The sequence below is a fragment of the Hyperolius riggenbachi genome, chromosome 6 (assembly GCF_040937935.1).
Source record: "Hyperolius riggenbachi isolate aHypRig1 chromosome 6, aHypRig1.pri, whole genome shotgun sequence".
Classification (NCBI taxonomy): domain Eukaryota; kingdom Metazoa; phylum Chordata; class Amphibia; order Anura; family Hyperoliidae; genus Hyperolius; species Hyperolius riggenbachi.
In genome coordinates this window covers 384,586,207-384,658,295 of record NC_090651.1, presented here as the reverse complement: position 1 = coordinate 384,658,295, position 72,089 = coordinate 384,586,207, and the positions used below count along the sequence as shown (strand labels likewise).

At 46.0% G+C, this 72,089-nt stretch overlaps 1 protein-coding gene across 2 annotated transcripts; it reads right to left on the bottom strand.

The window, feature by feature from the left end:
* Positions 1-32,387: 32,387 nt before the first annotated feature.
* Positions 32,388-69,183, bottom strand: LOC137523116 (zinc finger protein 585B-like). 2 transcript variants are annotated; one of them, XM_068243340.1, is made up of 4 exons: positions 69,080-69,183; positions 40,058-40,129; positions 38,217-38,313; positions 32,388-33,993 (listed from the first exon to the last, which is right to left on the bottom strand). In XM_068243340.1, the coding sequence occupies exons 3-4, from the start codon at positions 38,221-38,223 to the stop codon at positions 33,029-33,031; spliced, it is 972 nt and encodes a 323-aa protein (XP_068099441.1). In that variant the 5' UTR covers positions 38,224-38,313; positions 40,058-40,129; positions 69,080-69,183; the 3' UTR covers positions 32,388-33,028. The 2 variants fall into 2 exon arrangements, with proteins under 2 accessions (XP_068099441.1, XP_068099440.1); XM_068243339.1 differs by lacking the exon at positions 40,058-40,129.
* Positions 69,184-72,089: the final 2,906 nt, after the last annotated feature.

Sequence of the window (72,089 nt, the reverse complement as noted above, 5' to 3'; positions counted from 1 at the left end):
GCTGCCCACAAACATTTCAGCTGGGATTTTCCAATGGTACTTTGGAACACATCTATGAATGAACACATCTATGCAACATCGAGCAATCTTATCACATTTATTCATGGGGAGGCTTGAGAGGGTGGGACTTCTTCCTGACACTAGTAGACTTCCTGCTGACATTAGAAGACTTTCTCTTGACACTAGGAGACTTCTTACTGACACTGGGAGAATTACTACTCACACTGGGAGACATCCTCCTGACACTAGGAGACTTTCTCTTTACACTAGAAGAGTTCCTCTTGACACCAGGAGACTTTCTCTTGACACTGGGAGAATTCCTCCTGACACAACGAGACTTCCTCCTGGCACTAGTAGACTTCCTACTGACACTGGGAGACTTCCTCCTGACACTGGGAGACTTCCCCCTGACACTGGGAGACTTTCCCCTGACACTGGGAGACTTTCCCCTGACACTGGGAGACTTCCTCCTGACATTAGGATACTCCCACCTGAGATATTCTTGGCAACATTGGTACTTCTACTGTGTGTCTGAAATAAAAATACATTGTCATGAAATTTACACTGGTAAAGGTAAGTTTTGATGGGCGACTCCTGGCAGCTGTGCAGGAAGTTCAGCGCCAGGATCCACTGATTCCTGCATTGAAAAGAATGGCAGCATTCATTTCAATGCCTTTGCACCATGCTTGATTTTCAGAGAGGCTGCAAGTAGCTTCTTCCATCAGGTGCGTTTGCAATTCCTTGTGCGGTTCACCTCAAAGAAAAGGAATGGATTTCTCCTGGGAAAGGGGGTATCAGCCACTGATTGGGATGAAACTCAATCCTGGTTTACAGTTCCTCTTTATTAATTTATTTTTATTTATTTATCTTCCTTTCTTCTTCAGCACGCTGTAGAGCCAGGGCCAAGTTTTGCATCATAGTCTATATTAATTTAATTAGTATTGAGCAAAGTTACGTTAAATTAGATATCAGAAGAGAGAAATAGGGAGAAAAAGGAGAGGAAAGAAGAAAAAAGAACACAGAAGAGGAAATATGTACAGAAATTCATCCAGAACAGCAGAATCTCACTGGCACGACCACCATAAAACTTCAGACCCTTTGCAATAGACAGCTTCCCATTGATATTAAATGTATTTCAAGGCTATTCTGCCTATATATATATATTTATGTTGGCAGAACAGTTCCTCTTAGGACACCACTTCATTCTGGTAACCTGTCACCTGGTGCTATTTGTGCGCTGATTTAACCTGAAGCTGCTCTGGGCCCCAGGGGCGTAACAATAGTATAGACCCTGCAAGGGATGCAGCCGCAGGGGGCCCAAAAGCAGCAGGGGGAGACATTTTTTTTTCTAATGACTGCATCTGCTCGGCCACTGATAAGGAATCATACAAAGTTTTTCAGACAAGGATTTCTAGACTGTCCCTATTCAGTGTTCAGAGGGCCTTGTGTACAGCACTTTTCTACCCCCAGCCTCTCTACCCCTCCCCAAATGCTATGTCCTGTAGTGATGACTGAGGAGTCTGGTTACAGAGAAAAATAACCTGTGCAGAAAGCAGGGGCGGGGATTGGTGGTAGGGGGCCCCATCCAAAATTTCGCAGAGGGGCCCAGTAATTTCTAGCTACGCCTCTGCTGGGCCCGATTGTCTCCACACCTCTGAATTCAGGCCTAAGAACCCTTTTCCGCTACCCTGCATTATGAGATCTGATCCCGATTACTTAAGGATCGCAAAACGCAGGGTGCAGTAAAACGAATGGAAATGACAGTGGTGATACCCTTAGTGCGATACGACTGCGTCGCGATTTTGGCCCGAGCGCAATCGCCATCCTGCCGCATTTGGGCGCTAGTATACTGAGTATAGAAGCTCAATCGCAATCGTGGGAAATGGTTTGAAACGTGACGGCGTTTCAAAGTGGAAAAGAGTCCCACAGGTCAAAATAACAAATAAATACATCATCCTCAAACTCTGCGCCTGACTCGATAAATTCTGATCAGACGGAATGTGCAGCCAGCAGCAGCGATCGCCCTGCAGTGCTGTATGCTGAAACACAGGGAATTCAGCCAGCGTTTGTCGCCCCCTAGTGACGCATCATGGAGTTGCCACAATCTCTTTCCATATTTGATCCTTTTATGCTACCTATACATTATTCAAATTTTAACCTCTTGAGGACCACAAGTTTATACCCCCTTATGCTGGGGATACACGGTACGTTTGTGTACCGTGTATCGACCAGCTGATAATATTCAGCTGGCCCGATCATGCCGCTCGACCCGCGCCCGCTCGATTCCCGCCCGCGGACAATGGCAGGGAATCGAGCGGTGATAAGGAAGCGCCGGCGGGGACGAGCGGCAATCGATCCACGCGGACGAGCGGGGACACGGCTGGGGTTGATCCAGCGGCTAATCGGCCGCCGGATCGACCCGTGTATTCCCGGCATTAGTGGCCAGTCGATTGGTTTACAGTTCAGCACTTTGCCACTTTAACGATTTATTGCTCGTCATACAACTTACCACCCGAATGAATTTAGCTCCTTTTCTTGCCACTAGTAGAACTTTTTGGGGTGGTCTCTGATTGCTGCTGCTGTTTATTTTTTTAATTAAAAAGAATTTGTAAAAATAAAATATCCTATTTTTTTTTATTTCCCTCCCTCCCCCCTAAATTGGCCCTAGACTGCGATCCTACAACACTATACTATCCTCACATCAGCCTAGGAGAGAGGGATTAGATTGTGAGCCACTTCTGGGGACAGCTAAGTGACATGGGAGTCCCCTGTACAGCGCTGCGCTAGATCGCAGCGCTGTACAAAATCTAAAACACAAAAGGGTGGGAGAGCCCTGTCCTTGCAAGCTTGCAATCTAAAGGAACACTGGGGGGGGGGGGGGGGGGGGAGGCAAGAGGTGGGGTAGTATACAATATTCATGCCTAGAGGCAGTGTGGTTTAGGTTATCTGGTAGGAGTACAACTTGGCTAGAGGCCAACAGGTGAACTGGCCTAAGGTAGAGCGTATGCTTGACGGATAAAGTACGTTTTAAGGGCACGTTTAAAGATATCAAAGGTTGGGGAGTGACGGGTGTGTTGTGTTAGGGCATTCCAGAGGAGGGGTGAAGCACGTAATAAGTCTTGAATATGTAAATGAGAGAAGATGATTCTAGAGGACAAAAGAAACTCATGTGCAGATCTGACATTGCGGTTGGGTTGGTATCTGGAAACTAGTGAGGAGATGTACCGGAGAGAGATTGTGGAGAGCTTTGTAGATTAGGGTTAGGAGTTTGAATTGGATCTTCTGGGTAATTGGCAGCCAGTGAAGAGCTTGGCAGAGAGGAGCAGCAGAGGAAGAGCAAGAGGAGAGATGAATGAGACGAGCAACCGAGTTCAGTACAGATTGGAGCGGTGCCAGTCAATTAGTTGATAGTCCACTAAGTAGTATATTACAATAGTCCAAGCGAGATATAATAAGAGCATGTACTAACATTTTAGTCATGTCCTGAGTGAGAAAAACTCAGATGCAAGACATGTTTTTGAGTTGTATAGGAGAGAACAGAGGCGCCAAAAGAATAAAAGGGGTTTTAAAGGAGCTTAAAAGCCAAAACTTAGTAATTAGAGGAGGCAGTGGTGGACTTACCCCCTCCAGGTCAGGATAATCTCCCCACCTGCCTTTACAGTGGTTGCCTATTGGTGACCCATGCTTGTGAGTATAACAACTATTATTCTTTGTCATTACCACCTTTGTCAATACATACTACACTATTGGGGCTCTTGGTGTTCCTCTGTTTATCTCGTTTGCATGTTTTTGAGTTGGAGATGGCAGGAGCTGGTTAGGGAGTGAATGTGAGGAATAAAAGAGAGAGAGGAGTCGAATATCACCCCCAAGCACCATGCTTTGGGAACTGAAGTTATGGGAGTGTTATTAACATTTATAGTAACTTCAGGCAGAGAGGTGGACAGAGACGGTGGAAAAATGTATTAGTTCTGTTTTACTTATATTGGGGTTAAGTTATCACGCGTGTGTGTACGCCTGCATTAATTTTAGTGCTTGTACAGCTAAGCGTTATGTAGATATATGGGTCGCGTTGACGCGCGCAAAACTTTATGTGCATTACAACACGCGTTACGCATAGCACGACCGTGCTATGCATTAGCACAGTTTAGTGAATCAACCCCTTTGAGTTTGAAGAAGCAAGAGGACACGAAGGAGGATATAGCAGACAAGCAGCCAGGAACACGTGTGAGGAGGGAGTTGAGATCTGGGGCTGAGAGGTACAGCTGTGTTTCCTCTGCATATAGATATTAAAGTGATCCTTAAAGAGACACTGAAGCGAAAAAAAATTATGATATTATAATTTGTATGTGTAGTACAGCTAAGAAATAAAACATTAAGATCAGATACATCAGTCTAATTGTTTCCAGTACAGGAAGAGTTGAGAAACTCCAGTTGTTATCTCTATGCAAACAAGCCATTAAGCTCTCCGACTAAGTTAGTGGTGGAGAGGGCTGTTATCTGACTTTTATTATTTCAACTGTTCCTGGACTATTTACTTTTCCTCTGCTAGAGAAGAGGTCATTACTTCACAGACTGCTCTGAAAGACTCATTTTGAATGCTGAGTGTTGTGTAATCTGCACATATTATAGAATGATGCAATGTTAGAAAAAACACTATGTACCTGAAAATAAAAGTATGAGAATATTTTATTTGCTGCTAATCTTCTAGTAATTATTCATAGTACACAACCAATTCACTATATCATATTTTTTTTCGCTTCAGTGTCTCTTTAAGTCTGGTAAAAAAAAATTAGTTTTACTCACCTGGGGCTTCCCTCAGCCGCCTGCAGCCGATCGGTGCCCTCGCCGCCTCGCCCTGATCCTCCTGGCCGCAATAGCACCATAGTGGGCGATATTTTGGCTGGGAACGCGGAGAATGACTCGCATTCCCATGCCTGTTGGGTACTGATGGCGAAACCGGAATCGGTCGCCGTCGGGTCCAGGAGGATCAGAGCGAGGCGGCGAGGGCACCGATCGGCTGCAGGGGGCTGAGGGAAGCCCCAGGTGAGTAAAACTCATTTTTTTTACCAGACTTAAGGATCACTTTAACCACTTTGTTCTATCTGGATGGATATATCCGTCCATATAGACTATGCAGCTCCTGCTGCCTGAGGCGCGTGATCGCGCGCGCTCCCGCCGCCTGCCGTTAGCCCCTGATCACTGAATGGGAATATACTTCCCATTCATGATCTAAGTCCCCCCCCCCCAAGAAAAACCGAAGGTCTCTTATCAGAGGCCGCGGTTTTTCTGCAAAAAAGTTCCCTGTCCTCTTTCTAGTTCCTGGAAGCGTGATCCATCTTGTGGCCAAATTGTAAACTGCACCCACATACATTTTTTTATTAAATAATTACATTACTTTACATTTAAAATTAGCTGTTTACCTCCCACACCAAAAATTACCCAAACACATTTTTTAATAAAAAAAAATAAAAATTACAATTAAAAAAAAAAAAAATTTACCTTAGGGTCTGAACTTTTTAAATATGCATGTCAAGAGCGTATATTATTATATTTTTTTAAATTATAGGCTTGTAAATAGTGATGGACGCAAATTGAAAAAATGCACCTTTTATTTCTAAATAAAATATTGGCGCCATAAATTGTGATAAGACATAATTTAAATGTTGTAATAACCGGGACAAATGGGCAAATAAAATACATAGGTTTTCATTACGGTAGCATATATTAATTTCAATCTATAATGGCCAAAATCTGAGAAATAATGAATTTTTGCATTTCTTTCTTAATCTTCCTGTTAAAACGGATTTAAAAAAATAATTCTTAGCAAAATGTATCACCAAAAGAAAGCCTAATTAGTGGCGAAAAAAACAAGATATAGATCAATTAATTGTGATAATTAGTGATAAAGTTATTGGCGAATGAATGGGAGGTGAAAGTTGCTCGGATGCATAAGGTGAACAACACTGTAGGCTGAAGTGGTTAAAGCCCAAATGAGTTGATGAAGTTGCCAAGACCGTGCATGTAGATGGAAAAGAGGAGGCAGCCAAGGACAGTGTCTGCATGGGTTTCCTCCAGGCACTCCGGTTTCCTCACACATTCCAAAAACATACAAAGGCTTCCCGATACATAAACATATGACTAGGGCAGGGATTAGATTGGAAGCTCCTCCGAGGGACAGATAAGTGACAAGACAATATACTCTGAGTGGCCACAAGCATCATCACTGCCCCCCTCATGTCACAGGCAGCGTCACACCTTACTGCAGCCTAGCAATATGCCCCATGGTGCAGAGGATACAGGTGCACATAGCTGGCTCAGAGTTCTGCCACGGGCTGCAGGGTATCTGATATGATCTTATTGCTGAAGATAAATGGCCAGTAAAAAAAAAGTGTTATATTTTTTAGGCTTCAGACTTTCTTTAAAGAGACACTGAAGTGAAAAAAAAATGATGATATTATGATTTGTATGTGTAGCACAGCTAAGAAATAAAACATTAAGATAAGATACATCAGTCTAATTGTTTCCAGTACAGGAAGAGTTAAGAAACTCCAGTTGTTATCTCTATACAAAAAAGCCATTAAGCTCTACGACTTTCAAAGTGGTGGAGAGGGCTGTTTTCTGACTTTTATTATCTCAACTGTTCCTGGACTATTTACTTTTCCTCTGCCAGAGGAGAGGTCATTACTTCACAGCCTGCTCTGAAAGAATCATTTTGAATGCTGAGTGTTGTGTAATCTGCACATATTTTAGGATGATGCAATGTTAGAAAAAACACTATATACCTTAAAAAAAAATATGGGAATATTTTATTTGCTGCTAATCTTCTAGTAATTATTCATAGTACACAACCAATTCATTATATCATATAATTTTTTTCGCTTCAGTGTCTCTTTAAGGCCTCTTGCACACTACATGCGATTCCGATTTTTTATCGATTTTCTCATGCAATTCCAATTTCTGACTTTTAATCGGTACTGCATGCTGCGTTTTTTTCTGAATTTTTCTTTTAAAAACATCCAGGGAAAATCGGAAACGCAAATTGGATTTGCAGTGTGCAGGGCCAGGGAGCCTCAGGCCGGGTTCACACCTGGCCTGTGCACTTGCAGTGTGATGCCCTGCCCCTTCACATTGCAGAAACCGTCAGTCATATGACCCTGCGGTGGAGTGGACAGGAAGTGCATCACTGGGATTCCCAGGTCTTCCTGTTCCGCGCATGCTTGCCGCATATCTGCCACCAATGTGTTTAAAATGTCTGCGTTGCCCATTGACTTACATTACTTTGCCGTGTTGCTGCGGAGTTACCACAGTAACATGCTGTTGACCTTGTGTCGGCTTGATGCCCGATTGGGCATTTCTGGCGCAATGTGACGCGGTAAGTGAGCGAGGCCACATTGCCGTGCATTCCCACTGTGTACCCTGCGGCAACACAGGGCAACGCAACACAGAATTCCAATGCAAGTGTAAAAGAGGCCTGAAGGGAATACGGAGGCTGCCATATTTATTTCCTGTTAAACAATACCGGTTGCCTGGCAGCCCTGCTGGTCTATTTGGCTGCAGTAGTGTCTGAATCACACCAGAAACAAGCATGCAGCTTATCTTGTCAGAGCTGACAATGTCAGAAACAGCTGATCTGCTGCATGCTTGTTCAGGGGCTATGGCTGAAAGTATTAGAGGCAGAGAGATCAGCAGGATAGCCAGGCAACCGGTATTGTTTAAAAGGAAATGAATATGGCAGCCTCCACATACCTCTCACTTATAGATCTCTAACATTATAGAATAATAGTTGCTGGCTGTAGCACGCATATTATGAACCTTTATTTACATTTTATTATAAATTCACGGCATTGTATCATTTTTGTTTGTTGTTCTGTCCGCAGACCCTGAAACCACACAACACTGAGGAAACTGGAATTATTCATGTTCTGGGGTTTAGAAATAGCCCGGGGGAGCCCCTCTACACCGCGGATCAATAACCGTCCCAAAAGACGACTGCAGCCAACCAGCCGATGCTCTATGTAGCTTCCACCGTAATATTCAGAATAACTCAAGCTGTAAATTCTTTCATACAATCTGGGATTAACATACTGAGGTCAGCATTTCTCTCCCAGAATCCTTTGCAGCTCAGAGAGGTCAGTGCAGGGCGGGAATCATGTGCACTTTCCATAAATTATGGAGCAGATAGTAGTTGCTGCTCGGGTCACCCCTGACATGGAGCTCTGCGTTCCTGGGAGTTTGGGCGATTTGAACGCTGCTGGCATCTATAGAGCAACAAGAGGTGCTACAAAATACAGGACTTGTTTTGCTGTTTGCATGTTATGAGCGGTGAACGACCAGGAGGCTGGACAGCGCCGGGGTCCCTGGTGCCCCCGCAGAGAGGTTAGCGGGAGGGTCATAATTACCTGAGAGGAACAGCAGAAATCAGAATGCTGCTTTATTATCAATCATTTCATGGCGTTATGAACTATGCTTCGCCAAAAAGAAAAAAAATTCAAGACGTACCTGACAAGTTGCCAACTTCTATGAGACAGGAGCAAGAATTTCCTACTGCACTTCCCCTCAAAAATGGGACCCTGTGTAAGGCCTCTTGCCCACTACATGCGATTCCAATTGTTTCTATACGATCCGATTTTTCATTCCGATTTAAAAAAGTACTGCATGCTGTTACGTTTTTTTCATCGGAATCAAAGAAAAAAAAATTGGAATCGCCTGTGGCAATTTTCAATCCACGTAAAACCAGGAATTTATCTTAAAGGAGCTATCAGGCTTTTCAAAGAAAATAAGTGCGACTTACCCGGAGCTTCCTCCAGCCCCAAGCTCCCAGCATGTCCCTCGCCGCAGCTCTGCCGTCAGCCGTTTGCCGCCGCTGCCTCCCGCTCCCCGGCGATGACGTCAGGCCGACCTGGAGGTTGGCCTGTACTGCGCCTCAGCGAGCGACACTGTCAATCACCACCACGTGGACTGGAGCGTACTGCGTCAGAGCTCTCCATGACTTTCAAAGTCGCAGAGCTCAATAGCTATTTGCATAGATAACAACTGGCGTTTCTTAACTCTTCCTGCACTGGAAACAAATATTAGACTCTGCTCCTAATGTTTTATTTCTTAGCTGTACTACACAACTAATTCATTATATCATAATTTTTTTTTCGCTTTAAAGTCTCTTTAATGATGTAATAACTGGGACAAATGGGCAAATAAAATACATAGGTTTTAATTATGGTAGCATGTATTATTTTAAAGCTATAATGGCCGAAAACTAAGAAATTATGATTTTTTTTCCATTGTTTTTTTAATCTTCCTGCTAAAATGCATTTAGAAAAAAATAATTCATAGCAAAATGTACCACCCAAAGAAAGCCTAATTGGTGGCGGAAAAAACAAGATATAGATCAATTCATTGTGATAATTAGTGATAACGTTATTGGCGAATGAATGGGAGGTGAAAATTGCTCTGATGCATGAGGTGAAAAACGACTGAGGGATGAAATGGTTAATCACCACCTTGGGTGAGAATCTATAATGTGTGAGAACTCCGCCCCCCACCATCACCGCAAAGTCCTACAAATATCTTTAGCAACGTCTGAAGACCAACCACCTCCCAAGTGCATTGATCTCCCAATCGGTGATTGTCCGCCAGAAGCCAAACCGTGATGTAATATTGAAAAATCGATTTAAACTATTGATTGGACAGAAGATATCCATGGGAACTTCATGAAAGCCCTATTTAGGATTATGGCTAGATAAGCACACTGCTTTTGACTTCAGTCGGTAGAACTTGTTGTGCTGTAAATTCTTGGAATCCTTTGACCTCTCTCTACTAGCGGAAAATATAGAAACTGAAAGCAGAAGTCCTCTGTTATGGTCTCACACTGCCTCCTAGTGACAAGTGGCCATAAATACATATTATAGAAGTACTAATTAGAAGCAGGAAAATGTAACAAATAAGAATTAAAAAAAATGCTAAAATAAATTGGCTTGGAGTATTTCAAGCTTATAAATAAACAGGCTGCTAAAGGGTTAAGCACAACTTTCCAAAGCTGAAGAGAGACGAGCTGTAAGATGCACGACAATCGGTGTCAGGTGTAGAGATGGGCTGAACGGTTCGCCGGCGAACGGTTCCCGGCGAACTTCGGTGGTTCGCGTTCGCCTCCCGCAGGCGAACGTTTTCGGAAGTTCGGTTCGCCCCACAATGCACTATGAGGGTCAACTTTGACCCTCTACATCACAGTCAGCAGGCCCAGTGTAGCCAATTAGGCTACACTAGCCCCTGGAGCCCCCCCCCCCCCCCCCTTATATAAGGCAGGCAGCGGCGGCCATTACGGCCACTCGTGTGCCTGCATTAGAGAGAGTAGGGCGAGCTGCTGTCTGTCTCTCATAGGGAAAGATTAGTTAGGCTTAGCTTTTCCTGGCTGCATACCTGTTCAGTGATCCTGCCACTGCATTCCAGTTCTGTGAACCCACCCACCACTGCATACCTGTTCAGTGATCCTGCCACTGCATACCTGTTCTGTGAACCCACCACTGCATACCTGTTCTGTGATCCTGCCACTGCATACCTGTTCTGTGAACCCACCCACCACTGCATACCTGTTCAGTGATCCTGCCACTGCATACCTGTTCTGTGAACCCACCACTGCATACCTGTTCTGTGAACCCACCCACCACTGCATACCTGTTCAGTGATCCTGCCACTGCATACCTGTTCTGTGAACCCACCACTGCATACCTGTTCTGTGATCCTGCCACTGCATACCTGTTCTGTGAACCCACCCACCACTGCATACCTGTTCAGTGATCCTGCCACTGCATACCTGTTCTGTGAACCCACCACTGCATACCTGTTCTGTGAACCCACCCACCACTGCATACCTGTTCAGTGATCCTGCCACTGCATACCTGTTCTGTGAACCCACCCACCACTGCATACCTGTTCAGTGATCCTGCCACTGCATACCTGTTCTGTGAACCCACCCACCACTGCATACCTGTTCAGTGATCCTGCCACTGCATACCTGTTCTGTGAATCCACCACTGCATACCTGTTCTGTGAACCCACCCACCACTGCATACCTGTTCAGTGATCCTGCCACTGCATACCTGTTCTGTGAACCCACCACTGCATACCTGTTCTGTGAACCCACCACTGCATACCTGTTCTGTTCAGTGGACCCGCCACTGCATACCTGTTCTGTTCAGTGGACCCGCCACTGTATACCTGTTTAGTGAACCCGCCACTGCATACCTGTTCTGTTCAGTGAACAGTTTGGTGTGTCAGTGTGAAGCAGTACCTTAATTACACTACCTGATTGATGTATACACATGCAAGATGTTTTAAAGCACTTTAGGCCTGTCATTTAGCATTCAATATGATTTCTGCCCTTAAAACGCTGCTTTGCGTCAAATCCAGATTTTTCCCGGGGACTTTTGGCATGTATCCCACTCCGCCATGCCCCCCTCCAGGTGTTAGACCCCTTGAAACATCTTTTCCATCACTTTTGTGGCCAGCATAATTATTTTTTTTTTTCAAAGTTCGCATCCCCATTGAAGTCTATTGCGGTTCGCGAACTTTAACGCGAACCGAACCTTCCGCGGAAGTTCGCGAACCCGGTTCGCGAACCTAAAATCGGAGGTTCGGCCCAACTCTAGTCAGGTGGATAGAAAGTGCAGATTATTTTTATCACTAGCCAATCGTGTTGCTGTATTCCATGGCTTCTACATTTATCACACATCCATCATACATGGCCGGTCTGCTCTGTTGCCTGTAATCCGGCTTTCTATACGGCAGGCAGAGCTCATCTCCTTCTTCCATATAGATCTGTCATCAGCAATTTCCCTCATCCAGAATCTAGCTGTTCATTTCCTGCCTGGAAGAAGCAGCGTGAATACAGCTCCGGCGAGGAAATACTGACGCTACATACTGCATGCTGGGATGGCTGGAGACCGGGAACCAATCCACTGTACAAGAACTGAATAACTATTAAAGCAACCTGAACTGAAAATTAAGTCAGACTAGAAATACACACATCATACTTACCTCCCGTGTAGTCTACTCCTCAATCTCTGGTAATCTAATGTACCAGAACACCAATTTCCATCAGAAACGCCCTGTATTGAGCCACATCCATCTAAAAAATGGCGCCTGTGAATAATGGCGCATGGTGTTGCCGCTAATCCGTTTGCTGCTTATCGCTATTTAACGTTAAAGCCTTATTGTTATTTAGCGTTAAAGCCTTATTGTTATTTAGCGTTAAAGCCTTATTGTTATTTAGCGTTAACACACAGAATCCTCTCTGTACCTATCCCTAACCCCTAAACCCCCCGGTGGTGCCTAACCCTAACCACCTCCCTGGTGGTGCCTAACCCTAACCACCCCCCTGGTGGTGCCTAACCCTAAGACCTACCCCCAGTGGTGCCTAACCCTAACCTCCCCCCTGGTGGTGCCTAACCCTAACCACTCCCCTGGTGGTGCCTAACCCTAAGACCCCCCTGGTGGTGCCTAACCCTAACCTTGACAGTGTTACATTAAATCCATTCACTGTTTTGCAGTTAAATAACTTCTGCAGTTTGGCTTATGTAGGGCTCTATTGATAAATAACGTTAGTGTGTGCCACTATTGATAAATAACGTTAGTGTGTGCCACTATTGATAAATAGCGTTAGTGTGTGCCACTATTGATAAATAACGTTAGTGTGTGCCACTATTGATAAATAACGTTAGTGTGTGCCGTTTTTCTTCTTTTTTCCCTGTGCGCCATTATTGTGCAGTACTAACGATAAATAGCAATAAGCGTATCTTTTTAATGAATGCGGCACCATTTGTATGCATAGGCACTGTGCGGCATTATTCACTGATCCCGTATTGAGCCATATGTTTCCACAGAAGTTAGCGTGTTCCAGAGGCCGTGCAGGGCCTTTTTCACGCCTTGATAAAGTGGGACCCTGCGCGGCCCCCAAAAACAATTGTCGGCTAACTTCTGTGGAAAGGAAACATATGGCTCAGTAAAGAGCGTGTTTGATGGAAATTGGTGTGCTGATACATTGGATTTCCTGCTACGGAAGAGGCATTGCCTATGCCTCAGCATCAAGCACCCTACTGTTTTATGATGGAGAGCCCATCCACAACCATTGTATCCTACTCCTCAATCTCTTTCTCCTCTCCTGCGTCCTGTTTGTCCTCTGTGATCAATGGAATTTTCTGTCCTCCATTTTAAAAATGGCCGTTACCCCATAACAACTTCCTGGTCAGCACACTGTTAAACTGTAATATCACCCACTTGAGACATAGGGAAACATGGACATTACCTTGCTCATCAGTTGTCTTTTCAGTTATAACTGACAGCAACTGAAATATAACTGACAGCAACTGAAATATAACTGACAGCAATTGGTATATTTCAGTTCTGACCAGAGCTGGAATGAATCGTTGTAAGAAGAAAATGGTGAGCTTCTGAGAGGAACTGACGGTGAGGTGAGTATGTAATATTAATTTGCAGCTACATCACATATTTACTTTAAATAATTTTACTTGGTTCATTGTCACTTTAAGTGCGCCTGAACTGACATTTTCCTTTTGAAGTGAACCGGTCAGAAAAAAAAAGTTTCAAAAATGATACTTACCTCAGTATTGGGAAGCCTGTGGATGATCCATTCTTTTCCTTGGTCCTCTGTGACCATACCCTCTAGCTGGGAGGCGGAGCCTCTTCTTCCTCATGGCTGCACCCCCATAATGCCTGACTGCACTCCACACAGATCCAGCAGAGCGAGCTCCGCCCACGCACAGAGGGAGGTACACAGACGGGAGCGCCGCTTAGACAATCTTTTCCTAATCTGTTTAGGGGGACCCAGCCTTGGAACGGGTGTTAGGAGATCACTGATCACTTTCCTCTACCGAGATAAAAATCTATTATTTTAAATTTTTAGATGTAATTGGAAACTTTTACAGAGAGTCTGAGTCAAACCTAAAGGGGGGAAAAATGAGATACTTACCTAGGACGTGGGAGATCTCTGGATACTCCAGAGGGATCCTGTGTCCTCCTAGAGACCACCGCTGCTGCCCAGGACTCCTTTGAAGAGCAGGGCTGTGCTGCACCCGCATGAGCATGACCTCACAGTCACATGGAGTCACATGCACGAAGAAGGACGTGGCCATATCCGAGAATCTCTTGTGTGATATGTTCCAGGAGTCCGCGTGTGGTAACGGGGGGGCAGTACTTGGCTATCGTAATTTTATATATAATTTTGCCTCAGGTACACTTTAAAGGGGAACTTCAGCCTAAACAAACATACTGTCATTAAGTTACATTAGATATGTAAACAAAGATAGGTAATATAATCTCTTAAAAGAACAGGCACATGTTTGTTTTTTCATGGGGGCAGCCATCTTTTTGGTTGGAAGGAGGTGACAGGAAGCATGAGACAGAGTTTCAACTGTCCTGTGTCCTGATCACCCCCCCCCCACCCCCAGCTGCACGCGCTAGGCAACGAGAACAACATCAGAAATCCCATCATGCTTTGCACAGCAACAGGAGAAAAATGCAGATTTATTTGATGGGGCGGAGCTTAGCTTCTGTGCAGCTAAAAATGAGGCTTGGGTAAGAAAAACAAAGTTCTGATGCTGTGAAACTGTTAAAGAAACACCAAGCCTTTTCAGTGCTGCTGAGTAGATTTTTAGTCTGGAGTTTCACTTTAACCCTTCCTGTGACTATCAGTTGACTTCTTCTGGCGATGATCTCATTGCCTGAATGGGCACCTATGCACTGCACATGCGCTGATTCCCAGTCTCTGCCCTCTCTGATTCTGTTATGCTCGAGTCTAGATTCCACCTGCCTCTAGAGCAGGCCTGGGGAAAGTTTACGCGACCCGCATGCTGCGGTCCACGGGTTTCATTACTAAAGTACTTTCCCACCTCCCTACCAACGGCGTCACGTGACGCCCTGTGGCCATGGAGACGGGAAGCTGGAATTGGTGATTAGGTGAGTGTTAACCCACGCTTATCACCTGCTTGCGTCTCTGCAGGGAAGGAGGGGGGAGGAGAGGAATCTGGACGGATTTACAGTGCATGCTGGCCGGATACAGCGTAGTTTGGCAAGCGCTACTCTAGAATCAACATAGGGCTTAATTTACTAAAGATAGTGCTTTAGTACTTTACAGACCCCAACCTGGGAGCCTCTAAAGAGTCTGGGGCCCTGGGCAGTTGCCTAAGTTACCCTTATGGAAGCACTGGCCCTGTACAGGTGAGCTCAGTTAAAGGACATCTGAATCAAGGAGTATATGGAGGCTGCCATATTTATTTCCTATTAACCAATACTAGTTGCAGTTGCCTGGCATCCCTGCTGGTTGCTTTGGCTACAGTAGTGTCTGAATCACACCAGAAAAAAAGCATGCAGCTAATCTTGTCAGATCTGACAATAATGTCAGAAACCCCTAATCTGCTGCATGCTTGTTCAGGGGCTATGGCTGAAAGTATTAGAGGCAAGGATCAGCAGGACAGCCAGGCAACTGGTATTGCTTGAAAATAAATAAATATGGCAGCCTCCACATACCTCTCACTTTAGTTGTCCTTTAACCTCCTTGCCGGTCTAAAAAATCCGGCAAGGAGGCAGCGCCGCACTTTTTTTTTTTTTTTTTGTTAAATCATGTAGCGAGCCCAGGGCTCGCTACATGATAGCCGCTGAGCGGCGGCATCCCCCTACCTACTCCGATCGCCTTCGGCGATCAGAGTATGCAAGAAATCCCGTTGAGAACGGGATTTCTTGCAGGGCTTCCCTGGTCGCCATGGCGACCGGGCGGGATGACGTCACCGACGTCAGAGGGAACCCCGATCCGCCCCTTAGCGCTGCCTGGCACTGATTGGCCAGGCTGCGCAGGGGTCTGGGGCGGGGGGGGGCGGCTCGGCGGGTAGCGGCGAATCGGCGGCGAGCGGCGGCGATCGCAAGTTACAAGCAGCTAGCAAAGTGCTAGCTGCTTGTAACAAAAAAAAAAATTATGCAAATCGGCCCAGCGGGGCCTGAGAAATCCTCCTGCGCAGGTTACCCCGAACTGTGTTCGGGATAACCGGCAAGGAGGTTAAAGAGAATCTGTATTGTTAAAATCGCACAAAAGTAAACATACCAGTGCGTTAGGGGACATCTCCTATTACCCTCTGTCACAATTTCGCCGCTCCTCGCCGCATTAAAAGTGGTTAAAAACAGTTTTAAAAAGTTTGTTTATAAACAAACAAAATGGCCACCAAAACAGGAAGTAGGTTGATGTACAGTATGTCCACACATAGAAAATACATCCATACACAAGCAGGCTGTATACAGCATTCCTTTTGAATCTCAAGAGATCATTTGTGTGTTTCTTTCCCCCTGTTTTCATGCACTGAAGTTTCAGGCTGCTCGTTTCTTCCTGCAAACAGCTTTGCCCTTGTCTGTAATTCCTCAGTATGTGAAAGCCCAGCCAGCTCAGAGGACGATTTATCCAGCTTGTAAAAGATAAGAGAGAAGAGAGAAGCTGCTCTAATCTAAATAATACACAGGCAGTGTGCAGAGAGGGGCCAGGAAGGGGGAGTTCATAGCAGAACCACAACACTGAAGAACTTGGCAGCCTTCCAGACACAGGCCGACAAGTCTGACAGGGGAAAGATACATTGATTTATTACAGAGACTGTGATAGCAGAAAGTGCTGCAGTAAGCCAGAACACATTAGAATAGCTTTTGGAACTTGTAGGATGATGAAAAACAGGATGCAATTTTTGTTACGGAGTCTCTTTAAGTACTGTAGGATGAACAACACCACAAGGACCAAAAGCAACCCCAATATACAGTACAGTGTTAATAATGTAATAGTGACACCTACAGGCTAGAGGCAGAAACAACACAGTAGGTAAAAAACAACAATAGTCCCTATCTTCCTATCTGCACAGAAGTAAGAATTGTATGTTGTGCAGTAGACTTGCCCATTATAATTAGGGGAGTAATGAGGGCACAGAAATCATTTTCTGCTCAGCTTGAGAGAGGAGACGCCGCCGTCGCAGTTCATTAGAAGCCCGGAGATTCTTTTTTTTCTATATTTTTGTTACCATGACACAGATCTCCCTTCTCAATCCGGTAAACTGTAGAATGCCGCGTTAAGCTTGCGGTGCGGCGGTCTCCGAAGTGTTCAAGGGTAACCGGGGAGGAAAATATTATTCTACATCACGTATTTCTTTACCCAAAACAAGAGCAGCCACCATGCAAAAGCCAATGTCCCGGCTCTTCAGAGGAAATGAAAGCCAAATATAACTGTAATCTTCCTCTCCAAATACAGAAGCATCAGAGCGCGGTAACTGGCAGCGCGGCAGGCAGGCCGCCAGGTGATCACACAGCGGAATTCAAATGAAGGAGGCAGAGGAGAGATTTACAAAGAGGCCCATGATGACTCATCCGCCGCACAAAGCCACGCGGGTTATATTAGGAATGGGGGGGAGTGTTCCGCATCATATTCAGCACGCATCCAAACCACCAAGCCGACCTTATCAAGACCACCGCCGCGAAAACTGCACCAGCGACCCAAAGCTGCTCATTTTATGTAGCCGCTGATTACATTTTACTAACGCTAGTTTTGGCAAATCACACTGAGGTTTATCAGCAAGCTTATCATACGGCAGTGCTGCGTATCTGGGAGTTTGTCATGTGATCACTAATTGCCGCTGATAAAGGGGAATAAACATAGCAGGGGTGCTCTGCTTGCTATAACTGAATTGCTGTTGTTTATCCCCTGCTTATTGCCTGAAGAAGTGGGCTGTGCCCGCGAAACGCGTTGCATCTTTGGGGTATTTTCAATAAATGTGTATATCTATATATTTACAGTCCTTGGTGTCTGCTTTAATGGAGGCGAGTCCACCACTTCCTCCCAGCAATTTTTTAAAAATTGTATGTACTTTTATCCTTCTGGCGCCTCTGTTCACCTACCAATATAGTTGAGTCCACCCCAGGTGGAGGGGTGATCTACCCCCTTTCTTCCTATCTACAGAGAGCGACTTCTTAATCCTGAGTGAGGGCAGGTCTAATCTCCTCACCTGCCTAATGAGTGGTTACCTAGGTGGTAACCCGTGTTTGTGAGTATTACCATCTCACTGTTTCATTTATCCAATCAATTTTGACATACTACACCATATTGGGCTCTCGATTTCTCTTCAACTATAGCAGGGATATATATATATATATATATATATATATATATATATATATATATATATATATATTTTTTTTTTTTTTTTTTTTTTTTTTTCTTTTCCAGGATTGGGTGTGACTGTACGCAGAGAAGGGAAGGTTTTCCTCACTTTACAAGTTTCCTAAACTCATTTGATATAATAGAAGGGAAAAATGATTTCCTAGAAGAAAACTTAGCAGAAAACCTGAATTGTATCAGGCTCAAGGAGAGATTAACCACTTCACCACTGAGGGGTTTTACCCCCTGAGCACCAGAGCAATTTTCACCTTTCAGCGCTCCTTCCATTCATTCGTCTATAACTTTATCATTACTTATCGCAATGAAATGAACTATATCTTGTTTTTTTCGCCACCTTTTAAGCTTTCTTTAGGTGGGACATTATGCCAAGAATTATTTTATTCTAAATGTGTTTTAATGGGAAAATAGGAAAAATATGGGAAAAAATTATTATTTCTCAGGTTTCGGCCATTATACTTTTTAAATAATGCATGCTACTGTAATTAAAACCAATGAAATGTATTTGCCCATTTGTCCCGGTTATAAAACCGTTTAAATTATGTCCTTATCACAATGTTTGGCGCCAATATTTTATTTGGAAATAAAGGTGCATTTTTTTCAGTTTTGCATCCATCCCTAATTACAAACCCGTAGTTTATAACGTAACAGTGTTATACCCTCTTGACATAAATATTTAAACAGTTCAGTCCCTAAGGTAACTATTTATGTATTTTTTTATTGTATTTTTTTTTTTTTTATTACAAAAAAAAAATAAAATTGGGGAGTGTGGGAGGTAATGAGTTAATTTAATGCGTAAAACTAATGTATTTATATATGTAAAATGCTTTAGGGTGTAGTTTTACTATTTGGCCACAAGATGGCCACAGTGAGTCTTTGTTCATGCGACCTGTAAGCATCCGGAAGGGCGCTTACAGGAAGCACTACGAGGCTGGAAAAATCACAATGATTGTGCTGTTTCTCATAGAAGCAGCAGATCATTGCGGGGCTTAGATCCACGAACGGGAATGGATTTTCCCGTTCATTGATCTCCGGGCGAGCGGGCGGCGGTATGCACGAGTGGCGGGAGCGTGCGCACGAGCGGCGGGAGCGCGGACAGCGGCGGTAGCGCGGGAGGTACGGATTTCTCCGTCCCTTGGTTTTATAAGGGTGGAAAAAAGGAACGGAGAAATCCATACCGTGGGGAGTAAAGTGGTTAAACACGAGTTAAGTCATTGGAGAGATATACTGTTCTCCCTGCATGGAGTTTGTATGTTCTCCCTGCGTGGTGTTTGCATGTTCTCCCTGCGTGGAGTTTGCATGTTCTCCCTGCGTGGAGTTTGCATGTTCTCCCTGCGTGGTGTTTGCATGTTCTCCCTGCGTGGAGTTTGCATGTTCTCCCTGCGTGGAGTTTGCATGTTCTCCCTGCGTGGAGTTTGCATGTTCTCCCTGCGTGGAGTTTGCATGTTCTCCCTGCGTGGCGTTTGCATGTTCTCCCTGCATGGCGTTTGCATGTTCTCCCTGCATGGCGTTTGTATGTTCTCCCTGCATGGAGTTTGTATGTTCTCCCTATGCCTGCCCATCCCTTGTTACAGATGCAGCAGAACACAGGGCTGTACAGCAGGGATCTCACTTCATCACTTCTATTCCAGACCTACAGATGAGAAGCAGATCTCTGAGATGTATTAGACTTGGTGCTTCAGGTTCCTGTACAGTGCAGGAGGGAACAGGCTGTACGGGGCAGGAGGGAACGGGCCGTACGGGGCAGGAGGGGAACGGGCCGTACGGGGCAGGAGGGGAACAGGCCGTACAGCGCAGGAGAGGAACAGGCCGTACGGCGCAGGAGGGAAACGGCCGTACGGCGCGGGAAGGAACAGGCCGTACGGCGCAGGAGGGAACAGGCCGTACGGCGCAGGAGGGAACAGGCCGTACGGCGCAGGAGGGAACAGGCTGTACGGCGCAGAGCTCTCCTGCAGTCTATTCACAGCTGCTGAGAAGAACTAATTAGACACTTTAATCTGGCTAAACAACCACAATACAGACCAGCAACTACATGTGGAATAAAGGACTTTCTATTCTTTGCTGTGCACAAGTTCAGTTCCTCTTTAAAGCGGACCTGAACTCCAAACTTCCTCTCTGCTCTAGAAGATACACAACAGCATAATAACCTTTAGGCTGGTTTCACAGTGGGACGTTACAGGCGCACGTTAGAGCAGCCTGTAACGCAGCCCACCGCACAGTAATGAAAAATCAATGGGGCTGTTCACAGTGCGGACGTTGCATTACATTGTAACGCTGCGTCACAAGACAACGTACTGCATGCAGTACTTTATACGCGGCTGAGCCGCGTTAGACTGCTTGCACATGCTCAGTAATGTTGTGGAGGAGCGGAGAGCGGCCAGGCACATGGCTAATTAATATGCACTGCACGTTATGACGTGCAGTGTTTACTTCCTGGAGCAGCCGCTCTGTGCGGCGATTGGCCGGCGGGACCACGTGATGCCGCATGCGTACAAGAGTGCGCATCACGGCATCACTGACGCCAGAGTGAGCTGCACAACGCGGCTCACTCTGACGTCCAGATCCAGCACCACCAGGCGTTGAGTTAGGGGGACGTTATGCGACCTTAACGCCCCCTCTAACGCAACGTCCTGGTGTGAAATTAGCCTTAAAGAAAAACATTTCTTTGTTACAGCTGATACAAATCCTGCATTAAACCTGCAGTGTGTCTCCTTCCTGCTTTCATGGAAGCAGACATATTGTTAACATCCTGTGCTTTCAAATTAAGCCTCTCTCCCGTGGCAGTCAGCTGACACAGCTGAGAGATCAAATTACAACTTGTGATTAGTCACAGAGGAAGGGGAAATTAAACAAGCTGAACTCTCCAAATACACACAGGGTGCATTTCTCTGTGTTCGGAAGAGTTCAGTATTTCATACAGTAGGAGGCGCCCTTTGATTGTAGACGTATGTAGAATATAAATTTAGAATCAAACAAGTAAGAATTCAAGGTCTTACCTGAATTATGAGGACTCATAAACCGATAAATAGTTTATTAAGCACTGGACAACGCGTTTCGCAACCTGTCGCTTCCTCAGGTCAAATAAAGTGCTTATACCAGCAGTTAAAAGCCTTGTTTGATTTGAAATTTATACACCACATAAGTCTACAACCAAAGGGCTCCTCCTACTGTATGAAATACTGAAATCTTTACCCCACTTACCAGGGGTTGCGGCCCCATTCCTACATAGGGCACTTTTTTCCAGGAGCAAGTGACCTACAAGTCCGAGTGGAGACGGTACTTCTTCACATGCATTATTGTGGTTGCCTTGAAAAGCAACCTACACTTGTGAGTATAACATGCTTATCGCATCGACCAAATACTGTGACGATATCATGCAATATTGGGCTCCCGGTGTCCCTGTGGGTTTTTGTAATTTTTCATTAGTCCGGTCCTTTGGAAGAGTTCAGCTCCACTTTAAATAAACCGTCTGTGCAGGTGTTGAACATGAATGTTATCGCCTAATAACTATTTTACTAACCTTTACTAACCCGTTATTTAATCTTTTATTTCCGTTTCCAAGGCCTCAGCCGCAGCAGACCGCAATCCCCGCTGAGCGAGGCGTTAACTTTATTATTAATCATCATTTTCAGTCAATGTTTTAAAAACGGACAGATCGGCTGATCAATAGGCAAGCAAGCGCTTCATCCGGGGCGCTAAAAATCCACTCTTTCCCTTTCCTGAGGGACGCGTGAACAGCCCGAGATTTTATTAAACGCAGTATTGAATCATGGAAGGGGAAAGGCCCAACAAATAAAACTCCAATCCGTGCTAGTCAAATAGTCAAGGCCCCTGCGGTGTAAAAGTTTATTGGGCCGCGATAAAGCAGCAGCGCTCGCAATGACAGCTTCTGCATGTAAACCAACACTTCCAGCAACAGCGGTTACATTTAAAGGGCAGAAAAATAAACTCAATCTATTCCTGGCTTAGTAACCCTGTAAGGCCCTGTCAGTGTGCAGTTAGCAGTGACAGTTGGAATGGTCGCAGTTTTTAGGATTAATGGCCACACACCATGCAATCTTTTTATTTTGATTTGATTCAAGCATTTAGATCTTATTTTCCGATTGATCGGAAGTTTCGAATCTTCGAGGTACCACAAACATATTTTTGAGATTGACGCAATTTCGGGATAAAAGATCGTAAACTTCGAAAAAATTGGCTGGTTAGAAAAAAGTGAATAAATAAAGTTTGGTATGTACTGAATAGTTATCAGTTTTTTTTCTGGTTGAATACAATTTCACAATCCATCACACACACCATACAATTCTTGATAAAATTGGTCTAAATTTTCCAACATGTCCAATCTCAATAAAAAAAAAAAAAAAAAAAAAACGGGAAATGAGTAAAAGCTTTAAATTTTTTGTGACATGCATCGAATTTATCAAATTGGTGTAAAATTTGATCTTTTAACTGTATAGTGTATGGCCACCTTTACGGCTGGTTCAATCAAACGGATGCTTGCCAGCGTCCATTCTCCTCATTTAACTCTGCACTGAAATAAATGGCAGGGTTCATCTCAATGCATTTCCATCGATTGTGCAAAAGTCACAATCTAAATTCTGGCGACTGTTGCATTTGGCAGTTCTGTGTCCCTTTATAGGGCACTTTCAATAACAAAGTGCCCGCTTCCCCCGTCCATCCCACCTTACTCCCCCCTCTGCTCTCTCTCCAAATCGCTGCTCCCAGCACTACTCCAGCTAGCATGTCACGCTAGCTTTATACTGGAGCGCACACGCTGGGAAGGGAGGAGCCGGGGGAGTGTCCGTACTTCTGCCGTCATGGTGCGATGGCAGGAGGGAAGATTATAGGACATACTGCGCATGCGCAGCATGTCCAGGTCAGGAGTCAGGAGAGTCGGCCGGTACCGGCAGCTGTGGGAGCCGAGCGGGGGCTGAAGGCAGGGAGCGACGAGAATGTCCTTTTTCCCCAACCCATTGCAGCATTTATTTTACTTATTTAAGACTCCTTTCACAATATGAAGATTATATTATCGCATTTTTCAGATCCTCATGACCATAAGACTCACCTAGGTTTAGAAGGGAAAAAAATATACATATACTAAATCTGGTGCATCCATGGTGAAGGGGCATCTTGTGGATTATGCCCCCTTTGTACCTCATGCCCCCTTTTACCTCTTGTGTCTCCCCTGTGTGTCCCCTCCTCAATGCCCCTTTGTGTCCCCCTTGTGTCCCCCTCTATGCCCCTTTGTGTCCTCTGTTTGGCCCATGTCCTCCTCTGCATGGGCACAGTACAGGGAGTCCCCGGCATTGCAGTGGATTGGAGGTTGGTATTGGCAGCGTTCACAAGTCAGGAACTCCCTGCATTTGGACTTTTTGGGGAGAAAAGGGGATTCTTATAGTCCAAAAAATACAGTATGTAATAACTGACCCATAGCTCACAACTATCCCTCCTCATTTGCCCCTCTTTCAGGACTTTCTCCCCCTTTCAGGACTGATGTACTGATTTATGAAAATAGATCTACCGAAAAATGTGTTTTATTGAATCTAAACTTCATTTCCATCCTTTAAATTGATATATTTCTTACTTCCAAATGTTAATATGAAGGAAAATGAACCAGGATAGAAAGGACCAGTGTGGTCTGAATTATAAAACAACATATTTTTCTCATGAAATCTTTATAGTGTGCGTGACTAGGGGGATGTCAGGGGCGTGGTTAGGTGTGGCAGGGGTGTGGCTTAGGTGTCCCTCTTTCTGATCTCAAAAAGTTGGGAGGTATGCTGACCGGATCAGGTAGCCGCAACCTCCGCCGCTCCTGTGGTGTGCTATCCTTTACATTTGGTTTTATTGCCTCTGCTCATTGAGAGTCTCTCAAGTGTCCCAGAGCTAAAATACAGGAACTACTGATGGTTTTTGTTCCTCTCCCCGCTGTGCTCAGGATCTGCTCTCTTCCAGTGAAGTTTTATGTCTGTAATTTATCAGTAAGGATTAGGGCTAGTTCATATGGGCAGTATTGCCGGGCCCAGCCTCATGACACAGGCCCAAACTCAAAGGAAACTGTCACTTGCATACCTGAATGTTTAACGCTTTCAGGCAGAAAGGAGAAAACAATTGTCTGCTTGGCCCTGTACATACACGTCTATCTCATCATGTCACCTCATTGAAGACCTATTTAGACACCTGCAGTAACTGCTCTGGCCACACCCCCAGCAGAAAATCCCCAGACTGCAGCTAAAGGATGGTTTACATTGCTTCACGGTCGCTGCAGAGAAGATACCATGCAGCACAATCTCTATTCCAGCAGAATGCCTGGAGAAGGAAGTTATCATTCAGTGCTTCTCTGATTGGCTGCTCCTGTTTTAGCATAAAACATCAGCCAATCAGAAGCACCCTTTGCTTTGGCGTCGTGGACATTAGCAAAGCCTGTGGAGCATCCGTAGCCTTCTTCAACTGACGCAAATATGAAACATTTATTTGTGAACGCTTTAGCTGCACACACTCAGGACTTGATCCGCTAGGCAACAGTTCAGGGCTGAGTGCTGTACAGACACCTTGCTAGCCTGGAGGCTACTGCCACATGCTGTTGCTATGGAGCAGGGACAATACGTGGAGCATGAAAGAGCAGTAAGGAGGAGAACAGTACCCTCAGCCTGCATGTCGCTAAGACATTCCAGCACTCTATAGCTTGGCGTTGTATCAGGGACGTTCATAAACTGCTGTACACCCACTAGCTTCTCAGCAGAGGCGCTTTGACCTAGAACCTTCCGTCGTGTGCGCAAGGCTTCAGACTAAACGGTATGCCAGGCCCCAGTGTATCAGGAGGGACTGCAATAGCTTAGGTTAAACTGTAATAAATGTATACAATTGTATTAAACCAAGTAACAGATCTCTTTATCTCTCCTTTAATCCATCTCCTCTATCCGTTAATCCAGAACATGAACACAGTGTGCCTATTCTTTTATTTCCTGTAACTCCAAGTGACACAGAAATACAGAGTACAGTGCAGACAGCAGTGATGTCACATTGTGGAGGGTATCTTCCTCTATGGGACTGGGGGGGTTTTCTGATGCCCTGGCCTGATCAAGATCTGAAGTATCTTATTTAAAGGAAAACTGAAGTGAGAGGTATATGGAGGCTGCCATATTTGTTTCCCGTTAAACTATACCAGTTGCCTGGCAGCCCTGCTGATCTATTTGGCTGCAGTAGTGTGTGAATAACACCAGAAACAAGCATGGCTGTGTGGCTCATATTGTGGTAAAACCCCTCCCACAGTGTGATGTCAGGACCATGGTCCTGACAGTTTGCTGCCTATGCATTGCATTGTGGGAAATACTGCTTATATGTCATCACCCTGTGTGCATAGGTATAATCTATAAAAAAAAACGTTTTAGCCTATCGCATTGTTAGGGGGTGTGGTTATATAGATAATGGCAGTTGGTCTAGATTTTTTTCATGACTGCCAGTAGTAAAGATGACCTGCAGACTCATGGTGGACCAAACACCACAAACAAGTTACACAGTGAAAATCATTTCTTGACCGCTCATCTATATATATTTTTTTAAAACCTCTCACTTTGCACTGTATTGATTTTTTTGATTCCCCCTTTTCACTAAAGCTCCTCCTTAAAGAGGAGCTGTCAGCCATACTAGCTCAGAAAAACACATATATAAGTAGATAAATACTTGCTCTACTTACATAACATATGTCTTGCACTGGCCACATTTTGATTTTAGTGATTTTTCTACAGTTAAAAAAAAGAGAAATTCCTTCTTAGCATTTCCCATTTCAACTGTGGCTATTTTGAAGCCAATCCTGATGTCATTTCCTCCCTTACTCTCCTCTGCCTGATTGTGTATGCATTGCCCGCCCTTCACTATAGACAGTGCGTTGTTTCAGCATGAGAAATATTGGCCAATCAGAGAGGAACAGAGGTGTGGGAGGGAAAACAGGAGGGAAAGAGGCTTCAGCCAATCAGGCTGCATTAGTTAAGTCTGAGGGGGAAGTAGAGAAGCAAAAAAAGACAACCCAGCATGCCCTGCAACTTTGTGTGACAATCTACCAAATAAGAGCCAGGTAAACTGGGGAATGATCATTTATTAACAAGAAAAGTAATTGTGATTTTAGCGATTGCCTGGTTAGCATCCTTATTACTTGTTTACCAGATAAAAATAAATTTTTGATTTTATGCCCCAAAGTTACTCTTTAAAGGGGCACAACCACGAAAAACTGTAAAATTTACAATATGTGCAAACATATACAAATAAGAAGTACCGTACATTTTTCCAGAGTAAAATGAGCCATAAATTACTTTTCTCCTATGTTGCTGTCACTTACAGTAGGCAGTAGAAATCTGACAGAAGTGACAGGTTTTGGACTAGCCCATCTCTACATAGGGGATTCTCAGCATGGCTGTTATTCTTTATAAAGATATTCCCTAAAAAGGATTTAACCTTCTTAGCGGTAACCCCGTAAGCCGCCGCAGAGGATATCTCAGCCCCTGGTGAGATATCCTGGCCCCTGCTGTACACGCAGCTAGCACTCTGCTAGCCAGCGTACACCTTGATCGCCGCCGCGATCGCCTACACGCAGCTGCCCGGAAGTCATCGGTCCGGACAGCGCTAAGGGCTGGATCGGAGGCGTCTGACGTCAGGACGTCGGCTGACGTCATTCCGATCGTTGCCATGGTGACAGGAAAAGCCAAACCGGAACGAGTTATATACGCTTTCCCTGTTTGCTATTGATGCCGGCGACGGATCGCACTAGAGGGACACATGCGCCCTCTAGTGTTGTTTCATGTAGATACCACTCTTGGTAGCTTTACATGAAACAAAAAAAATAAATGTATTTCTTCCTATTTGTCAGAATTAATTAACCGCCAGGAGGGTTAAACAATGATGCTGGCCGGCTTCCCTGCTCCCTACACAGTTTTTTGGCAGTTGGACAGAGCAACGGCCATTCACTAAGTGCTTTTGAAAAAAAATATATCCCTGAGAATCCCCTATAAAGAGATGGACTAGTTCAAAACGTGTCACTTCTGTCAGATTTCTACTACCTACTGTAAGTGACAGCAACATAGGAGAAAAGTAATTCATGGCTCATTTTACTCTGGGGAAAAAAAATGTACTTATTTGTGTATGTTTGCACATATTTTAAATTGAGGCAGCAATTCTGACATTTCAGCTCAATGAGTCAATATAATAATTATGCCACCTAACGTAATAGATCTGAGACAAGACTCATGGGATAGGACTTCCCTCCCCCCACAAATTATGTTATATACTTTTAAAAAGTAAAAAAAACAACAACAACAAAACAAAAAAACTTTCCATTCATTATAAAGGACATTCAGTCACAGGTGCAGTGAGGACACCAGATCATTAAATAAATGGATAAGGGGGGGGGGGGGGGGCGCCCGAGGATAATCATGTAGGCAGTGCACTCTTAAAGTGGGTGTGGCTGTAAGCTGGTTGGTTCACACTGCAAAGGCTTTTTGTAAGAGTTTGTGATATGAAAAGCTCTTGCTATGTGGGTGTTCTCACCTAAGGGATGTGATTTTATAACAATCTCCCAGAGCATTGCAAGAGCTTTACAAATCAGCAGCGCTTAGAAAGCTCTTGCAGTGTGAACCAGGTCTGAGGCAAGCTTTCATTATAATAGCCCCCATGCTTGGAAGCCATGCATCCCTGTACTATGCTGTCCTGTTACACGCCACCATCCCCTGCATCTCCCGTTACCGAGGCCACCCTCGTGCCTCCATCTATAATGCCTCTGCCCATTCCTGTATACACCATGCCTCACTTCAGTCTCTATATACATTATTGTACCGCCACCATTATCTCTTCACATTCAGTGCCTTTCCATGCAGTATAGTGTCCCCTATTGAGTGTCACTTAAAGCGGAATATAACCCTGCATTTCAACTTTGCTCTAAACTAAAACATTATTTACAGTATATTATATGCAACCAGCATTTTTTTTTTTACTAGACCAGCATTGGAAGGGTTACACAGGGCTTTAAAGTTCCTTTAGATTTCTGCAGACTCATCCTAAGCTGAAAAGAGATACATTTTGTTTACAGAAATGTATCTAAGTGTTGAATGTGACTCATCTCTCTGACTGAGAAGGAGCTTGGAGGACTGCCAAAGAGTGTGTAACTGTTTATCAATAGATACATAGAATGTAACAATCTGAACCTCTGCATATCTCTCCACAGAACTTGAAACGTCTGTGTTTAACCCTTCCAATGCTGGTCTAGTAAAAAAAATGCTTTTTGCATATAATATGCTGTAAATAATGTTTTAGAGCAAAGTTGAAATGCAGGGTTATATTCCGCTTTAAATAAAAACCAAGTAGGGGGAATGCGTTACTGGATCTGATCATTTCGAATAGACCAGATAATGTATCAAATGTGCAGGTTCAAGAACATTTGGGTAATAGTGATCACAACATGATAACGTTTGATCTGGTGACTGATAGGCCACGGGGCAGCGGGACCACTAAAACTATGAATTTTAGAAAAGCAAAGTTCAATCAAATCAGGCAGGCACTAAGTTTGGTGAACTGGGATAATATACTACAAGGGGAGGACACTGAAGGGAAATGGCAAGCTTTTAAACGTATTCTCAATCAATATTGTAGTATGTATATCCCATATGGAAACAAAATGTCTAGGAATAAAAAAAGGCCTCTATGGATGAATAGAAAGGTTAAAGATAAAATGAAGAGGAAAAAGAATGCCTATAAGGTCCTAAAACAGGAGGGGACCGAGGCTGCACTAAGCAATTATAAGGAGTGCAATAAAAATTGTAAAAAAGAAATTAGGCTGGCAAAGATCGAAGCTGAAAATCAAATCGCTAGGGATATCAAATCTAACCCAAAAAAGTTTTACAAGTACATCAACTCTAAAAAAAGAAAGGTTGACTGTATAGGACTCCTAAAGGATGAGGGTGGGAACTCAATGGTGGATGACCAAGGTAAGGCAGAGTTATTAAATGCTTTCTTTGCTTCTGTCTTTACAAAGGAAACAGCACTGTTGCAAATTACAGAGGCGGAAGAGTCTCAATCTTCTAACTGTAATATTAAATACTTAACGCAGGAAGAAGTAAAGGCAAGACTAAATAAATTAAAAATAGACAAGGCACCTGGCCCGGATGGCATGCATCCTCGGGTCCTAAGGGAATTAAGTTCAGTTATAGATAAACCCCTTTATCTTATCTTTTGTGACTCTCTTGCAACTGGCAGAGTCCCAGTGGATTGGCGTACAGCCCACGTTTTCCCATTATTTAAGAAGGGCAAAAAATCAGATCCAGGAAATTATAGACCTGTAAGCTTAACATCAGTTGTATGCAAACTATTTGAGGGGTTACTAAGAGATACTATACATGACTTCATAGTAGAAAATAATCTTATTTCTCAGCATCAACATGGGTTTACTAAAGACAGGTACTGTTTGACTAACATGCTCAGCTTTTATGAGGTAGTGAATGCTAATATGGATATTGGGAATGCTGTAGATGTGATATACTTGGACTTTGCAAAGGCCTTCGACACTGTTCCCCACAAAAGTCTGGTGCAAAAGATGAGGATGCAAGGACTGGGGAAGAGTCTGTGTGCATGGATAGGGAACTGGCTAATCGACAGAAAACAAAGAGTTGTGGTCAATGGATCATACTCAAAATGGGAGACTGTTAGCAGTGGGGTCCCACAGGGGTCTGTACTGGGTCCAGTGCTCTTCAATTTATTTATTAATGACCTAGTGGATACAGTAGTGAGCAATGTTGCTATTTTTGCAGATGATACAAAATTGTGCAGAATCATCAACTCTAAGGAAGATAGTGTTATATTGCAACAGGATCTGGATAGGATGGCTATATGGGCACATACATGGCAGATGAAATTCAATGTTGACAAATGTAAAGTCATGCATTTTGGTCGTACCAATGGTCTAACACCATACAAAATAAATGGGATACAGTTGGGGACATCAAACTTGGAGAAGGACTTAGGAGTACTCATCGACAACAAGTTAAATAATCGTACTCAATGCCAAGCCGCTGCAGCTAAAGCTAACAAAATTTTGGGATGCATTAAAAGGGAAATAAAAACTCGAGATGCTAGCATAATATTGCCCCTGTTTAACTCTCTAGTAAGGCCACATCTGGAATATGGAATTCAGTTCTGGGCACCACATTACAAAAAAGATATTGCAGTTTTAGAGCAGGTGCAGAGACGAGCAACAAAATTGATACGTGGGATGGAAGGTCTCACTTACCAAGAAAGGTTAGATAAACTGGGTTTATTTAGTCTAGAGAAAAGACGCCTTAGAGGAGATCTAATTAACATGTATAAATACATCAGAGGGCAATATAATAGCTTGGCGGATGAGCTTTTTGTCCCTAGGCCTTCTCAAAGGACTAGAGGACATGATCTGCGCATGGAGGAAAAACGTTTTAGCCATTTATTTAGGAAAGGGTTCTTTACAGTAAGAGTGATTAAGATGTGGAATGCATTGCCACAGGAAGTCGTTATGGCAAACTCTATACCTGCATTTAAAGGGGGCTTAGATGCTTTCCTTGCGTTGAATGACATCCATGGCTACAATTACTAGGTAATGCCAATGATGTTAATCCAGGGATTTTATGATCAACAGGGATATGTGAGGGAGCAGGCTGGAGTTGTACTTTGTACTGGTTGAACTCGATGGACGTATGTCTTTTTTCAACCAAAGTAACTATGTAACTATGTAACTATGTATTCCCAGCTAGGGCTTCAAGAATATAATGGTCAGTGATCTGACAAAACACTTTATAGCACAGTATACTGAAATCAATTCATATACAGCAGTTTACAGTTAATGATGCTAACACACAATTCATACAAAATGATGTACATGTGAAATGATCTTCTCAAAGTTCAAAAGATTCAAACACACCACATCCACCTCACTGCCGTGAACAAAAATAGCCTCAACAATCGTCCCGTCTCCCCCACTTTTTGATTTGATGAGTTTAAATTTTTTTTAACAGTTTCTCAACCAATTGTCATATTTTTGCATATATCTTCTCAGATTGCTTTGCGCAGGGCAGAGAGCTGGTGGACAGGAGTGCAGTGTGTTTGATTATTTTATAATCTGGGAATATCAATTCTCATGTGCATATCATTTGTATGAAGTGTGTACTAGCATTACTAAGGGCTCGTTCCCACTGTTGCGACGCGATTTCGGCCGCATTCCGACGCTTGTAAAAACGCATGCGGATGAGTTTCCGCATGCGTTTTTACCCGCGATTTCGCATGCGATTTTTAACCATGACACTGCCAGGGCTAAATAAAATTGAAAAAGGTGCGAAATCGCACGCGAAATCGCGGGTAAAAACGCATGTAACAAACGCATGCGTTTTTACTATTAAATACATTAGCGGCGATTCGCACGGATTCCCGACGCAGGCGAAATCGTTGGCTCTTTTGTGCGTTTTTTTACCGCTGAAAAAAACGCACCTCAACAACGCTACAGTGGAAACAGGCCCATCCACTTGCATTACATGTGCGAATCTGCATGCGTTGGACGCATGCAGATTCGCGATAGTGGGAACGAGCCCTAACTAACCTGCAGTATACACGTTTCTTTCAGTATACTAATAAAGTCATTGCACAGATCACCATCGTTACCTTCCTGAAGCGCTAATTGGGAACCTGTATATGTTAATTCATTTTGTTGTGTTTAGGGATGCCCATATCCCATTTTAGTGAATGATTAGTTCATGCAAGTTCAGGGTTATTTCACCTCCCCTTCTTGTTGTGTTTGCTCATTATTTGTGTATAATTAGCTGTGTGCTTTTTAAAGGAACTTAATAAAATATAAGTTTTAACATCAGAGATTACTTGGTAATCAAATGCTTGTTGAATGTCATAAAACCAGGTAACTAGCCGTCCAGCTGCCAGTTAACTAACTGGCAATTCCTCCATCTAATTCGGCCCCTGCTAAGTTTTTTGTTCAAGCCCACAAATTTCTGGTTCCCGTGGTACTACATTTCTTTCAGTGCATTTTAGAATCTTTACTCCTAAATTCAAGTAGTATGCACCATTCTCTATAGAACTAGCAAAAACACAACAACAAAAACAAAAGAAACAATGTGTGAATGCAAACCAGTTTATGGTTGCTACAATATTACCTGGTAGTACAGACCAGGTAAGCCATACAAAAAAAAAACAAAAAGTTGAAGGACATATATTCTATCCATTGTGTACGAGGCACCTCCAGGCAAACGTATACTACTGTGAGAACTGATGAACACTGGTTTCAGTAGGGTTATGTGGGACCATTACTAACACATTAGGTCTGCTGTAAGATCAGTACGGTCACATAGGACCATTACTGACAATACAGGTCGACTAGATGATCAGTAGGGTCAATGTAGGACCATTACTGACACTACAGGTCTGTTATATGATCAGTAGGGTCATTTAGGACCATTACTGACACTACAGGTTGGTTATATGATCAGTAGGGTCATTTAGGACCATTACTGACACTACAGGTCTGCTTTACTATCAGTAGGGTCATGTAGGACCATTACTGACACTACAGGTCTGCTTTACCATCAGTAGGGTCATGTAGGGCCATTACAGCAGGTGGATCCACTGGTTTACCACAAGCACCATCAATGAATGGCTCATGGCCATATCTCTAAACCATACGTAGGTCCAGCCATGAGAGTTCACTCAAAATGAAAAACTCCCTTCAAGGTGTTCCTGAGAACTGACCAGGTAAACACGGAGGAGGAATCAGTCAGTTGGCGGGTTTAATGGGGGTTTTATCCCCTGAAGTCGTCACACCTCCCCCCTGGCATGTTGGATGTAATGCTCATGCAACTCCCCTTCTAGCTTGAAGCAGGCCCCACATTCGATGCACTTGTAGTCCTCCTCCTGCCACTTATCCGGTTCCTTACGGTGAGTTCTCAGGTGCCGCCGGTAATTGGAGGCTTGGCTGAAGCGCTTTTCGCACTGGTCGCATGGAAAAGGTCTCTTACCCACGTGGATCGCCCAATGGCGCTGATAGTTAGACCGCTGGTTAAAGCTCTTGCCACAATCCTGGCACTTGTAGGGCTTTTCACCCGTATGAACGCGCTGGTGTCGCTTATAGCGGGAGGAGAAGAAGAAGGTCTTTCCGCAGACTGGGCAAGGGAAAGGCTTCCGGGACACATGCAGGTTCTTGTGCTTCTCGAAGGTGCTCCTGGCCCGGAAGCCTTGCCCGCAGTCCTGGCACTGGTAGGGTTTAGGATCCTCATGGACCCACTGGTGAACACGCAGGGTCTCGAGCTGAGTGAACGCCTGGGGGCAGTCTGGGCACTGGTAAGGACGCTCCCCTGTGTGAATGCGAATGTGCCGTGACAGTTTTCCTGAGCTGGTGAAAGACTTGCTGCACCACACGCACACCCAGTCCTTGCGGTGAGACTGCTGGTGCTTCCGGAACGCCTTATGGTTGGGCAGCTGCTTGCCGCACGGTGAACACTGGTACCCTCGCTTGCCGGTGTGCTGCTGTTCGTGATGGCGGTGTAGTGCCAAGAGCCACCAGAACCGGCGCCCGCAGTGAGAGCAGCAGTAGGGCTTTCCATCTCCTCCTCCTGAGGCACCTGCGCGGGCGAGGTCACAGTACTTGCAGGTGTAGGAGAGGTCATCGGTGTGATTGCGACAGTGAAGCTTGTAAGCACGAAGCGTGTGGAAAGTCCGTCCGCAGTCAGGACAAGGGGGCGGCGGGCATTCTCCTGAGGTGTCCGAATGACTCCTTAATAGTTCTGAAATAAAGATATACAGATCAGCAATAGGAAAGCTATAAAAAAAACCAAAAAAAACAAAACTACCAAAAGACAAAAACTAGTTACACTTTGTGTGAAAGAGCTGCCAATGGGCAACATGGCTACAACAAAGCGGATATAAACACTTTCCTAGCAGAAAATGGCTTCTGAGAGCAAGAAAGAGGTAAAAAAGGGGAATTTCTTATCAGTGAGGGTCACACTGTAGTCACTTCCTGTCTGAGTCAGGACTGAGTCAGCCACTTACATACCTGATATTTAACTCTTTCAGGCAGAGAAAGAAAAAAAGGAACACATCATAGTTATCTGTGTGCTAGGCACTGTACATACACATGTCTATCTCATTATGTCACATTTCAGTTGTGGTATCCTTTAAGCACTTAGGCTAGTTGGGGCTGCAAACACTGGTCCACATGACAGCCAGGGGCCCCCAGTCTCTCTCACTGGCTGGGGCCCCCAAACCACCATGCGATGCCCAGAGGGAAGTGCGGGTGGGCCCTGGACCTCTCACTCCCAGGGTATTCACCCCCACTGCCTCTAAACTGAATGCCAACTGCAACAAACACAATTTGCTCACTCCCAGCGAAAGCACTGTCCTACCTTTATCTGGTCAGCAGGGGCCAGTCAGCCAATCATGGGGTACTGTCATACACCCTTTGCCTGCTCTACCAAATGTGGTACAGCAGTCAAAGGGTGTGACAGTATGCCTGATTGGCTGACTGGCGCCTGCTGACCGGATAAAGGTAGAAAAGTGCTTTAGCTGGAAGCGAGCAAATTGCTAGTTGGGGTTGCCCAATTTCGAGGCACACAGCCCTGGGGTATACATTTAAAAGTGCCGGTACTTACTTTGAGCGTGAGATCTTGCTGATAGAAGAATATCAGTACCATTTGAGATATTCTACTATAGCCAGTTTCCGATAGAAGACCATCGGTAATATTAACGGTACTGTACTATCCCATCCTCACACCTTTAACTTCAGGAAATTGCGGCAGTCTTGAACACATGCGTGGTGCATTGAACAACTTCCTCAGCTGTCAATCAACTGAAAAATTGGACTGGTTTTGTTAAATAAAAAAAAAAAAATTATAACGCGCGTGTGTGTGGCTTGGGGCGGAGCAGTTCATCTATGTGGGATTGGCAAGTGACTGGGGAAATACTACATAGCCATTAAAGAGGAACTCCAGTGAAAATAATGTAATAAAAAAAGTGCTTCATTTTTACAATAATTATGTATACATGATTTAGTCAGTGTTTGCCCATTGTAAAATCTTTCCTCTCCCTGATTTACACTCTGACATTTATCACCTGGTGACATTTTTACTGCTGGCAGGTGATGTCACTGGAAAGAGATGCGGCTTGCTTTTTTGGCAGTTGGAAACAGCAATTTCCCACAATGCAATGAGGTTCACAAGACAGGAAACTGCCAGGAGTACCATGGTCCTGACAGTTTCCTGTGGGAGGGGTTTCACCACAATATCAGCCATACAGCGCCCCCTGATGATCTGTTTGAGAAAAGGAATAGATTTCTCGTGGGGAAAAGGGGATATCAGCTACTGATTGGGATGAAGGTCAATTCTTGGTGACTGGTTCTCTTTAAGTACACTGCAGTGCAGCCTGTATTGTGTTTTCTGTACAGGGAGGCTGATCAGCATCTTCAGCGTACACAGCGGGCGTCTATTAAAGCAACATCAAGCTTCCTTCCAGTAATTAGAGCGGAATTCTTTAACCTGAACGGCGTAAACGCAAATTTCAGGTGACATCATTACCCAGGATAATTTTTATAAACAAAGACATCAATTATTTAAAGCGATGCCTGTGTCTAAATGGCGCTGTGGTGAGCGAGGCGGTCCCTCCGCTGAGATCTGCAGTCAGGCGGAATAGATCAGTCGATAATCACAACAGATTGCAGAAATGCTCATCAGAATGTGCAAAGCAAAGGGAGACAGAATACATTAATGCTAATTAAAGATTATATTTATATTTCCTATACTGCACACCAGAGGCCACGGAAGCCCACATAAGCCCTAGTGTAGCTAAGGGACTACAAATACCAGCATGTTCTGCTGAAGAAGGCATATGTTCAAAGGATGCCCGAGGCAACATGCATAATGATGAGATAAACATGTGTATGTACAGTGCAAAGCATTAATAACCAGGCTGTTCATCTGTTATTTTGCTGCCTGGGCATGGAAGGCATGTCGGTAGTACCTTGTTGAGAAAATAGCACCCGTGTGCCCATGGCCTATCAGTGCAGCAGGTAGCAGTGAGGCAGGTTCTGTGCACGGCCTATCACTGTAACAGGCAGCAGTGACGCAGGTTCTGTGCTCGGCCTATCAGTACAGCAGGCAGCAGTGTTGCAGGTTCTGTGCACGGCCTATCAGCGCAGCAGGCAGCAGTGAGGCAGGTTCTGTGCACGGCCTATCAGTACAGCAGACAGCAGTGACGCAGGTTCTGTGCACGGCCTACCAGTACAGCAGGCAGCAGTGAAGCATGTTCTGTGCTCGGCCTATCAGTACAGCAGTGACGCAAGTTCTGTACACGGCCTATCTGTACAGCAGAGTTGCAGGTTCTGTGCTCGGCCTATCAGTACAGCAGGCAGCAGTGACGCAGGTTCTGTGCCCGGCCTATGAGTACAGCAGGCAGCAGTGACGCAGGTTCTGTGCACGGCCTATCAGTGCAGCAGGCAGCAGTGATGCAGGTTCTGTGCTCGGCCTATCAGCGCAGCAGGCAGCAGTGAGGCAGGTTCTGTGCTCGGCCTATCAGTACAGCAGGCAGCAGTGACGCAGGTTCTGTGCACGGCCTATCAGTACAGCAGGCAGCAGTGAAGCATGTTCTGTGCTCGGCCTATCAGTACAGCAGTGACGCAAGTTCTGTACACGGCCTATCTGTACAGCAGAGTTGCAGGTTCTGTGCTCGGCCTATCAGTACAGCAGGCAGCAGTGACGCAGGTTCTGTGCCCGGCCTATGAGTACAGCAGGCAGCAGTGACGCAGGTTCTGTCCTCGGCCGATCAGTGCAGCAGGCAGCAGTGACGCAGGTTCTGTGCATGGCCTATCAGTACAGGCAGCAGTGACGCAGGTTCTGTGCACGGCCTATCAGTACAGCAGACAGCAGTGATGCGGGTTCTGTGCTCGGCCTATCAGTACAGCAGACAGCAGTGATGCGGGTTCTGTGCTCGGCCTATCAGTACAGCAGGCAGCAGTGATGCAGGTTCTGTGCATGGCCCATCAGTGCAGCAGGCAGCAGTGATGCAGGTTCTGTGCCCGGGCTATCAGTACAGCAGGCAGCAGTGAAGCATGTTCTGTGCTCGGCCTATCAGTACAGCAGTGACGCAGGTTCTGTGCACGGCCTATCAGTACAGACAGCAGTGACGCAGGTTCTGTACGCGGCCTATCTGTACAGCAGAGTTGCAGGTTCTGTGCTCGGCCTATCAGTACAGCAGGCAGCAGTGACGCAGGTTCTGTGCTCAGCCTATCAGTACAGCAGAGAGCAGTGATGGAGGTTCTGTCCTCGGCCTATCAGTGCAGCAGGCAGCAGTGACGCAGGTTCTGTGCTCGGCCTATCAGTACAGGCAGCAGTGACGCAGGTTCTGTGCTCGGCCTATCAGTACAGGCAGCAGTGACGCAGGTTCTGTGCACGGCCTATCAGTACAGCAGACAGCAGTGATGCGGGTTCTGTGCTCGGCCTATCAGTACAGCAGGCAGCAGTGATGCAGGTTCTGTCCTCGGCCTATCAGTGCAGCAGGCAGCAGTGACGCAGGTTCTGTGCTCGGCCTATCAGTACAGGCAGCAGTGACGCAGGTTCTGTGCACGGCCATCAGTACAGCAGACAGCAGTGATGCGGGTTCTGTGCTCGGCCTATCAGTACAGCAGACAGCAGTGATGCGGGTTCTGTGCTCGGCCTATCAGTACAGCAGGCAGCAGTGATGCAGGTTCTGTGCATGGCCCATCAGTGCAGCAGGCAGCAGTGATGCAGGTTCTGTGCCCGGGCTATCAGTACAGCAGGCAGCAGTGAAGCATGTTCTGTGCTCGGCCTATCAGTACAGGCAGCAGTGACGCAGGTTCTGTGCACGGCCTATCAGTACAGCAGACAGCAGTGATGCGGGTTCTGTGCTCGGCCTATCAGTACAGCAGGCAGCAGTGATGCAGGTTCTGTGCACGGCCTATCAGTACAGACATCAGTGATGTAGGTTCTGTACACGTTACCTGACATATCTTCAGGTTCCTCCACTTTCTTCTTCCAGCACGACTTTGATGGTTTCTCCAGCGACAACCCTGCAGCGTCATGGTGCCGGAGGCGGACCTAGAAAACAATGATTGCTCATTAGAAATCACGTCCCAACGGGCCTCAAATGACCGAAGGTGATAGGCTATCTGGGCACTAATATAAAGCCCACAATTTAATCCAGTACCAGAATATCTTAAAGAGGAACTTAGAGTCATCAGGCAAGTTCAAAAAAAATAAGTGGTACTTACCGGGGGCTTCCTCCAGCCTCAAGCTCCCAGCATGTCCCTCGCCGCTGCTCTGCCCGCAGCCGTTCGCCGCAGCTCCATCCTGGTCCCCAGCGATGACGTCAGAGCGACCTCCAGGTCGCTCTGTACTGCACCTGCGCGAGCGGCGCTGTCAATCACCGCCACGTGGGCCGGAGTGGACTGTGCAGGCGCAGAACTACTACCACCTGCGCAGTCCGCTCCGGCCCACGCGGCGGTGATTGACAGCGCCACTCGCACAGGCGCTGTACAGAGTGGCATCCAGGTCGCTCTGACATCGCCGGGGACCGGGTCGGAGCTGCAACGAACGGTTGCGGGGAGAGCTGCGGCGAGGGACATGCTGGGAGCTTGGGGCTGGAGGAAGCCCCCGGTAAGTACCACTTATTTTCTTTGAATTTGCCTGATGACTCCTTTAAGCCTAAACAAACATACTGTCATTAAGTTATATTAGTTATGTTAATTTAAATAGATAGGTAATATAATCTTGTACCTGCCCTGTTTTAAAAGAGCAGGCAAATGTTTGATTTCATGAGGGCAGCCATCTTTTTGGTTGAAAGGAGGTGACAGTGAGCATGAGACACAGTTCCAACTGTCCTGTGTGCTGATCACCCCTCCCAGTTGCTAGGCAACGTGAACAACACAGGAAATCCCATCATGCTTTGCACCACATCAGGGAAAAAAAGCCCTGGCAGTTTTCTTTGATGGGTGGAGCTTAGCTAAAAATGCAGCTAAAAATGATGCTTTGGTAAGAAAAACAAAGTTTTAATGCTGTGAAACTGTAAAAAAAAAAAACACCAAGCCTTTACAGTGCTGCTGAGTAGATTTTTAGTCCGGAGGTTCACTTTAATGTAACAGTATCCACAACTGTGAATATTTACCCTCACCTTCTGCAACAGCTGACAACTAATGTTTAGCAGTTTGTTGTTGGCCCCCTTTCCACTGAGACGGCTGGTATTGCAAAAGTAATGCGTGGGGGGGGGGGGGGGGTGGTTGGGGGGGAACTGGTAGCACAACGCTAGCGATTTTTACATCGCTAGGGCGGACACTTTAACATAGGAATTGTGGGTAGGTATTTCCCGCTACCGCGATTCGATTTTTTACAAAGCGCAATTGCTTTTGGGAGCGATTCTGAGAGCGATATTGCAATGCAAGTGCATTGTGTATGTAAAGTCGCAATCGCTTAACTACATTCATGGAAAATCACAATCGGTGGCATTTAGCGATTGTGATTGCTAGTGGGAAAGGGCCCTTAGACTTTATTTCACTCCCAGAAAACCCAAAGGCAGGAAAAATGCTGCATGCACTGTTTTTGGCTAAAGCAGGACTGTTCAACTGGTGGCCTGCGGATCAGAAGTGGCCCCCAGGCAGCACTCACTTGCCTGGACTAATTTTGTGTCAGGCCCCCTACTCTGGCAGGCCCACTGTTGGTTTGTGCTTGGCTCCTCCCCCAAAGCAAAGATATGGATGCTCTGCCCCCTCCAGCATAAAAGTCAGATGCTAGACACACACCCTTGCCCATCAAGTTAGACAGCACTGGGCCCAACTTGGGTACTTACCTCAGTAGAGGGAAGCCTTAGGATGAACAGCGGCTTCCTCCATCCCGCTCCTCCTCGCCATTATTCGGTCATCTGTAAATATATGGGCTCACTCTTACTGGCGAGATGAGTTCCACAATCTTTCACAACAAGGACCATGAGATTGCTCAACAAATATTTACAGAACACAGGAATAAATGTGGGGACTTAAATAGTTATCTTAGAGACAATTTTTTTTTAAGATGTATGTCATGAAGGTATAGTACTGTTATTTTTCAAATAAAAGGTTTGTAAGTAGTGATATATTATTAAAAAAAAAAAAAAAAAAAGACGGAAAAAATACACCTTTATTTCCAAATATATTGTCGCCATACGGACATCATTTAAACATTGTAATAACCAGGACAAATGGGCAAATACAGTGTAATGGTTCTATCAACAGTGGCATATTCATTTTAAAACTAGAATAGCTGAAAACTGAGAAATTATTTGTTTCAGTATTTTCACCATTATTCCTGTTAAAATGCATATAAGAAAATAAATGCTTAGCAAAAAGTACCACCCAAAGAAAGCAAAATGTGTGGCGAAAAAAAAATAAAAACAATGTACAGATCTCATTTAGGTGTGATAATAAGTGATGAAAATATTGGTAAATGAACGGTAGGCGTGCTGAAATGTGAACATTTCTCTGGTCTACAAGGGGACCACAACCTGTAGTGGTCAGGTGGGTGTAGGATATCCTATCCTCTATTATCGTCAGGAATGGAGATTGACACTAATCGCTTGGATCTCTCCAACCCTGCTGTAGAAATCACTGCTAAAAATAAAGATTTTAAAGTCAAGAATCAGACAAGGGCTCAAACAGAGATCGGGTCAGAGCCGTTAGAACAGTATATAAACCCAAAGAGGGAAATGTAGGCTTGGACGGGACTGTCTTACAGGAATCTTTTAAAAAAAACAAGTGACAGCCATGCTAACCTAGAAATAAAAAAAACATATGTAGATGAATACTAGTTCTACTTATATAACACATGTATTGCACTGTCCACACTACGATTCCTGTGAATTTTATAAAGGAAAAGCAGAGAATCCTATTCTAGGCAGTTTCCATCTTGGTTACCTTTGAATAAGGCTAATCCTGACATTTCCTCCCTCACTCTTTTCTCCTCTTGCTAATTGTGTATTCGTTACCCGCCCTCCTCCCAGAGTCTTTAGACACTCCCACTGAGGTCTATATTAGGAAGCAGTCTTGTGTCATTAGAAGGAGGAGGAAATAAAAGGAAGAGGAGGAATATATAGATAAAAAGGCCCCCAGCATGCAACTGTTTTGCCAGCCGATGGCAATGGCAATTAAAGGGCCAGCGCTCCTAAAGTATGTGATAACTACAAACCATAACAGCAGAAAAAGTTTTGAATGCAAGATTAGCATTTTTGTCACTTAGTACACTCAGAACAGTTACTGTTTAAATTTGATTTTTATGGTGACAATCTCGCTTTAACCAGAGTATCTGATGCAATAGAGGTGTTAAATAATCCTTCCACACCCTGTGATAAATAAATGAGATATAACTTTATCGGAGAGAATTTGGTTTAAAAGTATTCTCCTCTCTCCAGGCTTTCCAGAACCGGTACAAGTGGCAAAAAGGCTTCATATAAGATGAAGACAATGGCCTCAATTCACTAAGATCATGCTGGAGATAATAAGGCAAGGTGAGAGTTATCTTATCTCTTCATTCCTTAATGCTGGGAATACACGGTTCGTTTTTGCCTTCGTTTAAACCTTCGTTTCGATTGTGCCTTTTGTCCTTTTCGATCCCGAAATAATCGGTCATATAGTTAATATCACCACCCACGGTTTCGTTTTTTTTTTCGATTCTGATGGTTTCGTTTTTCCAATGATCGAAGGCTGCAAAGAAACGAAAATCCCTTTTTACAGGGACGGACTAGCATAAACGAATATATAATCGATCTGAACAGCCATCAAGCCTACCAATGGCTCGATTAGATGGATAAAGAGAGATAATATCAAACATGTTCGATCACTAGTCGTTCGTTTTTGGGGTCTATTAATCGAAACTATAATGAGATTATGACTATTTTCACATACGTTTTCAACACTCGATTCGTTTACCGAACGAATCGAAGGTTTAAACGAAGGCAAAAACGAACCGTGTATTCCCAGCATAAGTTACCTCATCTGTAGTTAATTTACCTCCTCTGTAGTTATTTTCACATGCAGCTAATTAACAGCCGGTCTTTAACTCTGGAGTTTTTTTAAGGATTGGAGAGTTAACTTAAAGACAGAAGAGGTAACTTTAGGTTTGCCTGAGGTAAAATGTTTCCTGAATACTACATGCCTTATCACCATGGTAACAACTCTAGAAACGTTATTAAAGACAGGAGATAAGCTTAGTGAATTGAGGCCAATTTCTTTTTACAAAATACCCCGCTTGGTTAACATGGTGGGTCATTTCTTGTGCACAATATCCTGTAAAGACATGAGAAAGTAGCCCTCAGAAACCTCTCCCATATGTGTGCTCAGCAACAGCGTGCCAAGCGATAGCCTCAGGGCCTACTCCACTAGCGGTATTCGGAATCTTGTCCGCACCCAGAGAGGGAGAGTGTCAGCCATGGCACCTTGAGGCCACAATCTACTATGGGTGAACCTGGCCACCCATCATACTTTCTAGTGTGCACATTTGACTCTCCCCTCCTGCTTTAGCATCCCTTGTGCACCATCATTGACCGCACACATCCAGGGGAAGCGAATTGGCGCAATCACTTCCAGTGGAAATCTGTGCCGACACGAGGGCCGCCGCCATGCTAGGCTGGCATCCAGGGGTCCGGTGGCTGGAAACAGGCGCCCGGCAGCGATACTATACACCAAAGCACCGGGTGCCACAGACCACTAACACACCATACTTCCTTCTGGGATTCACCTGCCAGGCTGCCCCTGGATTGGTGGGACAGCAGCCGCATTTGCCCTAGGACCCCCGACAGCCCAATAGGTAGATTACTTCTTTCTATCCCAAGGGATAGGAAAGCACTGAGGTGTGGAAGTGGTCTAAACTGTTATGTGCTTCCTGTTCCTCAGATAGGAGGAGCAGTCTCATGGTCCTGAAGGACAAGTGGAGGGCTCGTTGACGCTTGACCAGCTTCGGTGGAAAAAGTTGAGCCTGACTGGGTCTATGCTACTGCCCCACGCCGTCTGCAAAGTAGCACGTACCGGATCGGCCACGGCTGTTTTCACCAAAGCCCAAGCGGATCCGCGCTACTGTGCTAGTGTGGCCGTGCTTCAGAGATTCCTGATTGCAAACTGCTTGGTGGAGAAAAATGGGGAAGCCACATGAAGACTGGGAGGTTAGCCCCTCCTGAGGCAAGTATCTGTTTTTTCCATCCACCAACCTCACAGATTTACTAAAAACATTGAATTGCACCAGTGGAAAAAGGCACAGGAAACAAAAAGATATCGACCAAACCAGCAAATCACGTGTGATCTTACAATCGCCAACAGTGTTCTAGTTACAGGCCCAAGATGCAATGGTCTCTGAGGAGACCCTCAACTTCCTGTTGGGTCTCCTGGTAGAGGAAGTGAGGGAAATTTGTCACCAACTGTGACATAAAATGAAAAAATAAATAGGTTTTCCGGGTTTCCCTTCCATACAAGACAAAAGCAAGATCTTGTCTCAGCTTTTCTTGTGCGCTTTGATCTGAAAATGACCAAAGTATGGAGTAAACCTGCAATTATACGACAGATCCGCCTCTGAAGAAGCAATTCACATTAAGTGGCTTTGTTCGTCTTTATTAGAGCAGTCTGGCTGTTCGGAGGGGTTAAACCCGCGTCTCACTTCTCTGACAATCCGAACACGCAGCACATTGTCACTGGGGAGCACCGTAAACGAGGGACCTTCAGGGGTAACACGCCTGCAGCCGTACACCATGTCCTGATACACCGCGAGCACGCTTCATACACACCACCGGCCAATACCAGGCACCTGCTGCCACCGGCCAGCCGCACAGATATATATGTGGATATATACCCAGGAGGAAAGGAGACTCCACAGGGATCAAAAAGGAGAGACATCAGCCTTACTGGAAGGCAACTGCTGCCAGGCACCCCCCCCCCCCCACACACACACACACACAATCCCCCACCACCACTCCTCTTTATATAACAAACAGGTTTGTCGCCCAGAGATTAGGAAAAACCTGAAGAGGCCACAAGATGCTAAAAAGAAGCTAACAGAAACAAAACATAACTACCCGTAGTTCTAAAAAAACTCACAATATCTTTACGGATACATATAAAATCACCGCCGGGAGACTTAGGCGCAGGATACAGCCGGTAAATGGCTCCCCCTGCTCCTGCACAAGTCCTGGCGGCGTTAATTACTATTCCCCCTCCAGGCCGCCATGGATGGTGGAGAATGATGTAATTCGGCTTCCAGCGATTGCTGGAGGCCGATTTATTGCGTTTTAAATGCAACTTCAGCTGCGTCTTCTGATGGCGCTAAAGTTACTCCCTGTGCGCTGCTATAGATGTAATTCCTATTACGGCCTATGGTGGCGCCGGCTGCGCCCAGATCTCCTGCACTGGAATTAAAGTGCTCGATCTTTATAACTGTCCAAAATCTCTCTCTGATAGGGATGGTCAATGACATGCAAATAAATGTGAGCTGATGCAGTACCATGCAAATGTACGCAGCTTGAAAATGAACCAATAAATGCTGCTGAGGTCAAATTTGATTGGTACTTTTTCAAGCTGCCTACATTTGCTTACAAATTTTGCATAATCATTATTTAACTCGAAATTATTTGTGTCTCGTTGACCATCCCCACTCTGATTGCTTCACAACGGGAAGGCCTAGCCCACCGGGACAGGCCAGGGCCGTAGCCCACAGGGACAGGCCAGGGCCGTGAGGCCTAGCCCACAGGGACAGGCCAGGGCCGTGAGGCCTAGCCCACAGGGACAGGCCAGGGCCGTGAGGCCTAGCCCACAGGGACAGGCCAGGGCCGTGAGGCCTAGCCCACAGGGACAGGCCAGGGCCGTGAGGCCTAGCCCACAGGGACAGGCCAGGGCCGTGAGGCCTAGCCTACTTTGGAACAAAAGCAAATAGAATAAGGAGAAGGGAAACAAGTTGTTATTAAACCCTATACCAGACAATTTCCGCTTTAAGAGCATCTTTATCAGTCCAGAATTTTTCCAGCCAGAAATAATAATCAGATTCCAGCCCGACATGATAACAAGCACTATAGTGTGAGGTGACAGACTGTCCAGGGACACAAACACCATAATTGGTACTTTCTCTGAATAACATTCACCCAGATGCTTGTTTATGCATTGTTGCTTCGTCTGCATTCTTTTCTGAAGCTAGTCCGCCTTGTTTGCACTTCAATGGATCTGCGTGCCGTGCAGAGAACGTTCCGCCAGCACTTCCTCCAGAGAGGTCAACTCATTTCTCAGACTTTATGGAAATGTATACATCTGCTACGTGGTTAGGAAACAATCAAATGCAGTTACTGCTGCATACCTCCCAACTGTCCCTCTTTTGGAGGGACAGTCGCTCTTTAGGAGCCCTGTCCCTCTTTCCTCATTTGTCCCTCTTTCAGGACTGTGTCCCTCTTTCTATGTAAATATATTGATTTCTCCACTAAAAAAAAAAAAGTGTTTGACTCTAAAAACTTTATTTCCATTTTTTAACCATGTAAGGGCCACAGTGGAAAACCCCTTTAAAGGCTAATTTTTGGGAAAATGGCCATTGCAACTTTAAGGCCAAGCTGCAGGGCCGCACAGCACACAAGTGATTCCTCCGCCCTTTTCTCTGTTGGTGGGGTCAGATCGCCCCCCCCCCCCCCCCCGGATGTTTGTTTGTTTATTTTTTAACTAAATGTTTTTTTTTTTTAATTAAATTTTGCTATTTTTTATTTTATTTTGATATATTAGGCCCGGTTCACATTAGCGGTGGCCGTCCGGAATCGCCGTGCCGGAGCCGGACCGCTTGCAGAACGGACGGAACGGACGCACGGCAATAGCAATGAAAGCCTATGCGTCCGTTCACATGCGTCCGTTCTGCCGGACCGGAGCCGGACCGGATCCGGACCGGATCCGGCGTCCGTTCCAACATGCGCTATTTTTTGGTCCGGCTCCTCCGGCAGCCGTATCCGGAGCGGAGCCGGACTGCACCATCCGGCCAATACAAAGCAATGAGAGCCGGAGAGCGCACAACACACTGGCTACAAAAACCGGACGTTCTACCCCACTTCCTATGCATTTTGGATGGGGACCACATGGGCCCAGCGTTCAAAGAGTGGGGCGGCAGCGATTTCATGCTGGAGCTCGTTTTGGCAGCAACATGTCTGATGTCTGATAACGAGGAGGCGAACAACAGGAAGGAGAGAATTCCCAGGTTTACGAGTAAAAAATGCCTGGATCCATGGTCCCAACTGCAGTCTCTGTATCCACGGATGGTCTCCACACGTCCACCTGTCTCCAACAATGACCCCAGACCCTTCTGCTGACCTCCCAGACCCCAGGTATTTACAGGATGGTATCTCCTTAAGAAACCGGATCCCGACCGCAACCGTGTTCACACCGCACGGAAACCGGATGCAAACGGACCGGATCCGGATAGGAACCGTACGGATCAGGTCCGGTCCGGCTCCGGTGCGGTCCGGACATCCGGTGCGGTTTTGACAAAACCGCAAGTGTGAACGGGGCCTTACCCCCTCCCTCCCCCCACCAGCCAATCCACGTGATTAGCTGTCCTAGGCTTCAGCCTATGACAGCCGAGACACAGAAGGGGACAGCCGTGTCACACGGCTGTCCCCAGTACAGCGCTGCTGCTGATCACAGCGCTATACTATGTAATTAGACGGCGGTTTCGCCATCTAAGTCTCCTGAGCGGCACTCGCCGCTCGGAGACTGAAGGAGGGGCAGAGCTCCGCCCCCCGAGCAGGAGGTGCGCTTGCAACTGCAGCCCCAGGACTTGACTAGGCGGTACTGGGGCTGCTGCCGTGGCCACGCCCATCGGTGTTAGGCAGTCTCCAGATTAAATTGATATATTACTACCCGTATTTTTCGGAGCATAAGACGCACCTAGGTTTAGAGGGCAGAAATCAGGGGGGGAAAAATGATACCAAACCTAGTCCATCCATGATGCAGGGGCGTCTTGTGAGCTCCCAGCCATATGCAAGTACAGTTAAGTTGTCCTGTTCCCTAAGTAAATGGCTAATAAGTACAAGAGTGGCAACTGTCAATATGATGCATTAGGGGACATTAATCAAACAAGGCTGCAACATACAATCTGCTTTGCTAGTGCAGATAAAGCATGGTCTCCAACTTACCATCCATTGTGAGAAAAATGTAAAAGTCTGAGACCAATTTATCATATCTGTAAGACGTGCTCAACAAAGGTTCTTATTTTAACCCTACTATTCCCCTTTATGTACAGTGGCTTGCAAAAGTATTCAGCCCCCTTGATGTTTTCCACATTTTGTCACATTACTGCCACAAACATGAATCAATTTTATTGGAATTCCATGTGAAATACCAATACAAAGTGGTGTACACGTGAGAAGTGGATCAAGAATCATACATCATTCCAAACATTTTTTACAAATAAATAGCTGCAAAGTGGGTTGTGCATAATTATTCAGCCCCCTGAGTCAATACTTTGTAGAACCACCTTTTGCTGCAATTACAGCTGCCAGTCTTTTAGGGTATGTCTCTACCAGCTTTGCACATCTAGAGACTGAAATCCTTGCCCATTCTTCTTTGCAAAACAGCTCCAGCTCAGTCAGATTAGATGGACAGCGTTTGTGAACAGCAGTTTTCAGATCTTGCCACAGATTCTCGATTGGATTTAGATCTGGACTTGACTGACTGGGCCATTCTAAACACATAGATATGTTTTGTTTTAAACCATTCCATTGTTGCCCTGGCTTTATGTTTAGGGTCATTGTCCTGCTGGAAGGTGAACCTCCGCCCCAGTCTCAAGTCTTTTGCAGTCTCCAATAGGTTTTCTTCCAAGTTTACCCTGTATTTGGCTCCATCCATCTTCCCATCAACTCTGACCAGCTTCCCTGTCCCTGCTGAAGAGAAGCACCCCCAGAGCATGATGCTGCCACCACCATATTTGACAGTGAGGATGGTGTGTTCAGAGTGATGTGCAGTGTTAGTTTTCCGTCACAAATAGCGTTATGCATTTTGGCCAAAAAGTTCAATTTTTGTCTCATCTGACCAGAGCACCTTCTTCCACATGGTTGCTGTGTCCCCCACATGGCTTGTGGCCAACTACAAACGGGACTTCATACGCTTTTCTGTTAACAATGGCTTTCTTCTTGCCACTCTTGCATAAAGGCCAACTTTGTGTAGTGCACGACTAATAGTTGTCCTATGGACAAAGTCTCCCACCTGAGCTGTAGATCTCTGCAGCTCGTCCAGAGTCACCATGGGCCTTTTGACTGCATTTCTGATCAGCGCTCTCCTTGTTCGGCCTGTGAGTTTAGGTGGACGGCCTTGTCTTGGTAGGTTTACAGTTGTGCCATACTCCTTCCATTTCTGAATGATCGCTTGAACAGTGCTCCGTGGGATGTTCAAGGCTTTGGAAATCTTTTTGTAGCCTAAGCCTGCTTTAAATTTCTCAATAAGTTTATCCCTGACCTGTCTGGTGTGTTCTTTGGACTTCATGGTGTTGTTGCTCCCAATATTCGCTTAGACAACCTCTGAGGCCGTCACAGGGCAGCTGTATTTGTACTGACATTAGATTACACACAGGTGCACTCTAGTCATTAGCACTCATCAGGCAATGTCTATGGGCAACTAACTGCACTCAGACCAAAGGGGAATTATTACGCACACCCTACTTTGCAGTTATTTATTTGTAAAAAAAATGTTTGTAATCGTGTATGATTTTCGTTCCACTTCTCACGTGTACACCACTTTGTGTTGGTCTTTCACGTGGAATTCCAATAAAATTGATTCAAGTTTGTGGCAGTAATGTGACAAAATGTGGAAAACTTCAAGGGGGCCGAATACTTTTGAAAACCACTGTATCAGCCAGCATAGTAAATCTGTTTCACTACTCCTTGCTACGAGTTACCTGGACAATATAGCAATCAGCAATGCCCCCTTGGTGGATTCCCCACGTCAGATCCTGCAGCTTTAGATTGTTGCATCCCGTCCGCTGCTCAAAGTCCCACAAAGCACCCAGCAGCGTCCACTCGGCGGGATACAGAGTGTCCGGGCTGACGTCCCTCCCAGGGTACTGCAGCCCCACGTGTACAGTGCCCGCTCAGAGTCCGCCGTGAAAGAAACCGCCATGCTGCATCCGGCCCTCTCACTGCCGAATGAGACAGCGTGTCCTGCAGTGTCCGGGTCGCTTTCCTGCCATGTCCAGGGAGGCTTAGCTTCCGCAAGCATCCCGCGGTGCGCTCGTGTCCCTGGCAGAGAGGCCACCATGCAGCTTCCGGCCACCTAACCAGCAACATACGTGACCTCGGCGCACGTGCGCCGCCAGGTCACAGAGTGATGGTGCATCAAATCAGAGGATGGAGCGTGTACATGGCAGCTCCTGCGGTTCACTCGGAGTCCCTGGCAGAGAGGCCGCCATGCTGCTTTCGGTCCTCTCACTGCCCGATGTGCATAACCCCTCCCCCAGGTCACTAAGTGAGAGAGCGCCACCCTGGGCACCATGCAGGCGGGGGAGGGGACTTTTAAGTCGCGCGGCCGGCAGACAGGCAAGACTGGCCACTCTGCAACCTGCTCTGCACAGTCCAAACACCATATATTCGGACTAGAAGACGCACTGAAATTTTCCCCTCAATTTTGGAGGAGAAAAGGTTTGTCTTATAGTCCAAAAAATACAGTAATTTAAAAAAGTGAATGCAAAGGAAAATGAGCCAGGATAGAAATGACCAGAGTGGATTGAAAAACATTTTTCTTATAAAATCTTTATGGTATGCGTGACTAGGGTTGTGACAGGGCGTGGTCAGGGGTGTGGCAGGGGCATGGCTTAAAGGGGCACTATGGCGAAAAACATTTTAAAATTTAAAATATGTGCAAACAGACAATTAAGAAGAATGTTTTTTCCAGAGTAAAATGAGCCATAAATTACTTTTCTCCTATGTTGCTGTCACTTAGAGTAGATAGTAGAAATCTGAAAGAAGCGACAAGTTTTGGACTAGTCCATCTCTTCAAAGGGAATTCTCAGCAAGGCATTTATTCTTTATAAAGATATTCCCTAAAAATGATTTAAAGAGGAACTCCAGTGAAAATAATGTAGTAAAAAAAGTGCTTCATTTTTACCATAATTCTGTATAAATGATTTAGTCAGTGTACGCTCATTGTAAAAATCTTTCCTCTCCCCGATTTACATTCTGACATTTATTACATGGTGACATTTTTACTTTGGGCAGATTATGTAGCTGCTCCTAGCTGTTTTGGCTGTTACAGACAGCTGTAAACAGCTATTTCCTGTCTGTGAACATTGTTACATTGTGGCAGTTTGCCCAGAGTACCGCGGTCCCAGAGCTTCTTGTGGGAGGGGTTTCAGCACAAAATCAGTCATACAGCGCCCCCTGATGGTCTGTTTGTGAAAAGCATTATATTTCTCATGTAAAAGGGGGTATCAGCTACTGATTGGGATAAAGTTCAATTCTAGGTTGGAGTTTCTCTTTAAACAATGATGCTGGCCAGCTTCACTGCTCCCTACACAGTTTTCTGGCAGTTGGACAGAGCAACTGCCATTCACTAAGTGCTTTTATTTAAAAATAAATCCCTGAGAATGCCCCATGAAGAGCTGGACTAGTCCAAAACCTGTCGCTTCTGTCAGATTTCTACTACGTACTGCAAGTGACAGCAACATAGGAGAAAAGTAATTTATGGCTCATTTTAATCTGGAAAAAAAACGTACTTCTTATTTGTATATGTTTGCACATATTTTAAAGTTTACACTTTTTCGCCATAGTGCCCCTTTAAGTGTCCCTCTGTCTCATCTCAAAAAAGTTGGGAGGTATGCTCCTGAATTAGGAATAACCCAACCACAAGTGCTGTACAAACAGCAAAAAAAACTTTGCATCAAAGTGGAAACATTGGTCTCGTCTATTCTTCTCGTTTAGCCCCAATGGTTGCCGTACATATACAGATTGCCAGACAAAAGATAAATCCCTCTTGGATCTGAATCAGATTCCTGCCACACACTGCAAATAGATTTTTAATAGATGTCAACTTGAAGCGCGTCAAGTGTGTGGCAGCAACCAGGTTAGGAGTACAAAGACAAGTGTGTCTTGCCTACAGTGAAGCACGGTGGTGGGAGGGTAAGAATTTTGACATTCTTTACCTAGGGGTGCACTCACTTTTGTTGCCAACGGTTTAGACATTAATGGTTGCATGTTGAGTTATTTTGATAGGACAGCAAATGTACACTGCTATAAAAGCTGTATGCTGACTGCTTTGTATTTTACGGCAGTCATCTTCAATGTTGTCCCATGAAAAGATATTGGTTTTTGTTTTTTTACAAAAATGTCAGAGAGCACTCACTTTTGTGACATACTGTATATACAGGTAGCCCCTGGTTAAACAAGATGGGGACTGCAGGTTCGTTCTTAACCTGAAACCAGGGCAGGATTTTCCGTAAGGCACTGCAGGCTTATGCCACCAGGCGCCTGATGGTGGAGAGGCGGCTCACTCCTGTCCCCAAGCGCCTCCCTCTCCCCTTCCCTATGCAAAGTCCTGAGCGGAGCATACATTATACTTTACTCTGGCTACCTATTACTAAGGGATACCTGTGGCTACCTACACTGGGCAGGAGAAGCAGGCTGACAGCTGGGCCAGGCTGCACACTTGCGGTGCAGTTCTATTGGGGGTTTGTAAGTTCAAGGAGGGTGAAGTCTAGGGTGCCGGAACATCTGTGCCTATAGGCTGTGATGTAATTTAAATCTGGGCCTGCTTGAAACAGTTCATAAGTCAAAACACTTCCCTGTACCTCCTTCTGCGTCACCAGTTCTCCCCCATGCCTCCAGTGTCGTCCTCTGTGTTGCCTCTGGTCCCCCATCTTCCAGTGCCCCCTCTGCGTCACCCCTGTTCCTCCATGCCTCCAGTGTCCCCTTCTGCGTCATCTCTGTTCTTCCATGCCTCCAGTGTCCCACTCTGCGTCACCTCTGTTCCTCCATGCCCCCAGTGTCCCCCTCTGCGTCACCTCTGTTCTTCCATGCCTCCAGTGTCCCACTCTGCGTCACCTCTGTTCCCCCATGCCTCCAGTGTCCTCCTCTGCATCACCTCTGTTCTTCCATGCCTCCAGTGTCCCACTCTGTGTCACCTCTGTTCTTCCATGCCTCCAGTGTCCCCTCTCTGCGTCACCTCTGTTCCCCCATGCCTCCAGTGTCCTCTGCATCGCGTATGTTCTTCCATGACTCCAGTGCCCCCCTCTGCATCACCTCTGTTCCTCCATGCCTCCAGTGTCCTCTGCATAACCTCTGTTCCCCATGCCTCCAGTGTCCCCCTCTGCATCACCTCTGTTCCCCATGCCTCCAGTGTCCCCCTCTGCGTCACCTCTGTTCTTCCATGCCTCCAGTGTCCTCTGCATAACCTCTGTTCCCCATGCCTCCAGTGTCCCCCTCTGCATCACCTCTGTTCCCCATGCCTCCAGTGTCCCCCTCTGCGTCACCTCTGTTCTTCCATGCCTCCAGTGACCCCCTCTGCATCACCTCTGTTCCTCCATGCCTCCAGTGTCCCCCTCTGCGTCACCTCTGTTCTTCCATGCCTCCAGTGACCCCCTCTGCATCACCTCTGTTCCTCCATGCCTCCAGTGTCCCCCTCTGCATCACCTCTGTTCCCCCATGCCTCCAGTGTCCCCCTCTGCATCACCTCTGTTCCTCCATGCCTCCAGTGTCCCCCTCTGCATCACCTCTGTTCCCCCATGCCTCCAGTGACCCCCTCTGCATCACCTCTGTTCTTCCATGCCTCCAGTGTCCCCCTCTGCATCACCTCTGTTCCCCCATGCCTCCAGTGACCCCCTCTGCATCACCTCTGTTCTTCCATGCCTCCAGTGACCCCCTCTGCATCACCTCTGTTCTTCCATGCCTCCAGTGTCCCCCTCTGCATCACCTCTGTTCCCCCATGCCTCCAGTGTCCCCCTCTGCATCACCTCGGTTCCTCCATACCTCCAGTGACCCACTCTGTGTCACCTCTGTTCTTCCATGCCTCCAGTGTCCCACTCTGTGTCACCTCTGTTCTTCCATGCCTCCAGTGTCCCCTCTCTGCGTCACCTCTGTTCCCCCATGCCTCCAGTGTCCTCTGCATCGCCTATGTTCTTCCATGACTCCAGTGTCCCCCTCTGCATCACCTCTGTTCTTCCATGCCTCCAGTGTCCCCCTCTGCATCACCTCGGTTCCTCCATGCCTCCAGTGTCCCCCTCTGCATCACCTCGGTTCCCCCATGCCTCCAGTGTCCCCCTCTGTCACCTGTGCCCTCAGGGTACTACAGCAGTCAGGCTGCTCGTATCCGCAAGTCGTTCATAAGTCAGGAACTACCTGTATGTTGGGCCCATTTTGCAGATAACTTGTATTTTCCCAGGCAACGGAGATGTGCTAATTTGCAGCGCTAGTTTGCTGGGAAACGGCGATTACGCGTTAATGAATACATAAAGCAGAAATGATCAGACATCTGGGAGCAGAATTTCCAATGCAGGAAACAGCGGACTGGTTCATTTGTGAAGCAGAAGACAAATGAACGGATCTGGGGACAGCCCGCGTATCGGAGCCCAGCCGCCAGGACGAGCGCGGAAGGCTTCACTCAGTAGCCAAGAATCTATAATAACTCCATGAGTGGAGAATAAAGCGGCCAATATTTCATAAAGAGATTAGCTACGAGCAGATGCCGGCCTACCAGGGATTGCAGCCAATTAGCCCTCTCTTCGTTATCGTTAGAAGGCCTGATCGCTGCGTTTCACGTGGCTGGGCTTGGAAGGGAACGTCAGCGGGGGGGGGGGGGGCATCCATTTCCCAGCGCTTCCCGACGCCGTCTCGCGCCTAACTTAATGAAGACTATAGTCACACGCGAGGCAATCGATTGCCAGGTCTGTAATTGAGTGATCAGGATGTGAGCGACATGTCAGCCTGCAGTCATCGGTCACCGGCTCGCTGGGTCTGCAGTCTGAGGTATGTCTATTTTATGTTCCAGGCACACTGCAAATGACAGCCAAGACGTCATAAAGCGCATACATGGATCAATCTTTATTTGTGATTGATTTGATCACTGATCGGATCTGCCAGACATTCCTTGCCCCAAATGTACCCGGCCAATTCACAGGACGCCTGAAGTATATGGAGGCTGCAAGATTTATTTCCTTTCAAACAATGCAGATTGCCTGGTAGCCCTGCTGATCTATGGCTGCAGGAGTGTCTTTAACAAAATGTTCAGACTTATTTCTTCTATCCTATAAGTTCCTATTCTTCTAATGTGCTCTGGATTACTGCAGCCTTTTCTAGTTGTAATAGATCTAATCTTTTCTTTGTCAAGCTTTGTCGGCCCAGGGAGGAATGCACTGCCTCTGCTGTAATAGGGAGAAGTTATGCACACACCCTGCATGCCCCCTCCAGGCTATGTGTGTGTGCGCTTTGTTTATCCCTCACAGACAGGTCTCTGCTCTCAGTTTCCTGGTTAGCGGCCATGTTTTTTGTTTGTAAACACTGCCTAAAACTGGCGATTAAAAGCCAGCATCACGGCAGGGAGCAGCAGAAACGGCAAAGAAGGATCCAGGAGATCACAGTGACTCGATTGGTATTTTTTTTTTTATTGTACAAATCGGACATTACAGTTTCTCTTTAAAGAGAACCTGAACTGAAAATAAAAAGTCAAAATAAGTATACACAGGTCATACCTACCTCCTGTGTAGTCTGCCCTTCAATCTCTTTCTCCTCTCCTGCGTCCCATTTGTCCACAAACATCAATGGAATTCTCCGTCCTCCATTTTAAAAATGGCCGTTACCCCATAACAGCTTCCTGGTCAGCACACTGTTAAACTGTAATATCGCCCACCCGAGCCATAGGGAAACATGGACATTACCTTGCACATTCAGTTGTAACTGACAGCTGCTGATATATAACTGACAGCAACTGGTATATTTCAGCTCTGACAAATGATTGTCAGAACTGGAAGGGATCACTGTAAGAAGAAAATGGTGAGCTTCTGAGAGGAACTGACGGTGAGGTTAGTATGCAATATTCATTTGCAGCTACTTCATGTGTTTATTTTAAATAGTTTTCCCTTTAATCACACACCTGACACATGCATGCAGCTAATACAGTCACACTTCAGTCAGTGCACCTGATCTGCTGCATGCTTGTTCAGGGGCTATGGCTTAAAGTATTAGAGTCAGAGGTTCAGCAGGACAGCCAGGGAATAGGCATGGTTTAAAACAGAGGTCCCCAAACTTTTTCAGTCAAGGGCTGGGTCAACATACTTCAGACTGCTGGGGGGCCGGAGTATACATAAAATGATGTTGAAAAACATTACATTGAGTCTAGGTATTGATCCCCCCCCCCCAATCATGCTCGGAGGAGACCTCCCAGCAGCAGCCATTCAGTCATGTGGCGTCTGAAGTACGTCTTTGTGAACCACAAAGTGAAGCATACCCAGGTGACAACCTGCCGTCCAGTTGGACAGCAGTGTCACCTGATGCAGGAATGGATTGGAAGTCAGTGAATAACTGCTCACTGGCTTCTACAGGATATGGATGGGTGGGGCCAGCACTGCTATTCTATATGCGGGATGCCGCTATTTAAAGCTGCAATGGGCCACATCTATAAGTTATACATTATGTGTTTGAGGCCCAGTGAAAGCCTCGGGGGGCCGCATTCGGCCTGTGGGCCATAGTTTGAGGACCACTGGTTGAAAAGCATTGCTAACTGTCCCTCTTTGGGAGCCCGGTCCATATTTCCTCCTCATTTGTCCCTCTTTCAGGACTTTGTCCCTCTTTCTATGTAAATCTATATATTTCTCTACTACAAAATGTGTTTGATTGACTCTAAACTTTATTCCCATCCTTTAAATTGATATATTACTAATTGTAAAATGTTACTATGATGAAGGAAAATGAACCAGGATAGAAAGGACCAGTGTGGGTTGAATTATAAAAAAATATATATTTCTTATAAAATCTTTATCGTATGCACGAATAGGGGTGTGACGGGGAGTGATCAGGGGTGTGGCAGAGGCGTGGCTTAAAGGAGTCATCAGGGGATCTTTAAGAAAATGAGTGCTACTTACCGGGGGGCTTCCTCCAGCTCCAAGCTCCCAGGACGTCCCAGTACTACTACACCTGCGCAGTCCGCTCGGCCCACGTGGCAGTGATCGACAGCGCGGCTCGCGCAGGCGCAGTACAGAGCGACTTGGAGGTCGCTCTGACGTCATCGCCGGGGACCGGGAAGGAGCTGCAGCGAACGGCTGCGGGGAGAGCTGCGGCGAGGGACGTGCAGGGAGCTTGGGGCTGGAGGAAGCACCCGGTGGAGTAGAGCTTATTTTCTTAAAGATCCTCTGATGACTCCTTTAAAGAGGAACTCCAGTGAAAATAATGTAATAAAAATGTGCTTCATTTTTACAGTAATTATGTATAAATTATTTAGTCAGTGTTTGCCCATTGGAAAATCTTTTAAATCCCTGATTTACATTCTGACATTACATGGTGACATTTTTACTGCTGGCAGGTGATGTAGCTGCTGCATGCTTTTTCGGCAGTCGGAAAAAGCTGGAAACAGCCATTTCCAACAATGCAGCAAGGTTCCCAGACGGGAAACTGCCAGGAGTACCATAGTTACATAGTTATTTTGGTTGAAAAAAGACATACGTCCATCGAGTTCAACCAGTATAAAGTACAACACCAGCCTGCTCCCTCACATACCCCTGTTGATCCAGAGGAAGGCGAAAACCCTTACAAGGCATGGTCCAATTAGCCCCAAGAGGGAAAAATTCCACCCTGACTCCAGATGGCAATCAGATAAAATCCCTGGATCAACATCATTAGGCATTACCTAGTAATTGTAGCCATGGATGTCTTTCAACGCAAGGAAAGCATCTAAGCCCCCTTTAAATGCAGGTATAGAGTTTGCCATAACGACTTCCTGTGGCAATGCATTCCACATCTTAATCACTCTTACTGTAAAGAACCCTTTCCTAAATAAATGGCTAAAACGTTTTTCCTCCATGCGCAGATCATGTCCTCTAGTCCTTTGAGAAGGCCTAGGGACAAAAAGCTCATCTGCCAAGCTATTATATTGCCCTCTGATTTATTTATACATGTTAATTAGATCTCCTCTAAGGCGTCTTTTCTCTAGACTAAATAAACCCAGTTTATCTAACCTTTCTTGGTAAGCGAGACCTTCCATCCCACGTATCAATTTTGTTGCTCGTCTCTGCACCTGCTCTAAAACGGCAATATCTTTTTTGTAATGTGATGCCCAGAACTGAATTCCATATTCCAGATGTGGCCTTACTAGAGAGTTAAACAGGGGGTCCTCAGAGTTTCCTGTGGGAGGGGTTTCACCACAATATCAGCCATACAGCACCCCCTGATGGTCTGTTTGTGAAAAGGAATAGAGTTCTCATGTAAAAGGGGGTATCGGCTACTGATTGGGATAAAGTTCAATTATTGGTCAAAGTTTCTCTTTAAGTGTCTCACTTTCTCATCTCAAAGAGTTGTGAGGTATGCAAAAGGGAAAAAAGCAAGAGTCAGCCTCCATATCGCTCTCACGTCAGGTGTCCTTTAATTGATCGTTTATCAGTGGAAAGGGTTATCTGATGAAATTCCAACTAGGAAAAGAATTGATGGGCCAGGATTATTGGGGTATAATTGACCCATTTACCTACCAACTGATCTGTAATCCTGTCCAGCCAGTTCTGTGATTCAGCTGATCTAGACAGGCCAGTTAGAGGGCAGTTGATAAACTGACCCAACTCGTCTTCACCGCACTGCAGCAAATAGACAGGTGAAGCCGATTGGTTTATGCGGAGCAGCAGACCACCAACAGCAGTCACACAGCCCATACTAACGGAATACTCCGTGCTGGTCACATGGTCTGTATTCCAAAACTCATTCAGCAAAAAGACGGGAAAAGATCCAATTGCGTGTGGCATTTGTGCCAACAGTAAACAATCACTTGAATGTACAGTGCTTAAAGAGGAACGCCAACCAAGAATTTAACTTTATCCCAATCAGTAACTGATACCCCCTTTTACATGAGAAATATATTGCTTTTCACAAACAGACCATCAGGGGGCGCTCTATGACTGATACTGTGGTGAAGCCCCTCCTTTAAAGAAAACCTGAACTGAAAATTAAAAGTAAAAATAAACATACACAAGTCATACTTACCTCCGGTGTAGTCTACTCCTCAATCTCTTTCTCCTCTCCCGCGTCCTGTTTGTCCACTGATCAAAGGAATTTTCCGTCCTCCATTTTGAAAATGGCCATTACCCATAACAGCTTTCTGGTCAGCACACTGTTAAACTGTAACATCGCCCACTTGAGCCATAGGGAAACATGGACATTACCAGGAACATCAGTTGTCCTCAGCTATAGCTGACAGCAACTGATATATTTCAGTTCTGACAAAATGTTGTCAGAACTGGAAGGGATCACTGTAAAGCTGGCCACTAACTGTCCAATTTCTAGCGAAAAATCGTTCGAGCGATCAGAAATTCTGATCGGACGAAAAATCGTTCACTACACCATCAACTAACCAATCATTGCTTCCTATCTATCATGACCACCAAGAAAATCCTAATTTTCGTTCGACGAAAATTCATTCGGGCGACATTTTTTTCACTCGTTCATAATCAAGTGTGTCCACCAATGGAGATTATTTACAACCAATCCGATCAGAATTTCTGATCGCTCGAACGATTTTTCGCTAGAAATTGGACCGTTAGTGGCCAGCTTAAGAAGAAAATGGTGAGCTGAGAGGAACTGATGGCAAGGTAACTATGTAATATTCATTTGAAGTTACCTCGTGTTTATTTTAAATAATTTTACTCAGTACAGGTTCTCTTTAAAGCAAACTCGAAGTGGGAAAAAAACACGTATGATATAATGAATTGTATGTGTAGTACAGATAATAAATAGAACAATAGTAGCAAAGAAAGTCTCATTTTTATTTTCAGTTATATAGCTTTTTTTTATAGCATTGCATCATTCTGTCATATTTGCAGTTTTAAAACCACAGTCTTTTAAAGTGGGATTGTCAGCCACAAAACCAAATTCTATTTAAACACTGCAGTGTGTTTGAAATGCTGCCAGAAATCTCTCCCTGCAGTACAAGCTCTCCAATCTATTCAGGAATCTCTCTGCTGTTATATTTTCTCAGTCCACCAGGCTCTTTTCTGTGTCATTGCCAATGACCCTCCCACCTTCCTGCTTCTCACTGATTGGATGAGCAGACTGCTGCCTAGCTGAAACATGATCCTTTGCTCACTGGTGTTTACAAGCAAAGCTGAGGTGACTCAGCGATTGGAGGAGAAAAGAAAAAAAAAAGTTAAGGGAAGAATGACATCAGGCTTTCGCCTCAGAGGGCAAAAGACATGGTTGCATGCTTTTTCAAGGGCTGTGGCTTCATTTACTATATAACATTCACTGAAATCAAAACATGGACAGTACAATACATGTGTTATGTAAGTAGATCAAGTACTTACCGCATTTTTCGGAAGACGCACTTTTTCTTCCACAAAACTAGGGAGAAAGGTCTTATATTCTAAAGGTACAGTATTTTGGCCCTGGAATATACTTACCAGATCCTGCCGCCACCTGACTGCCGAGATCCGAGGGTCCCAGCCAACCCAAACTACACTACACTTCACTAACTAACTCCTGCAGCCAACCCAAACTACACTTTGCCCCTGCTGCATCTCACCGGATCCTGCCGCCGCGATCCTCTCCTCCTCCGCCTGACTGCCGTCATCAGAGGGTCCCAGGATCCCCGCTCTTGAGTGTCCCAGCCGCTGGATCTACTTCACTGCAGTCTCATACGCAGACTGCAGCCATGCGGTAAACACACACTGCCGCCCCGCCGATATCCTCCATAGGTACTGCGTCCTCTTCGTAGCTACAGTGCCCCCTTCTGTGTGATGAGCGGTGCATGTGCGGGGATCCTGGATGGAAAGGCAGGGAACCTTGGATGGCGGCAGTCAGGCGGAGGAGGAGAGGATTGTGACGACAGGATCAGGAGAGATGCAGCAGTGGTGAAGTGTAGTGTAGTTTGGGTTGGCTGCAGGGGTTACAGTGGTTTGCAAAACTATTCGGCCCCCTTGAAGTTTTCCACATTTTGTCACATTACTGTCACAAACATGAATCAATTTTATTGGAATTCCACATGAAGGACCAATACAAAGTGGTGTACACGTGAGAAGTGGAACGAAAATCATACACGATTCCAATTTTTTTTTACAAATAAATAACTGCAAAGTGGGGTGTGCGTAATTATTCAGCCCCCTTTGGTCTGAGTGCACTCAGTTGCCCATAGACATTGCCTGATGAGTGCTAATGACTAAATAGAGTGCACCTGTGTGTAATCAATATCAGTACAAATACAGCTGCTCTGACGGCCTCAGAGGTTGTCTAAGAGAATATTGGGAGCAACAACACCATGAAGTCCAAAGAACGCACCAGACAGGTCAGGGATAAAGTTGTTGAAAAATTTAAAGCAGGCTTAGGCTACAAAACGATTTCCAAAGCCTTGAACATCACACGGAGCACTGTTCAAGCGATCATTCAGAAATGGAAGGAGTATGGCACAACTGTAAACCTACCAAGACAAGGCCGTCCACCTAAACTCACAGGCCGAACAAGGAGAGCGCTGATCAGAAATGCAGTCAAGAGGCCCATGGTGACTCTGGACGAGCTGCAGAGATCTACAGTTCAGGTGAGGGAATCTGTCCATAGGACAACTATTAGTCATGCACTGTACAAAGTTGGCCTTTATGGAAGAGTGGCAAGAAGAAAGGCATTATTAACAGAAAAGCATAAGAAGTCCCGTTTGCAGTTTGCCACAAGCCATGTGGGGGACACAGCAACCATGTGGAAGAAGGTGCTCTGGTCAGCTGAGACCAAAATGGAACTTTTTGGCAAAAATGCAAAACGCTATGTGTGGCAGAAAACTAACACTGCACATCACTCTGAACACACCATCCCCACTGTCAAATATGGTGGTGGCAGCATCATGCTCTGGGGGTGCTTAACTTCAGCAGGGACAGGGAAGATGGTCAGAGTTGATGGGAAGATGGATGGAGCCAAATACAGGGCAATTTTGGAAGAAAACCTCATGGAGACTGCAAAAGACTAGACTGGGGCGGAGGTTCACCTTCCAGCAGGACAATGACCCTAAACATAAAGCCAGGGCAACAATGGAATGGTTTAAAACAAAACATATCCATGTGTTAGAATGGCCCAGTCAAAGTCCAGATCTAAATCAAATCGAGAATCTGTGGCAAGATCTGAAAACTGCTGTTCACAAATGCTGTCCATCTAATCTGATTGAGCTGGAGCTGTTTTGCAAAGAAGAATGGGCAAGGATTTCAGTCTCTAGATGTGCAAAGCTGGTAGAGACATACCCTAAAAGACTGGCAGCTGTAATTGCAGCAAAAGGTGGTTCTACAAAGTATTGACTCAGGGGGCCGAATAATTACGCACACCCCACTTTGCAGTTATTTATTTGTAAAAAATGTTTGGAATAATGTATGATTTTCGATCCACTTCTCCCATGTAGACCACTTTGGGCTCTATTCATAAAAGGTTACCGCAAGTTTTCCGCTCAAAACAGCGGATTTTCCCATCCATTTTGCAAAGTCGGCATTCATAAAAGCTGTTCCCGCATGAAAATCTACAATCCCCCAGCAGAGCGAGAAATTTCCGCCTTCTGCAGTGTTTTTCTAGATTTATCTAGAAAAAAGTAACAAAATGGCCATTCATAAAGATTAGAGGAAGCGGTATGTGGACGGGAAATACCGCTTCCTCTGATTTTGCGGATTACATACAAGTGAATGGGACAGACCTCCCAGAGAGAGCAGCGCACGGAGGGACTCTGCTGGCTGAAGTGTTTCCGCATGCCTTCCGACAGCTTACCGCCAGCCTTCAGCGGGAGATCTCCGCTCCTGTATGACAGCTTACCGCCAGCCTTCAGCGGGAGATCTCCGCACCTGTATGACAGCTTACCGCCAGCCTTCAGCGGGAGATCTCCGCACCTGTATGACAGCTTACCGCCAGCCTTCAGCGGGAGATCTCCGCACCTGTATGACAGCTTACCGCCAGCCTTCAGCGGGAGATCTCCGCACTTGTATGACAGCTTACCGCCAGCCTTCAGCGGGAGATCTCCGCACTTGTATGACAGCTTACCGCCAGCCTTCAGCGGGAGATCTCCGCACCTGTATGACAGCTTACCGCCAGCCTTCAGCGGGAGATCTCCGCACCTGTATGACAGCTTACCGCCAGCCTTCAGCGGGAGATCTCCGCACCTGTATGACAGCTTACCGCCAGCCTTCAGCGGGAGATCTCCGCACCTGTATGACAGCTTACCGCCAGCCTTCAGCGGGAGATCTCCGCACCTGTATGACAGCTTACCGCCAGCCTTCAGCGGGAGATCTCCGCACTTGTATGACAGCTTACCGCCAGCCTTCAGCGGGAGATCTCCGCACTTGTATGACAGCTTACCGCCAGCCTTCAGCGGGAGATCTCCGCACCTGTATGACAGCTTACCGCCAGCCTTCAGCGGGAGATCTCCGCACCTGTATGACAGCTTACCGCCAGCCTTCAGCGGGAGATCTCCGCACCTGTATGACAGCTTACCGCCAGCCTTCAGCGGGAGATCTCCGCACCTGTATGACAGCTTACCGCCAGCCTTCAGCGGGAGATCTCCGCACCTGTATGACAGCTTACCGCCAGCCTTCAGCGGGAGATCTCCGCACCTGTATGACAGCTTACCGCCAGCCTTCAGCGGGAGATCTCCGCACTTGTATGACAGCTTACCGCCAGCCTTCAGCGGGAGATCTCCGCACCTGTATGACAGCTTACCGCCAGCCTTCAGCGGGAGATCTCCGCACCTGTATGACAGCTTACCGCCAGCCTTCAGCGGGAGATCTCCGCACTTGTATGACAGCTTACCGCCAGCCTTCAGCGGGAGATCTCCGCACCTGTATGACAGCTTACCGCCAGCCTTCAGCGGGAGATCTCCGCACCTGTATGACAGCTTACCGCCAGCCTTCAGCGGGAGATCTCCGCACCTGTATCACAGCTTACCGCCAGCCTTCAGCGGGAGATCTCCGCACCTGTATGACAGCGTACCGCCAGCCTTCAGCGGGAGATCTCCGCACTTGTATGACAGCTTACCGCCAGCCTTCAGCGGGAGATCTCCGCACCTGTATGACAGCTTACCGCCAGCCTTCAGCGGGAGATCTCCGCACCTGTATGACAGCGTACCGCCAGCCTTCAGCGGGAGATCTCCGCACTTGTATGACAGCTTACCGCCAGCCTTCAGCGGGAGATCTCCGCACCTGTATGACAGCTTACCGCCAGCCTTCAGCGGGAGATCTCCGCACCTGTATGACAGCTTACCGCCAGCCTTCAGCGGGAGATCTCCGCACCTGTATGACAGCTTACCGCCAGCCTTCAGCGGGAGATCTCCGCACCTGTATGACAGCTTACCGCCAGCCTTCAGCGGGAGATCTCCGCACTTGTATGACAGCTTACCGCCAGCCTTCAGCGGGAGATCTCCGCACTTGTATGACAGCTTACCGCCAGCCTTCAGCGGGAGATCTCCGCACCTGTATGACAGCTTACCGCCAGCCTTCAGCGGGAGATCTCCGCACCTGTATGACAGCTTACCGCCAGCCTTCAGCGGGAGATCTCCGCTCCTGTATGACAGCTTACCGCCAGCCTTCAGCGGGAGATCTCCGCACCTGTATGACAGCTTACCGCCAGCCTTCAGCGGGAGATCTCCGCACCTGTATGACAGCTTACCGCCAGCCTTCAGCGGGAGATCTCCGCACCTGTATGACAGCTTACCGCCAGCCTTCAGCGGGAGATCTCCGCACCTGTATGACAGCTTACCGCCAGCCTTCAGCGGGAGATCTCCGCACCTGTATGACAGCTTACCGCCAGCCTTCAGCGGGAGATCTCCGCTCCTGTATGACAGCTTACCGCCAGCCTTCAGCGGGAGATCTCCGCACCTGTATGACAGCTTACCGCCAGCCTTCAGCGGGAGATCTCCGCACCTGTATGACAGCTTACCGCCAGCCTTCAGCGGGAGATCTCCGCACCTGTATGACAGCTTACCGCCAGCCTTCAGCGGGAGATCTCCGCACCTGTATGACAGCTTACCGCCAGCCTTCAGCGGGAGATCTCCGCACCTGTATGACAGCTTACCGCCAGCCTTCAGCGGGAGATCTCCGCACTTGTATGACAGCTTACCGCCAGCCTTCAGCGGGAGATCTCCGCACCTGTATGACAGCTTACCGCCAGCCTTCAGCGGGAGATCTCCGCTCCTGTATGACAGCTTACCGCCAGCTTTCAGCGGGAGATCTCCGCACCTGTATGACAGCTTACCGCCAGCCTTCAGCGGGAGATCTCCGCACTTGCATCGCAGCTGGCAAGATTTTTATGAATTACCACCCAGAAGTCTAAAATACCGAAGCGGTATTTTCCCTCCAGGAGTTTTTTCGCCACAAATGTTTTAGGAATAGAGCCCTTTGTATGCACCGTCGGCGGACTGATAAGGCTGCTGCTGAACGATCCGCAGGGCGGATACACCAGCCATATCAGTCTGCCAACAGTGTGTACACACGAACTACAGTCTGCTGAAAACCCGCCCAGCAGGAGGTGCCGACAGACCCATCGTTGGCTGCTGTAGTGCCTGTGTACGCACCTTAAGACTTTGAAAGTCGTGGAGCACAATGGCTGTTTTGCATAGATAACAACTGGAGTTTAACTCTTCCTGTACTGGAAACAATATTAGACATATGTCTCTGCTCCTAATGTTTTATTTCTTAGCTGTACTACACATACAAATCATTACATCATAAGTTGTTTTTTTTTTTTTTTGCTTCAGTGTCTCTTTAAGCTGTAAACCAAAGCAGAAATAATGACCCTTTGAACTTTCCTACAGTAAAACCTTATTATCAAGCTGCCGCTCACAGTTTCTTTGATGTCTAAGTGCCTCAGAAAAGAGGACCGTATTCAACCCAATTTTGGTGGAATAACTCAGAGACGCTCGTTTGCATAGATAACTGAAGTGTTTTAACTCTTCTTGCACTGGAAACATAAGACTCTTCTCTTTGCTACCAATGTTCTATTTCTTAGATATACACATACAATGGATAGAATACGTTTATTTTCGCTGCAGGTTTCCCTTAAATGACGAGTGGCGCACCTGTTTACCACCATGAAAATGTGTGAACCCGGCTGAGGATTAGCAGGTGCTTTGGCGACAGTATAGAACATTGCAGCGGGTACTTGCAGGCCTTATGCTCTCACAGCACAGAGGCTCTTGTAGGCACCGGGGCCTGCAGCACGACCAGCGAAGGACAAGGACATCAAACAGTAGTGATAGAGACAGCAATGATTTCTGCCGCTACGCCAACCTCCCCCCTCCATGCCACCGATTTTCCCTGTTGTCTGCCGCCTGTCAGTGCGCTGATCACACAACCTCACTCTAAGCAAATATGTTACTGCGCTAAATGGGAACCTGGATCATTACCAACGCCTTCTATACACGGGAGCCGTGCGATGGAAAAATAATTACAAATAAAAGCGTTGGTGTCCAGCGGCAGATGTTACATAAAAGCTCTGAGACCAAACAAAGCAGAGCAGGCTCACAGCAATTCATTTGTGCGCCAGGCCACAGGCATCGGTTATTAGCCGCAATGTGCGTTTACTGAGCGTAAAATAGCAGGAAAGCGTCTCTGGCAGCCAAATTACCTGTAATAACCACTAATCCTGGCTATTACCATGGGCGTCTGTATGAGCAGTGGATAGGCATCGGCAGGGGATCTTAAAGAAAACTCTAACTGAAAATTAAAAGTCAAAATAAGCATACACAAGTCATACTTACCTTCCATGTAGTCTACTCCTCAGTGTCTTTCTCCTGTCCCGCGTCCTGTTTGTTCACTGTGATCAATGGATTTTTCTGTCCTCCATTTTGAAAATGGCCATTACCCATAACAGCTTCCTGGTCAGCACACCGTTACACTGTAACATCGCCCACTTGAGACATAGGGAAACATGGACATTACTTGGTACATCAGTCTTCCTCTCAGCTATAACTGACAGCAACTGATGTTTTACTGACAGCAACTGATATATTTCAGATCTGACAAAATATTGTCAGAACTGGAAGGGCCCTTTTACACTTAATCAGTTGCTCTCAGTTAAAATGGAAAGAAAACTGATTTTCAAAGTAAGTCCCATGTTTTCCTATGGCACCTTTCACACTTAACGCGTTTTAACTGAAATCTTCTTCCCACTGCACTGCTTTGGAAAAACTGCGTACCAACGCGCACTAACGCACACCAACTGATTAAAGAGAACCAGAGATGAAGCAACCTCATGTATTTTACCTTATAAATCAGTGGGAACATGACAGTAAACACCTAATCTGCTCTTTGTTACATTGTTCTCTGTTTAATTTGCCTGTTATCACCTCTAAGATAAGAATCCCGACTAAGCAGTCGGTCTGGCTTTGCTACAGAATAATTATAGCTGAGACTGTGTTCTTTGCTGTCTTCAAGTCCAAGCCTGCCCCCTGCTGGCTTTGCTCAGGAATCATTATAGCTGAGTCATTATAGCAAAGCCAGACTCAATGCTCAGTCCGGGATTCTTATCTCAGCTAGATAACAGACACTTTTAGCAGTGAGGATGGAACAGAGAGCATGGTAAATGTTTTCTCTAATGTTCCCACTGATTTCTATGGTAAAATACACAAGGGTGCTTCGTCTCTGGTTCACTTTAAGTGTAAAAGTGGCCTAAGGGATTATTGTCAGAATGATGAGCTTCTGAGAGGAACTGATGGCAAGGTAACTATAATGTTCATTTGAAGTTACCTCATGTGTTTATTTTAAATATTTTTACTCAAGTACAGGTTCTCTTTAAGGTGCGTTCACACGTCAGATTTTCCAAATGACCAGTCGTTTGGACGTCAAATAGGGCGTGTGTACAAACAGTCGTTCAGCTGATAAGACTGGTTTTGATGGATCAGCTTGGTAGTTTGGAAAAATCTGACGTGTGTATGTACCTTTAGGGTGAGGTTTTGCTGGCATGGAGGGGAGGGGGGTCTTATGCTAGGTATACACACAATACAATTTTCTGAGAGATTTACTGTCAGATCGATTACCTCCAACAGGTCCGATATGATTTCCAATCGTTTTTTCCATTCACTTCTATTGAAAATCGATCGGCGTCCGTACACAGAGGCGGAAAATGGGAGCCGATCAGTGGCGTAGCTAAGGAGCTGTGGGCCCCGATGCAAGTTTTACAATGGGGCCCCCCCATGCACTCTATACATAGCAATTGAAACGGCGCACTAAAAGCTGCCAATGGCAACTACAATGTCAAAGGTGCAAGAAGGGGATGGGGAATAGTTTGTTAATGATTACCACTATTCAAAGTATATATATAAATGATTATTATGAGCACAGGACCAATATAGAGCTAATACTGTAGTTGAGGGAGGGCCATTCGGGGCCCCTCTGGCCCAAGGGCCCTGATGCGGTCGCTACCGCTGCACCCCCTATTGCTACGCCCCTGGAGCCGAGGCAATTGTGCAGCCACAGAGTGTGGGTGGACACAGAGGCGGAGCATGGGAGTCCAGGATGGCGTCTGTGAGGGCCCTTTTCCACTAGCAATCGCTAGCGTTCGCACTAAACGCTAGTGATTGCAATTCAGCAAAAGTAAAACATTTCCCAGCGATTTCCCAACGTTTGCGATCGCGATTTTGCTATGCTATGCATTGCATAGCAAAATCGCGGCAAAAATCATTCCCTGGCGCTATTGCGATTTACCAAAAAACAAATTGCGGTAGTGGAAATTAATTACTGCAATTCCTATGTTATTTAGCAAACCGTTGCGATTTTAAAATAGCTAGCGATTTGGGGATTCAGCAATCGCAAACACTGTCGTGGAAAAGCACCCTGACATCTGTTAGCACCTCAGGACGGGGACATTGGCCAGGACACATTGTTGCCTAGGATTAGGGACCCCATTCCGGCACCTGTCCCATCCGGTCACCATAGCCAGCACATCACACAGTGCAGCACTGCAGTTTGATACATTTTCAATCATTTCTGCTGCAATCCCCTCAACCTTGATGGGCTGTGTGTGCGGCAGGAACCAATCCCAATCCAATCAGAATCTGATGTGAGGGCGATCGATCGATCTGCTGCATCAGGGAAAATGCATTCATCCAGCACCATGGAAAATGTTGGCATGTTACAAATCAATAAAATAATAATCTATGGGCAGCTGAACTCACATGCTAAAGAAGAATATGTTTGCTGCCATATTTATTTCCTTTTAAACAATACCAGTTGCCTGGCAGTCCTGCTGATTTCTTTGGCTGCAGTAGTGTCTGAATCACACCAGAAACAAATATGCAGCTAATCTTATCAGAACACCTGATCTGCTGCATGCTTGTTAAGGGGCTATGGCTGAACTAGAAGATCAGGAGGACAACCAGGAAATGTGTATTGTTTAAAAGGAAATGAATAGCTCTGCCTCCATATCCCTCTCAGGTGTGCTTTGAAGATCCACTTGCCAGAGACTGAGATAGGCTGAATAATGTGGTTTGTGCAGCCTGCAGACCCTCCATCATGTCCCAGCATGCATTGCAGGAGCACAGGCTGCCTATAGGCGAGAGATGGGGAGGCAGAGCTGGCTGGCCAGGCTGCAGTCATACAGGGGGGTGTCAGTGTTCCATGCACAGGCTGCACATGGCTGTCATACATCTATATACATCTGTCACTGCTGTCATCATCACCAGGGGCAACGCCGCGCGCCCAGCATGCCGCTCACCTTGCCAGACATCACGTGACAGCTCCTCCTCCTCCCTCCACAGCATCCAGCAGCCCGACCCCGCCCCCTTTATAGCCTCGCCGCTTCTCTCTCTAATATCCCGCTTGCCTGACAGCCCGGACCACGTGACGCAGCCCTCCTCTCCACGTGCCCAGGCGGTGGGCGGAGCTATGCTTGCCAGGGACGTCGCGGACTCTGCAGCACGTGACCGTCTGGTCGCAGCGGCCATCTTGGTGGAGGAAGCTGAGGGAGCAGCTGAATGTGTCAGTGTGTGAGGCTGAGCGCCCCCAGTGGCCATAGCATGCAGCGCAGCCTGCACGCTTACCCAAAGAGCCTTCTATGGGGTGTATGCACTGTGTGATGCATGTAATGGAAGGGATTGCTTTCTGCTCTACTCATAGTATAGTAAGGTTTTACACACCTAATTCTGCTTATTGCATACACCCCATTATTACATAGGAGTCAGGAGTATCGGTTTTCATGGAAATAGGAATAGATAGAATTAGATGTTAGCCACATATTATCCAATTAGGCCTCTTGCACACTACATGCGATTCCGATTTTTTATTCGATTTAGATTTAAAAAAAAAAAATGTAGCAGCATGCAGTACTTTTTTTATCAGAATCAAAAATTATATCATATAGAAACAAATCAGAATCGCATGTAGTGCACAAGATATAAAGTAGAGACCGACAGCCCAATATAGTGTAGTATGTTTTGGAAATAAAGAAAGAATTAAAGTGGACCCAAACCAAATATTTTTTAATTCATAATATTTAGTTGCACCACTCTGACACATACAAAGATAAATAAACACTCCTTCAAGCCTATGAGCATTTCAGTGCATGCTTTTCACCCTTCTCTTTTCATAACTAGGGTTATACAGGTGGCAGCCATTAGCAATTCTTCCTTTGCAGGACACCACCTACTCCACCAGTCTGCCGGATTCTGTCCCGGCAATATGAAAGGAAGGGAGGGGTTCCTCCAATAAATGTAAAATATTTTATATTTGTCATCATGCAGCTGAAAAAAGGCTGCTATTTATTATTATAAGTTAGAAAATAGATTTTATTTCTGAAATCTTGTATTTTTAATTTGGGTCCACTTTAAATCGTAAGTATTACTTACAAACCTGGGTTACCCTTAGGCAACCACTGTATAGTCAGGTGGGGAGATTAGGCCTGTCCCCACTCAGGGCTAAGATGGCGCTCTCTGTAGAAGGAAGAAAGGAGGGTTTGTCACCCTTCCACCAAGGGTGGATAACTTGATACAAAGAAGTACAGAGGCGCCAATAGGATAAAATCTACTAAAAAGTTTAAAATTGTTCAGGTGGCGGTGGTGGACCAGCTACACCATAAACAGGACAAAGTACTGTTGATTGAAGAAGCAATAATTTATTCACATACTCCTAAAACATAACTGCAACATGTGTGCACAAGAGGCCTTCTTCAGAAAATGTAATTCTTTGCTTAATATTTTCACTGCAAAGAAAAATGGATTCATGATCCCCAGTTCTTTTGTCACTAAATTATTATAGGAGATTATTATGTCAGTCAAGAGAACTTTAAAATTTGACTACAGTATATTTTCGGGTATAAAGTCCCATATACACACACGTTCAACAGCGGTCTTTTATGCAGCACAATCATCAAACAGCTTTTGTTGTGAAACGAGTTGAAACAACTAAAAAAAAAGTATTTTGCTATTGTTCAAAAAGCTGATAACACTGATAAGAAGTCAATCCAACAGCTTATCTTCTTATCAGCTGTTTGAACAATAGCAAAATAATATTTTAGCTGTTTCAACTTGTTTTGCAACAAAAGTTGTTCAACAATTGTGCTGCATAAAAGACCGCAGTTGAACGTGTGTATGGGCTTAAGCCCAGTGGCTCAAAAGTGGGGGTCTTTGAATATACTCGAGTCACTAGGTGTGCCCCCCCCCCACCCCACCAGATGACAACTGGGTCCCCTCCAGCATGTGATGACTCCTAGGTCCCGCACAAGTGTCCTCCATTAGAGTGGTATGTTCAGTATTTCCCCCTGAGTGGAGTAGGTGCAGTGTCTCCCCACGGGAATGCCATGTGGTATGTCCCCGACATATGCAGAGCCTTGCACAGCGGTGCATTAACTCATCTCTAGCTTGTCTATCAGTTTCACTTCTAGGACACCCTCTAGTGGCTTCTCACATTGCGTGCTGCCGTGCACTGCATATAAGTCAGTGGACACGGATGGGCAGGGGGGGGGGGGGGAACACACACATACCACATGTCATTAAGGAACAGAAGATGTTTGGCAAACAAATGATGCTTTCTCTTTGAAAAATATCCACTCACACCAATAAAACGTGCATGTATATTTTTAGGAATCAAAATCATGTGACATGTATCTTCAGATGAGGTCTTTAGTAGGTGCTGCATTTCCTACCCCCGGCTTATACTGGGGTCAATCGTTTTTTCACAGGTTTTTTAGATAAAGAATGGAGGGGTCTGCTTATACTTGAGTATATACGGTACTCCAGCTTTGGGATTCAACTCATTCTATCTACAACAGCGGCAGAGTACTCTTCATAGGCTTGTTAAAGGACACTTGCCGCGAGAGGGAGATGGAGGTCGCTCATGGATGAGGAGGCCATGATGTGCAGGAGGGTCCTGGGCAGCAGTGGAGGACCAGAGGCTTCCCTCTACCCAGGTAAGTATTTCACTTTTGACATGCAGTTCACCTCGGGTTGTCTTTAAGCACAGCAGAGCTGTGTGTAGTAGGAATCGATTCCAATCAGACAGGGTATAATGGTTTTGCCACGTTGGGCGGCAATCTATAAAAGGTACACATACATTACTCAATTTTACATCAAGCAATCAACTTTATTGGGTGATCAACTACAGTGTGGTTGATCAAATTGCATAGGATCTACAAGCGATATCCTATGCAATTCTTCAATCATCGATCTGAACGATGTTGTGCCTCCATGCTTTGACATTTTGTATCCACTGAAATCATGTGAACAGTCACT

What these genes read in the sequence shown, in the direction of transcription:
- LOC137523116 (XM_068243339.1), bottom strand. An exon ending in GGAACCTGAAGATATGTCAG is followed by an intron (nt 33,994 to 38,216) that starts GTAACGTGTACA and finishes TCTTTATTTCAG; the next exon opens with AACTATTAAGGAGTCATTCG.